The 71,509-nt window shown below is 47.3% G+C and overlaps 2 protein-coding genes and 3 pseudogenes across 3 annotated transcripts; 1 reads left to right on the top strand and 4 right to left on the bottom strand.

Moving 5' to 3' along the window:
* Positions 1–22,928: 22,928 nt before the first annotated feature.
* Positions 22,929–31,423, top strand: LOC120642966 (annotated as a pseudogene).
* A 4,135-nt stretch (positions 31,424–35,558) lies between these two features.
* On the bottom strand, positions 35,559–39,872 carry LOC120640637 (annotated as a pseudogene).
* A 7,756-nt stretch (positions 39,873–47,628) lies between these two features.
* LOC120640633 (G-type lectin S-receptor-like serine/threonine-protein kinase B120) lies at positions 47,629–51,428 on the bottom strand. The gene is made up of 7 exons (XM_039916535.1): positions 50,118–51,428; positions 49,354–49,449; positions 49,081–49,262; positions 48,781–48,991; positions 48,455–48,692; positions 48,210–48,360; positions 47,629–48,071 (listed from the first exon to the last, which is right to left on the bottom strand). The coding sequence occupies exons 1-7, from the start codon at positions 51,397–51,399 to the stop codon at positions 47,769–47,771; spliced, it is 2,463 nt and encodes an 820-aa protein (XP_039772469.1). The 5' UTR covers positions 51,400–51,428; the 3' UTR covers positions 47,629–47,768.
* Positions 51,429–59,204: 7,776 nt separating this feature from the next.
* On the bottom strand, positions 59,205–61,165 carry LOC120640635 (putative cysteine-rich receptor-like protein kinase 35). 2 transcript variants are annotated; one of them, XM_039916537.1, is made up of 5 exons: positions 60,970–61,165; positions 60,670–60,880; positions 60,344–60,581; positions 60,095–60,245; positions 59,205–59,504 (listed from the first exon to the last, which is right to left on the bottom strand). In XM_039916537.1, the coding sequence occupies exons 1-5, from the start codon at positions 61,117–61,119 to the stop codon at positions 59,205–59,207; spliced, it is 1,050 nt and encodes a 349-aa protein (XP_039772471.1). In that variant the 5' UTR covers positions 61,120–61,165. The 2 variants fall into 2 exon arrangements, with proteins under 2 accessions (XP_039772471.1, XP_039772473.1); XM_039916539.1 differs by having other exon boundaries at positions 59,456–59,591.
* A 24-nt stretch (positions 61,166–61,189) lies between these two features.
* Positions 61,190–68,542, bottom strand: LOC120640050 (annotated as a pseudogene).
* Between the last annotated feature and the right edge of the window lie 2,967 nt (positions 68,543–71,509).

Here is a 71,509-nt window from a genome sequence, read left to right as displayed (position 1 = left end):
CGATTTCCTCGCTTTAGTTTCTCACTACCTCACGTTTTTGAATTTCTTCGTAGCCGCCGTACGTACTGCGTCTGACCGTCCGGCTGACCGGCGACCACCCGCTAGCTGCCTCTATATAAGCACGACCACCATGCAAAAACACACAAGAAGCTATAGCTAGCTAGCAAGAACCGGACCTCAGGCTTTGGAAATTAAGTTTGGCAGCAGCTAGCTCACCATCGGACGGCGTTGTCGGTGACGACGACGAGGGCGGTGCTGCTGGTGTTGCTCCTGGTGCAAATCCTGAGCGTGCTCGCCGCGGCGGCGCGGCCGCTGCCAAGGGGGCAGGGGTCCGACGACGGCTGGCTGGACGGCGGGCTCGGCGTGGTGTTGGAGATATTCCGTGCCGCCAAATCTGGGCCCGGCCCGTCCTCCCACTGCTGCAAGTAATTAATCATTGAGAGCTTTAATTAGAAGCCTCTGATTTAATTGAAGGTTCATGCACTACACTTGAATCTGCTAGTGCAAGTTAGATTATTGGGTCAGTTGGATCCATGCCACTCCAACTTCTTGAAATTGGATTTCATGTTGAAATCCATGCCATTGAGTGGCATGATTTTGAACATGAAACCCAATTTCACGGAGTTGTGGTGGCATGAATCGAATTTTCCCTAGATTATTTAAGTAGCTAGTTTGAAGCCTTGGAAAGAATGAAGTTGTAACTACCATAGCATCATGTATATATACAGTGCATGTTTGCTTTGGAAATGTGAAATTATTTCGTTCAATTATTTGGAAATTAAAATTGGTTTCACAATGAGGATATAATACTCGAAAGCACAAGAAGCTTATCGATCGAGTGCAATGAGAAACGAGAGTATTCTATCCTGCTTGTGATGAGTGAATTGTCAACCGTGCGGTGTGATCGTGCGCTTGGTCTTTGGATTGCAGGTACACGGGCGTCGAGTGTCGACGGGGAGCTGCTGTGGAGGTGCTGTGACCGATGGACCGTGCGGTGGACGGCGGTGAAGGGCAGCCGGGACCGGAGCTCAGACCGGGCGGCAGCTATGGCGTCCACTCCTGGATCGAGGGCGCAAGTGGCGACGGAAGGCGGGTTTCTTGATTTGCGCCACAAAACCAAGGAAGCGGACGGTGGTTGAAGACGCCGAGTCGTGGAGGCACGGGCGTCGGTCTCGGGACTGACGGAGGCGACGGGCGTCGACGGCGTCTAGGGCCTCGCTGCGGGCGAGGAGGTGACGGGCGTCGGGCGGCGTCTAGGGCCGTCAGAAGGCCGAGGCGGGAACGACGTCTAGGGCCACGGCGTGGAGGCGGGAATCTTCCCGCGCATGAGGTTTTTGCGGTTTTCTCAAAACTGGCCATCTACCCGGGTTTCGCGGATCCTCCAAAACCGCGGACTGGATCTTCATCAAGACGGCGGCATCGCGGAGAAGACTTCGTTTCAAAGAAAGAACCTCGGCTGGTCCCTGGCACCGGTCTGACCGGTCCCTGGCACCGGTCTGACCGGTCTAACAAACCGGTCTGACCGGTCCAGCGTACCTGTCTGACTGGTCCCGCGGGTATAAATACCCCTTCACTTGTGTTAGGTTAATTGCGGCTTTTGTAATCTATTCATGGACACCCCTGTTCTCCAGGCCGCCGCCCCTGTGTCTTCCTCCCCCTGTTCCTCTCTTTAGAGTAGATTTGTCTATGGATTTGTGAGACTTTGTATTGGATGTGATTGGGAAAGGAGGCCCCATCCTCCTTGTGCCCTCTGGGCCTTTGAATCAATCCAATTCTGTCTCTCTTGTGCTTTTTGTGATGGATTTTCATTTCGATTTTGATGCACTTGATTGTGATGTTTCGTAGAGCTCTTTGGAGTGATTCCCGTGCTTCTAGCTGCGTGCCAAATCTTCTGGAATCACGAGCTCATCAGAATTGAAGTTTTTGAGTATTTGAGAAAACCCCAATCCCTTTTGATCTCCCCCATAATTCTTAAGATTCATTGATCTTTAGGCCGAGATCTCTTGGGGATATGTTCACGGGGTAGGGGCGAAGCAATCCCCCAAATTTCATCGATTTTCATGGTCGTTTGGTCGAGATTCACCGTTTGAATCAAAGATTTTCGGGGTTTTCTAGGTGCCACCGGTCAGACCGGTAGGCAAGACCGGTCAGACCGGTCTGCTTGATTTTGAACAGACACGACCGGTCAGACCGGTCCAGCGCACCGGTCAGACCGGTCCAGGCAGATCGGTTCTGCAGTTTTTCCGTTTTGCTTCCGATTTGCTTCGTGGTTTCACTTGCTCGTTCGAGGCCTTTTGTGTTGGTTTAGCTTTTCAATAGCTACCCAAAACTTTGGTCAGAACACTTGAGGGTTTGGGCGATTTTGGGACATAGGCCGACGATTCGAATTTCGAAGAAATTTTGATCGGCTCCCATTCACCCCCCCTCTGGTTGCCGGCTTCGGTCCTTCAATTGGTATCAGAGCTTGGTTGAGGTTTTCAGTACCTTAACCGGTTCAAAAACCACTCGGCGAGGATTATGCCTACTGGAAGGTTCGCATGAGAGCCTTCCTGCAGAGCATGGGAGCCGATGTCTGGGAGATTACCACAAACTAGCTTTACGAGGTGCTGCCTGTTCGGACCACGCCTCTTCAGGTGACCCAGCACGAGGCTAATGCCAAGGCTGTCAATGCCTTGTTCGCTGGCATTTCTCGTGCGGAGTTCTTACGCGTCCAGGGTTTTCAGGAAGCCCACAAGATTTGGACGTGCCTTGAGAACTACCACGAGGGTACACCTCAGGTGATGGCCAGACTGTTCGAGACTCACCGGCGTGAGTACGAGAACTTCACACAGGAGCCGGGTGAGAGCATTGACCTGATGTTCAGTCGTTTTCAGTCGATTGTGAACAAGGTCAATGCGAACAGATCTGCTGGTGCCCTTGAGTACACAGAGCACGAGAAGGCTCTCAAGTTGCTTTACGCACTTGACCGCTCTGTGTGGGATCTCAAGGTGAACACGATCATTGAGTCTGCAGGCTATGAGACTCTGACCGTGAACGAGCTTTTCAGCAAGCTCAAGGCCACGGAGGTGGATAACCAGACACGAACCAAGCTCAATGGTGCCCCTCCTTCCAAGAGCGTCGCTCTTGTGACTGGCCCAGGTGGATCGAGCTCTAACGCTAACCCTGCTCTTGGCTTTTCTCTTGCCTCTTTGCCTTCTGTTTCAGACGAGCAGCTGGAGACGCTGGGCGACGACGACTTGTGCCTCCTCATCAGCAAGTTCCAGCGCGTCTACCACAACAGGCAGAGAAAGAAGAACCCCGGGTGCTACAACTGTGGCGATCTGAACCACTTCATCGTTGATTGCCCCAAGAAGTCCGGCGGTGGCCAGAACAACTCCTTCGACTACTACCGCCACCGCGACCGCGACGAGGGAGGCTCCAACAAGGAGCATCGGCGCCACAAGCACCGCAGTCGTGACCGGGGAGGACGCTTCGACAAGGAGTCGCTCAAGAAGCGCTTCCAGTACAAGGCCAAGAAGCGGGAGAAGGCCTTCCTGGCGCAGCTCAGCGACCTCAACAAGAGCTCCGACACCGACCTCTCTTCTTCACCGACCTCCGACGACGACGACAAGAAGAAGAAGAAGCGGGACAAGGAAGCCACCGGCTTCATCGGCCTTTGCTTGGCGGCCGGTCGGCGCAAGAGCTTCTGCACCATGGCGGGCGAAGCCAATGGTGCTCGTGCGTCTTCGGGTGGACATGCTACACCGACGCACTCCGGCTCTTCTCCTGGATCCGAGAGCGATTCAGAGGTAAACTCCACGATCGACCTGCTTGATACAGAGGTTAGGGAGTTGTACGCCGCTCTCAACAACCAGAAGAGGCTGCTTAAGGAAGCAGCTAGAGAGCGTAGAAAGCTTAGGGCTGAGCTGGCTTGTGCTAGGGAGAAATCTAGTGAGGATGAGTGCGCTGGCTGCATATCTCACATGAACGATCTTGTTGCTCTCCGTGCCAAGCATGATGAGAACGTCGCGAACTTAGATGTTGCTAAGATTTCGCTTGCTGACGTGTCTCATGAGCTCGCTAAGGCCAAGCATGAACTAGAACTGGTTAAGGATGCTCCTATTGTTAGCGATGTGCTTGAATGTGATGAGTGTCCTATCTTTAAGTCCGATCTAGCTTCGTTGCAGTCCAAGTTTGCTACTGTTGTGTGCGAGCTAGAGGAGATGAAGTCTAGGCCAGTTTTGCTTGGTGCTTGTAAGCTTTGTCCCACGCTTAGGTTGGAGCTAGAGGAGAAGAACGCTTTGATCAAGTCTTTTGGAAAGACTAAGGTCGTAGAGTCTAGCCCACCTATTGACTGCTCTGTTTGCCCTGGTTTGATTTCTGATTTGGATAATCTTGAGGTAGAAAAAGCCAATCTGGAGAATGAGAATACCTATCTTAGGGCGATTCTGAGTTGGGTTTCTAGCAGTGAGCCGCAGTTGGGCATGATGATTAAGCAGTTCAAGTGTGGTGATGGGTTTGGGGTCGGTTACACATACACGAAGTCAGACTTTGACAGGTTGTATGGTAAGATTGGCAAGGCTACTGGAAACACTGCTAGCACGAGCACGCAGCCTTCGCTTGTTGACCTCGCGGATGGTGTGCTGAAAGAACCACCGAAAGCACCTCCGCAGAAGCAGGTCTGGGTTCCAAAGCCCAATGAGCTGAGGAACTCCGTCGACACGCTCCCTGCTGCCACAGCCCAGGTTGCCCAGAAGAAGAGGGCTGCTCCTCCGCGTCCACAGGCCAGGCCTCCACCTCCCAAGCGTGAGGTGAGGTACCACTGCGAGTTCTGTGACAGGGAAGGTCACCTGGAGGAGTTTTTCTTCAGGAGGAAGCGGGCTGTGAGGAGAGAGTAGGAGAGACGAAACGCGGACATGTACTCTGCTCGGGTGTAGGGTCCTTCTCGGCGAGGTGATAGGCAAGATGCTAGGGCGCGCCGTGTAGGTGGAGGTCAGGGAGACGGTGGTGGTTACCGTGCTCCAGCGAGTAGTCGCTTTGCCGGCCGTGCTCCTGGTCGTTTTCAGTACGGCTATGGACCACGGGACCGAGGCTTTGGAGGAGGTTTTGAGGCTCCACGCTTTCCTCGCGGTGGTGTTCGTCAGTCACGCGGTAGACGGGACGGGGGATACACTTTGTCTGGTTTTGCTAACCCTTCTATAGAGCAAATGGCTCGACACTGGTTTGCTTCTCACTTTGCTAACCCTAGTGTTGAGACATTTGCTCACCCTTTGTCTCACTACTGATGTGCATGTCGGAGGCTTGGAGAACAGGTGGATCATGGACTCCGGTTGTTCGCGCCACATGACCGGAAATGACAAATGGTTCTCCAGCCTCACCCCGATGCGCTCAAAGGAGTACATTGTGTTCGGGGATAATGGAAGAGGAAAGGTACGTGGACTTGGCGCTGTTCGAGTTTCTGATCGCTTTACCCGGAGAGAAGTTGCTTTGGTTTCGAATGTTGGATTTAATTTGCTCTCTGTTTCGCAACTTCTTGATGAGGGGTTTGAGGTTCGCTTCAAGGAGGGCTGTTCGCGTGTTTTGGATTCCAGGGGAGATTTGGTTTGCCGGATTACACCTCGTGATCGGGTTTTCTTGGTTGACTTCTCTGGAACTCCTTTTGGCCCTTCTCATTGCTTGATGGCTGGTCTTTCTTCTGATATGTGGAAGTGGCATAGGAGACTTGGTCATTTGAGCTTCGATTTGTTGTCCAGACTGAGCTCACTTGGCCTGATCCGAGGATTGCCCAAATTGAAGTTTGAAAAGGACCTTGTTTGCCATCCATGTCGCCACGGGAAGATGATTGCCACTTCTCATCTGCTTGTTAATCAGGTGATGGCCTCTCACCCTGGAGAGTTGCTACACTTGGACACTGTCAGTCCTTCTCGGGTGATGTCTGTTGGTGGGAAGTGGTACGTGCTTGTGATTGTGGACGACTTTTCTCGCTATTCTTGGGTCTTTTTCATGAGAACCAAGGATGAGGCTTTCAAGTTTGTTCGAGACTTGATCTTGAGGTTGAAAAACGAGTTACCCCAGGCCATGAGAGCGATCCGCAGTGACAATGGCACAGAATTCAAAAATGCTCGTTTTGACGCCTTTTGCAGTGATCAAGGGCTTGAACACCAGTATTCTTCTCCCTACACTCCACAGCAGAATAGAGTTGTAGAGGGGAAGAATCGGACGCTGGTTGAGATGGCGAGGACGATGCTCGATGAGCATAGGACTCCTCGCAAATACTGGGCTGAGTCGGTTAACACTGCTTTGTACGTGTCCAACCGCATTTTCTTGCGTGCCTTCATGCACAGGACTTCTTATAAGTTGCGGTTTGGACGCCAGCCCCGTGTTGACCATCTCAGAGTTTTCGGTTGCCGGTGCTTTGTGCTGAAAGATGGAAATCTTGATAAGTTTGAGTCTCGCTCGTCTGACGATATTTTTCTCGGTTATGCTTCTCACTCTAGAGCGTACCGTGTGCTGATTATTGATACTAACATCGTCAGAGAGACTTGTGAAGTCACTTTCGACGAGACTGCACCGTGCAATTCTTCTGTCTTTGAAGTTGCAGGAGATGATGAGCTCGACACCTCCATCTTTGAAGATGAGGAGGAAGAAGCTGCAGATGGCGACGCTGAGGCTACCACGCGTGCTGTGGACCCAGCTATCTCTGCCACGAGCTCGGATGATGACAACGGCCCCGACCCGACTACGTCTACTTCCCGGGGGCTGTTCGAGGAGGTGACTCAGGCTTCACCGGCTGCACCTAAGAAGACACCAGTCTTGGTTGAGGAGGAGGCGACTTCAACATGGGAAGCACCGCGACACATTCAGCGCCACCATCCCCCTCAACAGATGCTAGGTGATCTCAACGAGCGAGTCACCAGGTCCAAGGTAACAAGTGTCGCTGGCTTTGCTCATTCAGCGTTTGTTGCCTCTTTTGAGCCCAAAGATATTGGACACGCTCTTTCTGATTCTTATTTGGGTCAATGCCATGCATGAGGAACTTGAAAATTTTGAAAGAAACCAAGTTTGGGTTTTAGTCGAGCCTCCACCTGCTTGTAATCCCATCGGAACGAAGTGGGTTTTCAAAAACAAGCAGGGTGAGGATGGTTTGGTTGTTTGGAACAAGGCTCGTCTTGTTGCCCAGGGGTTTTGCCAAAAAGAGGGTATTGATTTTGAGGAAACTTTTGCCCCTGTTGCTCGTTTGGAAGCTATTCGAATTTTTCTTGCATTTGCTGCTTCCAAGGGTTTAAGGTTTTTCAAATGGATGTTAAATCTGCCTTCTTGAATGGCTTTATCGAAGAAGAGGTTTATGTGAAGCAACCCCCTGGTTTCGAAAATCCCAAGTTTCCAAACCGTGTTTATAAACTTCAGAAAGCTCTTTACGGTTTGAAACAGGCACCTAGAGCTTGGTATGATAGATTAAAAATCTTTTTGCTAGCTCAGGGCTTTAAAATGGGATGTGTGGATAAAACTTTGTTCCTCATGCGATCTGGCACTGATTTTCTTTTGGTTAAGATATACGTGGATGATATTATCTTTGGTGGCTCTTCTCACGCTCTTGTCTCCAAGTTTTCTGAGCAGATGTCCAGGGAGTTCGAGATGAGCATGATGGGTGAGCTGCAGTTCTTCCTCGGGATGGAGATCAAGCAAACTCCTCAGGGCACTTTTCTCCATCAAGCCAAGTACACTAGAGACTTGCTGTGGAAGTTCGACACGAGCTACTTGTCTCCTCAGCCGACTCCGATCAGCACATCGACGGCGCTTGATGAGGACTTGGACGGCGAGGCGGTGGACCGGAAGGAGTACAGGAGCATGATCGGCTCTCTCCTGTACCTGACGGCGACGTGACCGGACATACAGTTCGGCGTCTGCCTCTGTGCGCGGTATAAGGCTTCACCGCGCACCTCCCACAGGCAGGTGGTGAAACTCATCTTTAGGTATTTGAAATTCACCCCTGAATTTGGTCTTTGGTATTCTGCGGATTCTTCTCTGGTTTTGGTGGGCTTTTCTGATGCCGATTTCGGTGGGTGTCGGTTGGATCGCAAGTCGACATCCGGCACTTGTCAATTTCTCGGTACATATTTGGTGTCTTGGTCCTCTCGCAAGCAGGCTAGCGTAGCACTTTCTTCCACAGAAGCTGAGTATGTTGCCGCTGCTAGCTGCTGCTCCCAGATACTTTGGATGAAACAAACCTTGCAGGATTATGGCTTGAGTTTCGGTAGGGTTCCCATCTTTGTAGACAACATGTCAGCCATTAGCATTGCAAAGAACCCTGTCCTACACTCCAGAACCAAACATATAGATATCCGATTCCATTTCCTGCGAGATAAAAATGAGAGAGGACACATAGACCTGATCCATGTCCCTTCAGAGAGGCAAACCGCAGATATTCTAACCAAACCGCTAGAGCAGGACACCTTTGCTCGCTTGCGAGGGGAGCTTGGGGTTTGTTACCCCTTTTGATCGCTGACTTTTGTTTTGGTTAGCTTGGTAGGTCTTTGTTTTGCTTCTCTTTATTTTTCTAGGTTTGGTAGTTGCATTGTGCATATGCATTGTACATATTTGCATTTTGCATTATCTCACTTGCACTAGCATTCTTGTATACATTGCTATGATCTTCTAGTGCCTGCTAGTGTGAGTTGATAAACTTGATCATGTATAGCTTGCTCCATTGTGTATATGACATCATCTGAGTTAAGCTATTTTGATTTGAAAATCTGAAAACATGATCACCCTGTTTTGGCTACTAGCATGTTAGGGCGTGTTGATGTGCTTTGCTATCTTATTCATGCTAGTGTGCCTTTTCGTTCAGCAATTCATACTTGAAATGATCTAAATCTAATAAAATTGCTTAAACTGTTCTTGAAATGGATTGAAAAGATCCAGGTGGGATTGCTTGTCGCACTGATCGAGCTTTCGGGACGGCTCACTTTGCACTTGTGAGAACCCGGGCAAGGCTGTGCATGACTGAAACGAGTGTTTTAAGCTTCTGATTGTCCTTTGGCATAGGCTTGGCCTCGTTGCTAAGTGAAGCATGACAAGCTTTCAACCCCTGGCATTAAGAATTGATTGCTATAAATTTGATTGAAAAATGAATATTGGCAACTTGTTTTGGCTGTTTTGGCTCACCTGTATGAGTTTGAGTAGCACTGCTTTCCATTTCCTACTTGTTAGTGCTAGATCATGGGTGATGCTTTTATTTCTCCTAAACTGAACTTGCCTAGCTCTAGATTGATTCGATATACCCTGTTGAGCTAGATGCAAGTCTTGTTTATGGATGCACACGTGCTTGTGACTAGATGTTGCTCATATCCTTGTATCCCTGAATGCTTTCACTTACACCTCCTGCATTGCATTCATTGCATAGCATCTGTTCAGGGGGAGTTTTTGCTTCAGGGGGAGCTTTAGGTCTTTTTAGACTTGATGTGTGCATGTGCCAACAAGGGGGAGAATTTTGAGAGAAGTGATCGAACAAAGGGGAGACTTGTTTGATTTTTGAAAAATTTGTTGTGCACAGGGCTTTGAGAGTGCATCATTTTGGGAGAGTTGCACTGGTGAGAGGGAAAAGCTTTGCTTGGGGAGTTTCTGCTTTGTTCTTGGCTCCTGGTTTTCCTCGTTTTCCCTCGGCTTCTCGCATGACTGCGTCGAGCGTTACCTCTGTCTTTGAGGAGTCATGTTTTGGCTTTTGATTGATTGCGTCGAGCCTTTGCCCTTGTCTTAGGGGATCGATTTTTGCTTGAGTAAGTGACTGTTCCTGCCTTTCTGAGCTTTTCGTCACTTGCTTGTGCTTCTTTGTTCTTTTCTGGTTTCACTTCTCTTGGTTCGTTTGTGGTGTGTTGACAATGCACTCATCAAGGGGGGGATTGAGGAACGAGAGTACTCTATCCTGTTTGTGATGAGTGAATTGTCAACTGTGCGGTGTGATCGTGCGCTTGGTCTTTGGATTGCAGGTACACGGGCGTCGAATGTCGACGGAGAGCTGCCGTGGAGGTGCTGTGGCCGATGGACCGTGCGGTGGACGGCGGTGATAGATGGCAAGCGCCTGATCAATTTGATCAGGTCGAGTAAGAACAAGGTTCAAATCGTTCGTTCGTTAGGATGCCTCAGCTGCATACATCACTGCACAACAATTTTAACTTCTGGTTCCGACGAATGAATAATCATTAAGTCCTCCTCTTTCCGGACAAGACATACAAAGAGACCCGCCAACTGTCTTTTTATTGAATCTTTGAACCTCTGCTCCATGAGATCAGGAAGATGCCAGCTGGAGATGCTCTTACGTGGAGGAGGGGGCGGCTGCTCCATGCTGCTGCTCGTGTCGGCCGCTGCACTGTGACTGAGCTCCGGGGATGGCCGAGGCTGACAGGATGCGCCTGCACGCCGCAGTGCTCGCGCTCCATGACGACGAGGGCATCAGGGACAAGCCAGTCTCGCCGTGGATCTGGGCTCGCCGGACCGGAAGGCGGATTTTTGAGAGGGCAGCCGGGACCGGAGCTCGGACCGGGCGGCAGCTATGGCGTCCACTCCTGGATCGAGGGCGCAAGCGGCGACGGAAGGCGAGTTTCTTGGTTTGCGCCACAAAACCAAGGAGGCGGACGGCGGTTGAAGACGCCGAGTCGTGGAGGCACGGGCGTCGGTCTCGGGACTGACGGAGGCGACGGGCGTCGACGGCGTCTAGGGCCTCGCTGTGGGCGAGGAGGTGACGGGCGTCGGGAGGCGTCTAGGGCCGTCAGAAGGCCGAGGTGGGAACGGCGTCTAGGGCCACGGCGTGGAGGCGGGAATCTTCCCGCGCGTGAGGTTTTGGCGGTTTTCACAAAACCGGCCATCTACCCGGGTTTCGCGGACCCTCCAAAACCGCGGACTGGATCTTCATCAAGACGGCGGCATCGCGGAGAAGACTTCGTTTCAAAGAAAGAACCTCGGCCGTCGGATGAGATTGTGTACAGGGGGTGCTGCAGGCCAACCGGTCTGACCGGTCCCTGGCACCGGTCTGACCGGTCCAGCGTACCGGTCTGACCGGTCCTGCGGGTATAAATACCCCTTCACTTGTGTTAGGTTAATTGCGGCTTTTGTAATCTATTCATGGACACCTCTGTTCTCCAGGCCACCGCCCCTGTGTTTTCCTCCCCCTGTTCCTCTCTTTAGAGTAGATTTGTCCATGGATTTGTGAGACTTTGTAATGGATGTGATTGAGAAAGGAGGCCCCATCCTCCTTGTGCCCTCTGGGCCTTTGAATCAATCCAATTCTGTCTCTCTTGTGCTTTTTGTGATGGATTTTCATTTCGATTTTGATGCACTTGATTGTGACGTTTCGTAGAGCTCTTTGGAGGGATTCCCGTGCTTCTAGCTGCGTGCCAAATCTTCTAGAATCATGAGCTCATCAGAATTGAAGTTTTTGAGTATTTGAGAAAACCCCAATCCCTTTTGATCTCCCCCATAATTCTCAAGATTCGTTGATCTTTAGGCCGAGATCTCTTGGGGATATGTTCACGGGGTAGGGGCGAAGCAATCCCCCAAGTTTCATCGATTTTCATGGTCGTTTGGTCGAGATTCACCATTTGAATCAAAGATTTTCGGGGTTTTCTGGGTGCCACCGGTCAGACCGGTAGGCAAGACCGGTCAGACCGGTCTGCTTGATTTTGAACAGACACGACCGGTCAGACCGGTCCAGCGCACCGGTCAGACCGGTCTAAGCAGATCAGTTCTGCAGTTTTTCCGTTTTGCTTCCGATTTGCTTCGTGGTTTCGCTCGCTCGTTCGAGGCCTTTTGTGTTGGTTTAGCTTTTCAATAGCTACTCCAAACTTTGGTCAGAACGCTTGAGGGTTTGGTCGATTTTGGGACATAGGCCGACGATTCGAATTTCGAAGAAATTTTGATCGGCTCCCATTCACCCCCCTCTGGTCGCCGGCTTCGGTCCTTCATGCAAAACTGTACAAACTCCGAGTTCGTTCATTTATGTTATCTTAGTTAGAAAGGGAAAAGTTAACTTGCCTTTTAGTTGAGAGGTTTAATTGATGTATGTAACATTCGGCACCCAATTTTTCAGGAGGAGGGCAATTCAAATCAGTGATCGATCGTAATGATCGACATCTAGGTAGTGTTTGGTTGGGCAATTTATCCGATCACACCCCACAATCTGATTTCGTTAAATTTGCTTGGTTCAGTTAGGTCATTATTATTAACCAAGTTCCCCGTAATCGATCGGGTCTTTTTTTTGGCCATGCATCAATACAAAATGACACGTTAATCCGTAACCACAATCAGAAAACTTACATCGTGAAAGATCGATCACTCATCTGCGATGGGGGGGCCGGTCACTGCAACGTATGTAGGGGGGATGAGTGCCACACACGCTCCCATCGGCGTCCCCTCGGCGTCCGACGTCCCTCCGCCGCCGCCCTGCTACCCTCGCCTCACCTCCAGCCAGCCACCTCTCCTCCCAACCAAAGACTCACTCATCCCCTGCTTCGCGCCGCTTGGAGCCACGGTCCCTCTCCCTCGCATCGGGCGTCTGCGGCACCCTGTCCGGCGTCCCGGCGATCTCAAGTCCAAGGTGCCCCGGCGCACCCGTCGTGCGGTGCCAGCGACCGGGAGCATAGCCGATGATGTCTCGCCTGCCACTACGTCGCCCGTTGTCCCCGCCTCTGCGGTGGACCCTCGTCGAACTACAAGGGTGCACCGTCAACTACAAACTCCTACAGGTGTGTCCTTCTGCGATGTGGCTCTGCTGCATTTCCACCAACTCGTCGTTCCCGCCCAATCCGGTGACCCGGCTCCACCGGGCTAAACCTTCTGGATTACACTAGATGTGGATTCCATCGTTCCCTCCAAACTTCAAGTGGGGACGCTCTGAACTTCCGTTTCTCCAGGCCACACTACCGCTTCGCGGTGGAGTCCCTCGACCACGGTCTTTTCTCTGCTCGTGCTGCTAACAAGAACATTGCCTACTTCATCGTATCTCGTGGACGGTGCAGAGTTGGAGATGTTTCTTTGCTCCTCTTCCCCTCCTTGATCTCTGCCATGGCTGCCGGCGAACTCCACCATTTTGGGCGGGAGGATGACGTCACCGCGAAAATTCAAAATCCAGCAAGCGCGGAATGGGCCAGCCACTCTCGGCCCACCCAGAGTATGCCGGAAAACGGGCCAAGTGATGACATTTCCCTGGCAGCTGGCAGCATTCACTCCTTCCCCAACCTCCTGACAGGTGCGCTGCACTCCTCCAGCTCTGTCAGCGAGAGCGCCATTGCTTCTGCATCGAATCCCAGGATATCTGGGAGAATAGATTTGATCCTGCCACTCCCCGCCTCCGGACTTTCTGCGGCAGTGGAGCGCATTCATCTCTTAGAGGTGAGCCGTCACCTCCCGCGCCGAAAGAATGTCCCGCTGCGTGCGCGCCGAACGGAGGTCACTCCATTCCGGCCATCATCACGCCGCCGTCCGCCATCGACTCCTCTCAGGCTTCCCATCCATGTGCTGCGCGGCCATACCTCCGGGCGTTGCTCTTTTCAGCCCCTGCGCCTATAAAGAAGGCAGATGGCAGCAAGCTTCGTCGTGCTCGCTCTGTGCCTCCCACTCGCAACCTGTGCTTTCAGTGCCTCGCAACTGATCACCACGTCGAAGCGTGCAGGGACCCGGTCCGGTGCCGGCAGTGCCTCCGCTACGGCCACCGCAGCGGAGCGTGCTCGATGGCGGGGCAATCCGCATTCTGGGAGCAGATCGCTCGGCGTGCGGCGCTCACGCCTAGCGACGACTCCCCGTTGCCACCTCGCCCCCGATCGCCTGCGCCCCCCGGTGCATTCCCGCCTGGGGCCGCGGCGGTCTGGCACTCTCCGACGGTCGACCATCGGTCGTCAGGACCGGGAGCTGTCCCTCCTTCCCCTACCACCTACTCTCGGTCCCGTTCCCCTCCTGCTCTCAGGGAACAGCACTACTTTCCTTCCGTCCAGTTTGCAGATGTCGCCCATTCTCCTATCACCTCCACCATTCACCACCCCCGCCCCACCGTGCTCGGCGTGCCTTAATCGCTGAATCCATCACTGGGTCATGGATGGTTCTCGGTGATTTCAATCTTACGCACTGCCCGAAGGACAAAAACACTACCAGCTTCAACACCACTGAAGCCAATAACTATAACGACCTCATCAACGCGCTTGGCCTAATCGAGATCCCTCTAGTGGATCGAGCTTACACTTGGAGCAGCCACCGAGAGGAACCGACTTTGGTGCGGTTGGATCGCTGCTTCCTAAACATTGCTTGGGACTCGGCGTTCACCAACACCTGTCTCAGCTCCCTCACGCGTTATGCATCCGACCACGTCCCCCTCCTTTTCGATGGCTTCTACCCACATCCCACGCAGCGTTTGCTTTCGTTTTGAAAACTCATGGTTACGCCATCGCCTCTTCCCGCCCACTGTTCTCTCTGCGTTGAACCAACGTGCCGACGGCCCGATTGCAAAGGCTTTCGTCCAGTGCCTCAAACATTGTCGTAGCACTTGTCGCGCTTGGTCCCGTCAACTTTCTCCGACTGTTGTTCGCGCCAACGACACAAAGGTGCTGATCGATGCTCTCGACCTGCTTGAGGAGCAACGGACACTGCAACCCGCTGAGGCTGCTCTCCGCCGGCGTTCTACTCAGGGACTGCAAGACATAAATTCTGAACAGCTAACCTTCTGGTACCAACGTTTTCATACTCGCCTTGCTCTTGAATGGGTTGAAAACTCCCGCTTCTTCCACACTGCTGCCTCTGGGCGGTGCCGAAAAAACGTGATTTCCTGTCTCGAGCATGACAGAGTGGCTAGCTGTGCGCATGATGCCAAAAGCACCATCCTCTACAACTTCTACTTGGATCTCCTTGGCCATGCTCGAGAAACTGCTTGGCACTTCAATCTTAGGGAGCTCTACCCCGATATGGCTATCTCCTCGGCCACTCTCTCGGAACCCTTCTCCATGTCCGAAATCACGCAGGCACTCTTTGCCATGGATATCCATGCAAGCCCCGGGCCGGATGGTTTCAGTCCTTCTTTCTACAAACATTTCTGGCCAGCCCTAAAAAATGACATGGCCAAACTCTTTGATGCGTTTCACGCTGGGTCCCTGACCCTGGACGACCTGAATCGCGCACTCCTTGTTCTCCTGCCAAAAAAAGAAGGTGTCCGTACTACGGATGGCTTTCGACCGATCTCTCTGCAAAATTGCCCGATGAAGCTGTTCTCGAAGGTCATGGTGAACCATCTTAAACCCCACATTACGAATCTAGTGGATGCTGACCAAACCGGATTTCTCCATGGGAGGAGTATTGCAAAAAACTTTGTCTACGCCGTTGACCTTCTTAGCTGCTGCTACAAACGCAAGGCTCCAACTGCCGTGCTCAAACTCGACTTCAAGAAGGCTTTCGACTTAGTTGAGTGGTCCAGTTTGGACGCAAATCCTGCAAATCCGGGGGTTTGATGCTCGCTGGAGGGGATGGGTTCAAAGCATTCTCACCACTGGCAAAACCGCTGTCATGCTAAATGGTGTGCCAGGGCGATGGATTACTTGCCGTCGTGGCCTGCGGCAAGGCAATCCCCTCTCACCGTTCCTTTTCATCATCGTCGCCGACGTCCTGCAATGCCTGATCCGACAGGCGTCAATGAGTGGGGGACTCTGTCACCCGATTGACAACTCCCTTCCGTGTCCCGTTCTGCAATACGCGGAAGACACACTGATTCTCTGCAAAGGTTTCCACTCTATGGTTGTCCTGAAAAACATCCTGGATGCCTTCTCCTTGGCGACCGGGCTCACCATCAACTTCCACAAATCCACCTTTGTACCTATGAATGTGGATGATCCCACTGCTACTGCAATGGCAACTACTCTTGGTTGTGCCCTGGCTACCTTCCCTCAAACCTACCTGGGACTGCCGTTATCTCCGCACAAGTTGCGAGTTTCAGATTACCAACCCCTTCTCACCTCTTTTGATCGCTACCTGGCTGGATGGAAAGCTCGTCTATTGAGCACTGGCGGCCGTATTGTTTTAGTTAACGCCGTGCTTGGAAGCCTCCCGATCTACTTCATGTCCTCAACCTTGCTCCCGAAAACGGTCAGAGAATTGCTGGATGCCAAGAGAGAAGCGTTCTTCTGGACCGGAGAGGAGAAATGCGTTGGGGCCAATTGTCTGATTGCCTGGGACCGTGTGTGCCAAAGTCGTGCGGCCGGCGAGCTTGGGATCAAAAACATGGAAGACGTGAATTATTGCCTGCTGCTCAAATTCGTCCACAAACTCCACGAGCCTGATCCCCTTCCGTGGAAGAGGTGGTTCCTCTCACACACTGGATCCGACTTTAGTGGCGATTCGGACTCCTATCTTGACAAGCTGGTCTCTGCAGAACTGCCGCGATACCGAACTCTGACAAAGGTGCAGGTAGGCAGCGGTGCCCAAGTCTCCTTCTGGCATGATAGATGGCTGCTGGACAGTTCTCTGGCCGACAGCTTCCCTGCTCTTTACTCACACCATATCAACGACACGGTCACCGTGCAAGCTGTGATTGCGGGTGGCCTCCGAGAGCAGCTACGTCCTCGGCTCACACGTGCTGCTAATGCCGAAAGTGCGGTGATCACTAGTTGCCTCTCCCAAATCAGCTTGACGGATGATCAGGACATACGTTTGTTAGCTGTCGCTAGACCACAACCCTTCACGACGCGTGGTGCCTACCACGTTCTCCACAGCTCTGAAACGATTTCTGATGTGGCCCGCATTTGGGACATTCGGTTACCTACGAAGGTCAAGTTCTTCGCTTGGCTGTTACATCATGGCCGGCTAAACACCCGTGCTCACCTTTACCACAGAAACATCAAACCCCAGGATGAATCTTGGTGTGAACACTGTCATGGTACCTTGGAAACGGATGAGCACATCTTCTATGAATGCCCCAAAGCCCAGGCCATCTGGTACCGCTGCAGTTCGCCATTCAGGAAACCACTCTAAGAAAACCCTGGGAATTCACTGTTACTTCCCCACTCCCTGACGCGATTCGAACTGATACGATGCTACTGATTCTATGGCATATCTGGAAAGCTCGTAATGCCATGATCTTCGATCACCAAGACTCCTCCCCCTCAGACGTACTCCGCAGCATCACCAAGGACATTGACGCTTGGAGCTGCCGATACAGGAAACTGGCGGCCGAGTTACATGCTTGGCGAGATTGGATTGTAACCTGCTAGTTCCTCCTCTTAATCTCTCTTTTCCTTCTCTCTCATGTATTCTCGCCCCTCGGTATGCCGAGGTTCTACTTGTAACTGAACTCACAAGATCCTAATTGAAAAGTAGGTGGGGACCTTCCCCCCGATACGTTTCAAAAAAGAAAACTTACATCGTAGGGCGCCGTTCGTCGTGGCTATCGAGCCATCGCTTTTTAACAGTTTCGCAGGAGAGGCGTACGTAACATGGTACCGTCGATATGATGGACCGGCTGCTGACCGACGGACTGGTCTCCTCGACGGGGTTCCTGCTCCCTTCGCCTGACAAATTTTCAGTCAGAGAGTCGTGCTTGACAAGCATGGCAGATCAGAGGACCTGCCTAATTGTCAAAACATCCCGTCACTCCAATTCTCTTGTGTGTTTGACCTAAAGCTGGCGCATAAAAAACAATCCGTCTATTTAACTGACGGACACCTAGCTTGTTCTTACATTTGAATCACACACAAGGTCAGTGGCCGTTTCTTGCATTCGGGACATGACACATTCATTACTCATCAGTTAGACAGTTTTAGTCTACCACGTAACCTTTTTAATGAATGAATAAAATAAAGGAGCTCAATCTACCGAGTACTATCTTACAAGTCATACTGTACATTGTACTATTTGACCAAAAAGTTTTATCTGAAATCTCTCCGGAGTGGCACTATTAATTTACTGATGTTGTTCTATATAAAATAATAATTCATCAATGTTTTAGATCGCGGGCTATACAACTTAGCGGAGATCCGGTCCAGACGCAGTAACCGCGATAGCGGGCGCTATAGCGCCGCTATCCGTTTCCACTGCGCACACAAATCCATTCACCCCTCTCTCTGCTGCAAAGCCTACATCCGTGGCCACAAGCTCCCTCCCCTCATCTCACCTGCGCTCTCCCTTCCCTCCCCAATTCATCCATGGCCACAAGCTCCCTCCCCTCATCTCACTTGCGCTCTCCCTTCCCTCCCCAATTCATCCATGGCCACAAGCTCCCTTCCCTCATCTCACCTGCACTCTCCCTTCCCTCCTCGATCGCCTCCACGTAGGTGGCTACTAGGTGCGCTCGAGGGACGACACGGCGATGTTGAATGGTGAGGTAGGCATGCCGGGGCGGTCTGCATTTGCTGCGGAAGTTGGGAACGGCCAGTGCGGGGTGGGGGCAGAGGCCGAAGATGTCACGGCGACGGCGGAGGTGAAGGCAGTTGCTGTGGGGGCCTCAGTGTGGGCCCCGCCTTCGCCGCCGCTGGCCACGGGGTTGAAGGGGTCCTTCCGCGCGGCAGCGAAGTCCAGTGCGGGGGTTGGAGCAACGCGACGAGGACACTACGGCTGAGCGGCTCCTTGGGGAGATGTCGACGCCGAGCTACGCTACGAGCTGGTGCACCACGGAGTCCACCGATGTCCCGACTCTGCCCCGCATGGTGGACGATGAGTTACATTTAGCTACACTAATTACTCTATCCGCTATGACAGTTAGCACTGCTAATTACTGCAATTGCGCCCTTAGCTCTGTTAGCGATGAAACCATGCATATCGTAGCGTGAGGTTTGCTGGGCCGCTATAGCGGCGCTAAATGACCGCTATAGCCTGTGATTTTAAACAATGTAATTCATACATCTAACTGCAAAAACAAGTCATATGGAGTACTCTACCTTTCACAATGTGTACTCCTAGCTGACCCTATGCAATTGATCATCACCATGTGCTACATACCTGAAGCTTAACTGTGGACACCCAGGTCCATTTGTATACACAATGCAAGTTCGTGGCAGATGTGGACAAAAATAACCTAAATTTCTATCTATTGGAGAAGTACAAGTTATTGAACTAGCATAAAAACATGGAGCTTGCATTAGGGAAGGGGAAAGGGGCTCCTAAATATCTTATGGAAGATAGTTTAGTTTTTTTTTTTTTTGAGAGAGAGGTTACGGAAGATAGTTCGCTTGTATATCTATGATCCGACAGCGGCCCAACGCGTACACTAGCAAGCCCAGAACGGCCCATAAACAATGGGCAGACATAGTCTTCGGTTTTTTCATCCGCCCATAAACAATGATCATTTAGAATTTATTCTCTACTATTTAATTATTTGCTTCTTCGTTTGTAAATAATAAAAAGCAACTGGCTGAACGATTTACGTACACTGATTCGACACAACATCTATGTCCTGATTCTTATGTATGAAAAACATGCATGGGGAGCATAGCTTAGTTCAATTATTGAGAATCCATCTCTGGTTATATCCACTCCAATATAAATGGGAGAATCCCAAAAATTTGGTTATGATAGAGCGCGCTGACGGGAGTATCATGCAGAAGAATGGAGACTAAAAAGTGGAGAACTAGAATGTCAATTCTGTATAGCTAGATGTGACATGTCCGTAGAAATTAATGAAATGGAATTTGTTTTGTCTATTCTTCTTTGTTCTGCAAATGGTAATATGCGCATTGCATAGTTAAGATACTTGCGTTTCATAAAAAGGGGAAAAACAAGACATGTGCTCCTATCACTATCTAGGCATATACCACCACCAATTTGCTCACTAAGCTCAATTTGCACCATATATATACGTTGTGATGTGCTTAAAAATGGTACTCCCTACGCAATAAAGAAACTATTTATTATTTTGGGCAACAACATGAACTTCAAAAGGTAGCTCTGACTACCATTTTGTACTTGAATTTATTTAGTAAATTTGATAAAATAATAGTAATCAGTAAAAAAAATTAAGACAAATCTACTCACCTTATTCTTCATGAGAACTTGATGTGTATATTTTTTATAAATTAAATAATTTTTAAAGTGCTTGAAAAAGAGTACCACTTAAATATTTTAACGTAGCTAGCTAGACACTACCCGATTTGTGACATTTAGCTAGCAAGTGGCCGCCGGCCGGGGACTTTGTTGATTTGTGCACTTGATCTGATTTTCCTATAGTCGCTAAATAGTGGTCGGGAATGCAACAACACTCATAGGAAATGGCTCATTTACACTTGAACCCCGTCGGCCATTAAGAGGGGGAAAATATATACTAATTATTGAATCCCCTCGGCCACTTAACAAGTTCCGTAGGTGATTGTTCTGAATCTTTGTACTGAGAGTGAGTCGCACAAAACATCAAGTGTGTGAAGCCATGCTATCACTTGTACCAGGTTTAAGCATTACGTGGCACCGTGCTGCACCAAGTTTTGATTCAAGAATTATTCTCACTTCCACTAGATTTGAGATTTACGTTCCACTATAGATAAAGTTTTATTGCACCACCACATTTTAGCCTTGAGGGGCCTGATCCACATGCAGAGCATATAAGAAACCACCTGGGTGGTTAGTTGACATGTGGTCCCAAGCTCGGTCACTTCATCCTAATTGCTAAGAGTTATTAGTTGGTCCTAAGAGTGTAAATTCTTGGCTAAAACCTAGTGTTTTAGTGTGCAAGGTGTAATGAGTGCTTAAGCCGGGTAAAATGTGACAATATGGCTTCATTTTAATTATTTCTCTTTTTTTTTTCAACTCAATGTTTCCTTTACCGACCCTACTCGGACTTGCAGCCAAATCATTCATGCATGGACGACGTCAAAACCCTTAGGCCAATAAAAAGATGTTTCTCTTTTTTCTTTTATATATATAAACAAACCCTAACCCTAAGAAGTAAGCTACTACAAGTAGAAACGAAGTAATACTACCTGCTAAATCAAATCTAAGAAAATATATATATGCATGCATGCAGTAGCAGTACTACTACACTTAGCTTAGGGTCGTTGAACTACCGATGGCGATGGATCATGATCTGTTGCACCAGAATTACCTGACGCAATGCCGGAAGACCGCCTAACTGAGGGACCGAAACCGGCGACCAGAGGGGGTGAATGGAAGCCGATCAAAATTTCTCTCGAAACTTAAACCGTCGGCCTATATCCCGAAGATCACCCAAGCCCTCAAGCGTTCTGACCAAAGTCTGGAATAGCTATGAAAAGCTAAACCGACACACAAGGCCTTGAACGAGCGAGCGAAACCACGAAGCAAATCGGAAGCGAAACGAAAGAAACCGCAGAACTGATCTGCCAGGACCGGTCTAACCGGTGAAACTAACCGGTCTGACCGATTGGGGGCCTGATCACGGCTAGACCGGTCTGACCGGTCGGCACCCAGAAAACCCCGTGCACAAGACTTCAAACCACGAATCTCGAGCAAAACACGTCCAAATCTGATGAAACTTGGAGGAAAACTTCGTACCTACCCCGTGAACATATCCCCAAGGGATCTCGCCCTAAAGATCTTCATAGCAAGAGAATTTCGGGATGAGATCAAAAGGGGTGGGGTTTTCTCAAGACCTCAAGAAATCCAAATTCGAAAGAGCTCATGATTCCAGAGGATTTGAGATAGAACTAGAAGCACGGGAATCACAACAAAGAGCTCATAGAATCCTCGCAATCTTGTGCACCAAAAACGAAATCAAAATCCATCACACAAGGGCACAAAAACTAGGGGATTGGATTGATTCAAAAGCCCAGAGGGCACGAGGAGGATAGGGCATCCTTTCCCAATCAAATCCAACACAAAGTCTCACAAATCCATGGACTAAATCTACCCTAAAGAGAAGAACAGGGGGAGAGACACAGGGGTGGTGGCCTGGGAGAAAAGAACAATCCACGGACGAGTTACAAAAAGCCACGCTGACCTAATACAAGTGAAGGGGTATTTATACCCGCGGAGACCGGTCAGACCGGTTCCATGGACCGGTCAGACCGGTGCCAGGGACCGGTCAGACCGGTTGGTCTGCAGTATCCCCCTGTACACGATCCCATCTGACGGCTGCGGTTCTTTCTTGAGAATGAAGTCTTCTCCACGATGCCGACATCTTGATGAAGATCTGGTCCGCAGTTTTGGAGGGTCCGCGAAACCCGGGTAGGTGGCCGGTTTTGAGAAAACCGCCAAAACTCCTCGCGCGGGAAGATTCCTGCCTCCACGCCGTGGCCCTAGACGCCGTTCCCGCCTCGGCCTTTTGACGGCCCTAGACGCCGCCCGACGCCCGTCACCTCTCCCGCAGCGAGGCCCTAGACGCCGTCGACGCCCGTCGCCTCCGCCAGTCCCGAGACCGACGCCCGTGCCTCCACGACTTGGCGTCTTCAACCGCCGTCCGCCTCCTTGGTTTTGTGGCGCAAACCAAGAAACCCACCTTCCGTCGCTGCTTGCGCCCTCGATCCAGGAGTGGACGCCACAGCTGCCGCCCGATCCAAGCTCCGGTCCCGGCTGCCCTTCACCGCCGTCCACCGCACGGTCCATCGGCCGCAGCACCTCCACGGCAGCTCCCCATCGACACTCGACGCCCGTGTACCTGCAATCCAAAGGCCAAGCGCACGATCACACCGCACGGTTGACAATTCACTCATCACAGGCAGGATAGAGTACTCTCGTACCTCACTAACGACTCCGCCGGTTAAGCTCAGCTGGTCAGAAAGCCAGCCGAAATTCTCCTCTCCTCCTTTCCAAACGGTTTATATATACACAACCCACACATCCCCATCCTTTCCACTACTTATCAGCCTGCTCAGCTCAAGCTCAGCTTGCTTTCCCCCTCTTCCTGCAGCTTGCCCAACCCAACAAGCCAAGCGAGCACTCACCACAGTCTCTATATCGCTGGCTAGCTAAGGGAGATACCATCCAAGCTAGAAGACGGAGCAGTTCATCGGTCGGTCGACGGCATGGGGGATCACGCCGAGATGTTGCATGCTGCTCCGGCCATCGTGTACAGCGGCGCCGGCACTGGCGCTGCCCCTCATGGCGGCGGCTGGTGGAACGCGGCGGTGCCCGCGTAGACGTGCTCGACGGACCTGGCCGGGTTCGGCACGTGGTCGGCCGCCCTGGCTGCCGGCTACGATATAGCGGCCGAGGGGGGCAAGGCCAAGAGCGCCACCACGGCCTCGTCGGAATCGCCGGGGAACAAAAGCTCCGTGACCTTCCAAGAACCGACCGACGTCGCCGATCCGGCCGTCGGCATCGGCGCCGCCGTGCACCAGCAGCCTCTTGCTGCTGGCTACACGGATTGGACGCATCCCTACATGTAAGTTCAATTTGCTGATTGATTGATTCTCTTCTAGAGTCTAGACCAGCTGATTGGCCACCGACTGCTACACATCATATGATGATGTGCAAGCTACTGCAATCACATGGCGCGCGCTGAGATCTATGCGTGTGTTTGAACAGGAGCGGTGGAGCTACTTTGCATGGGTTCCTGCAAGATAGCCACCAGGACATGAGCTCAAGAACTGAGCAGCAGAGCCCCATGACCGCATCAAGCTTGATCAACCCTTCATCGAATAACCTAGCCCTGCAAGGCCACCACCAAGAGCAGGACCACCACCAGCGCTAGCTGCTCTCCAGCTTCGGATCCGAGCTGCTCCTGTCGCCGACCTCACTATACGGCTTCCAGTCATCGTCTCTGCTAAGAAGTCTCATGGAGCCGATGGCACCGGCGGCGGCGAAGCCGGCTTTGCCGGGGTTCCAGCAGTATGATCAGTACGGCCAGCAGATGGGCCAGCAGGCGTCACCAGCAACTGCGAGGTTCGCGCCGGGAGCTATCCGGGAGCCACTCCAGTTCACCAACGACGCGCCCTTCTGGAACTCTTCTGCTGCTGGGTTCGGCGTGCTGGCGGCAACGGTGCCGGACGAAGCTAGCGGCGTTTGTTCTGTAAAACCATCGCCGGCGCCGCGTGCTGCAACCCTTGCATTAAAGGTTGGTACTACATCTAAAAGATGCAAATTTTTTACATCAAGACAACGGCAACATTGGCTATAGCAAGCTAGGTATATGTAGCTAGGCGTAACAATAATATAATTAACCTTTGTGGTTATGAGTAGACTGCGTTGGAAGGAGTAGGAGAGTCTAGCTCAATCATCAACAAGAAGAAGGCGAACGGCGAGCACGCGTTCAAGCCCATGTTGGGATTGATCTTGGACTAGGCCAAGCCCAACGGCAAGGCCCAGTACGGACTACTCCTCGCGCCCTAATCGGGGGGCCCCTGCCTCTCTATGACAGGTGGGCCCCCGTTGCACAACACCATAATAAATAGCGGGTGGGGGCCGGGGCGCACAGCACGAGGTTCGCCGCCGCCTAAACCCCAACCACAAAACCCTAGCCGATCTAGGAGAGGCGCTAGAGCAGTTGGAAGTCTCACCACCGCCGCCGTCGTCGACTCCGGTGCCGTGCAGGCGCTAGCGCCGCAACTACAGGCCGAGCCGCCACGCACGCGACGCCGCTTCCTCACTCGTCGCTGCCCTAGCGCAGATCCACCTCGATGACCCCGATGAGATGTCCAGATCAAGCTCGAACCCTGGTGGTGATGGTCTCTCCCTCTCTCTGTGTACTGTAGTAGTAGATCTAGGACCCTTGTGTACTCATGAAGTGGAAAGAGAAAGAAATACCCGCTGATCTACTCTCTGGTGATCCTAAAGTTCTAACATTGGTATCAGATGCCTACACTACCGTGTAGATCCAGTGGGGAAAAGGAAGGATTCAACGAGAATCGAAAGAAACAGAGGAGAAATCGATGCAAATCAAAAACTCATGGCAAATCCTAACCCTAACCCTAGAGAAGAAAGGGCGCGGGGCCTACCTGGTCCGCGCGCTACCGCCGCCGCCGATGCGCGGGATGCGCTTGCGCCGTCGCTCGCCGGAATTCACGGCACAGAGGAGCCGCCGGCTCGCCGCTCCGGGACGCCGGGGTCGCGCGCGTGGGGGCTCGAGAGCATGGCACCGTCAACGGCCAGATCGACGGCGGCGCGCTCACCCTCTGGCGAACGCGCGCACCGGTGTGTGAGCCGCAGCGACACCGCCTCGTCCTCTCCGCCCGGCCGCCATGGCAAGCCCATGGCCGCCGCCGCTCCGTGCGAGGGAGAAAAGGGAGGAGGGGAAGAACAAAATGGTGCTAGGGTTGCGGGTGGAACCGGCTCTCGCTGGTTTTGATCGTCCGAGGCGCGCGGCCAGCCATCCGATCAGGTGTCGACAGCCAGGATCTCACCACACCCTTTTGGGCCGGAGCGCGGCCCACGCGGTGGGGGGGGGGGGGAGGGAGGGCGCTCCGCCATGGAAAGTTTTATTCTTTTTCTATTTTTCCAGAAGCATTTTTAATAGTATTTTGAATGAATTTGTTTATAGTTTGATCTCTATTCAATTTTGCACCAACCGTGTACATTGTTTAGAGATAAAAGACCACAGTATTGCTTCTGAAAATAGAATTCCTACTTATTTCCGCTGCAAAGGTTATAATAGTTGCTCTTTAATTTAATTTTTTAGAGCATAGTTAAAGTGACTTTTTTTAGGATATTATGGTATTGTTATTTTCTGACCAACGTTGTTAATTTCAATACTATAATTTTATAGTTTTTGTGCATTTAATTCTATTTCTGCCCAACGGTGATATAGATTTAATTGCATAAATAGTTGTATGTTTTATTTTAACCAACATTGGAATTATTACATGCAATATCTTTGAAATTTTCAGCTGGGGTGAACTTGATGGGCTTCATCAATAACATCCCGACACTCAAAGGAGAGAATTAAGGCGAATGGATCCAGAAGATTGATCTTGGTTTTGTCTGTGGAGAGGTGGATTGGATAATCACCGATCCAAAGCCCACTGAGCCAAAGGCTCCAGTGAGAGGGACATCTGACACTGATACTGAGTGGCAGAAAAAGGAAAGGGACTATGCTCCCTTAAAGGCGTTATATGATCTAAACAACGCAAAGTGGACCGCTGCCAACAAGAAATGTGTGGTAGTACTAAAGAACACAGTTGAGGCCAACATTTGGGGCTCAATGGGAGAGTGTGATTCTGCTGCAGAATACCTTGAAAAGATAAAGAGTCAATTCACTGGCTCTTCAAAGACATATGCCACAGATATCATAGAGTAGTTGGTCACAAAGAAGTACTACGGCGGTGCCGGTACTATAAGGGATCATATAATGGGGATGAGGGCTTTGAACTCAAAGCTCAAACCAATGGACTTGGATCTCAAAGAAGAGTTTCTTGTTCATTTGGTGTTCGCTTCTCTGCCAAAAGATTTTGCAACATTTGTTGTAAATTACAACTCACAGCTAGAGAAGTGAAACATGGAAAAGACAATTGCCATGTGTGTGCAAGAAGAAGATAGACTGAAGAAACAGAATGGTGGTTTCCTCAACTTTGTGCACAACAAAAAGAAAAGGCAATTCCAAGCTGGCTCTTCCTCACAGTCAAAAGACAAAGCTCCTATGCCACATTAGCATCAGTAACAGCGCCCTCCAGTGGACAAAGATGAGTGCTTCCACTGCCATGACAAGCGGCATCGCAAAGCAGATTGTCCCAGCTACTTAAAGATGATAATGGCAAAGAATAGGGTTCCGTTAGACAAGGACTATGCAAAGAAGCGAAAGACACGTTAAAGTCGCAAACGGAGTACAAGCAGATGTTGAAGCTGTTGGCGATGTCTCCCTCGAGCTAGTTAATGGCTTTATGCTTGTATTAAGAGATGTTTTATTTGTTCCTTCGCTTCAAAGAAACTTGATCAGTGTCTCACGTCTAGACAAAGATGGTTATGGTTGCCATTTTACAAATGGCAAATGTGAACTATGGTTTGATAATAATTGTGTTGGTGATGCTTTCCTTCACAATGAGCTTTATTTATTATCTATGCGTGATAAAGTACATTCCGTGTGTGATGTGAATGTGAATGAGTCCTTGTCAAAGGAAGAGACAAAGAAAAGAAAGAGAACTCAAGATACATCATCGAAATTATGGCACTGTCGTTTAGACCGTATTTCAAGGGGGAGAATAGAAAGATTAGTAAAGAATGAAATTCTTCCTCCACTAGAGTTCTCAGACTTAGAGCAATGCGTAGAATGCATTAAAGAAAAGTATGTAAAGCAAATCAAAAAGGGTGCCAAACGAAGCGCAGGAACTTTAGAGATAATCCACACAGATATATGTGATCTGTTTCCTGTGAAAAGTGTGGATGGTTATGATTCGTTCATAACATTCACAGATGATTACTCCCATTATGGTTACATTTATCTAATTAAAGAAAGATCAGAAACGTTGGATAAATTTAAAATATTCAAAGCTGAGGTAGAAAATCAGCTTGACAAAAGAATTAAAATAGTTAGGTCAGACCGTGGGGAGGAGTACTACGGTCGACATACCCCACATGGCCAAGTTCCTGGATCTTTTGTAAGGTTTCTACAGGAAAATGGCATAGTTGCCCAGTATTCTACATCGGGCGAGCCTCAGCAAAATGGAGTAGCTGAAAGGCGCAACCGTACTCTGATGGATATGGTGCGCAACATGATGAGTTATTCCACACTGCCATTGAGTTTGTGGATGGAGGCGTTAAAAACCGCCATCCATATTCTCAACAGAGTGCCAAGCAAGTCGGTGCCCAAAACGCCGTACGAGCTATGGACAGAAAGAGTATCCTCACTGAACCATTTGCGGGTCTGGGGGAGCCCAACGGAGGCTAAAATGTTCAACCCAAATATTGGGAAGCTGGACCCCAAAACAGTAAGTTGCCATTTCATTGGCTACCCTAAAAAGTCAAAAGGTTTTTTGTTTCTACTATTCAGACAGGCATACAAAGTTTGTAGAAATGAGACACACCATTTTCCTAGAGGATGAAATGGTGAGGGGGAGCAAGGTAGCTAGAGATATTGATCTTGAGGAGAAGCGGGTGTATGTTCCCACTCCAATGATTCAAGAACCATTCTTCTCACTACCTGTTGTTGCTGCACCAAAAGTTCCAGAAATAGTGGTGCCAGTACCTACTTCAGTTGTTGCTGTGCCAACTATTTCAGATATTACTGTGCCAGCGCCTGTTGAAATTCCACCCATGCCAGCAGTGAGTAAAGATCCGGAACCTGTCCTTCAGGAACCGCCTAAACCCGCTATTGTACATGAGGAGGTGGAACATCAGCCTCCTATAGAAAATATGCCACAAGTTGAGGCCCCTAGGAGGTCTCAAAGAGAGAGAAGGTCGGCTATTCCTAGCGACTATGAAGTATATGATATAGAAGAGGTTCATATGGAGGGTGATCCCACTTCATATAAAGAAGCCATGAGAAGTGTTCACTCATCTAAATGGCTGGAAACTATGAAGGATGAGATGAAATCGATGAGTTCTAATGATGTTTGGGACTTAGAGGAAATTCCTAAAGGAGCCAAAACAGTAGGCTGTAAATGGGTCTACAAGGTCAAACGTGACACCAAAGGGAATGTAGAAAGGTTTAAAGAACGACTCGTAGCAAAGGGCTTTACACAAAGGGAAGGGATAGATTATAACGAAACATTTTCTCCAGTTTCGTGTAAAGATTCCTTCAGAATTATAATGGCTTTGGTGGCGCATTATGACTTAGAGTTACATCAGATGGATGTAAAGACGGTATTCCTTAATGGGGATCTGTATGAAAGTGTTTACATGGCACAACCGAAAGGTTTTGTCGTGGAAGGAAAAGAACATATGGGATGTCACTTAAAGAAATCCATTTATGGATTAAAGCAAGCCTCTAGGCAGTGGTATCTAAAATTTGATGAAACGATAAGAAAATTTGGGTTTAAAGAAAATGAGGAGGACAATTGCATTTATGCAAAGTTCAAAAGTGGAAAATTTATTTTCCTCATCCTGTATGTAGATGACATTCTACTTGCTAGTAGTGATCTTAGTCTACTACTGAAGACAAAGAAATTCTTGTCCTCAAATTTTGACATGAAAGACCTTGGTGAAGCTTCATTTGTTTTGGGAATTGAAATTCACCGAGATAGAACAAAGGGGGTATTAGGACTATCACAAAAGACATACTTAGAAAAGGTTCTAAAGAAGTACAGTATGCATATGTGTAAGTCTTCACCTACTCATATAGTCAAGGGCGAAAGGGTTGGGAAATTTCAGTGTCCCAGGAACCAGTACATGATCGATCAAATGAAAGCGGTTTCATATGCTTCAGCTGTTGGAAGCCTACAGTATGCTCAAATTTGTACACGCCCTGACTTAGTATTTGTTATCGGGATACTTAGTAGATATCAAAGTAATCCAGGTCAGGCACACTGCATCATGGTAAAGAAAGTGTTACGTTATGTGCAAGGCACAAAAGGTCTCATGCTAACGTATAGAAGATATGATTCCCTAGAGATAGAAGTGTACTTGGATTTAGATTTTGCGGGGGACATAGATGACCGAAAGTCCACGTCCGGTTATGTGTTCACGCTCGCAGGGGGAGCTATATCGTGGAAAAGCTCTAAACAAACTGTGACTGCATCATCGACGATGTATGCAGTGATTTAAAAGAAAGTACAAAGTTTAAAGTAAAAGAAAAGATCAAGGGGGGAAATGTTGGGATTGATCTCGGACTAGGCCAAGCCCAACGGCAAGGCCCAGTACGGACTACTCCTCGTGCCCTAATCGGGGGAGCCCTGCCTCTCTATGGCAGGTGGGCCCCCGTTGCACAACGCCATAATAAATAGCGGGTGGGGGCCGGGGCGCACAGACGAGGTTCGCCGCCGCCTAAACCCCAACCACAAAACCCTAGCCGATCTAGGAGAGGTGCTGGAGCAACGGGAAGTCTCACCATCGCCGCCGCCGTCGACTCCGGTGCCGCGCAGGCGCTAGCGCCGCCGCTACAGGCCGAGCCGCCACGCACGTGACGCCGCTTCCTCACTCGTCGCTGCCCTAGCACAGATCCACCTCGACGACCCCGACGAGATGACCGGATCAAACTCGAACCCTGGTGGTGATGGTCTCTCCCTCTCTCTGTGTACTCTAGTAGTAGATCTAGGACCCTTGTGTACTCATGAAGTGAAAAGAGAAAGAAATCCCCGCTGATCTACTCTCTGGTGATCCTAAAGTTCTAACAGCCCAGGCTCCAGACGCCCTCGCCATTGCCAACCTTCAAGGTACATCGAGAAACCTAGCCGCTAGCTCTATTTCACCCGTGGTGAACTCAACATGGTTTTCTTAAACTACACATTATTTGATGTTGCATAGGTCATGATTGAAGTGAACACTAGGGATGAAAACGGATCGAATACGGTCAGATACTTACGAATACAAATACAAATAGTTACTATTCATCTCGGATTCGGATCGGGTACGGATAGTTACTATTCATCTCGGATTCGGATAGGGTACAGATAGTTACTATTCATCTCGGATAGGATATAAATAAATATCGACATCATAAAAATCCAGTTTTAGTATTCGGATTTGGATACGGCGTCGGATACTGAACACCCGAATTCGGATACGGACGGATATTTACCTCTCTAAACGAATCTGAACTCGAATACGAACGGATATTATCCGTACCATTTACACCCCTACTGAACACCCAGATGGATGTTTATTTGATAAAGCTCTGCATGTGTGCAATACATTTCAGGTTAGGAAGGAGAAGCTAGGGGACAGGATCACTGCACTCCAACAACTAGTCTCTCCTTTTGGAAAGGTGAGGGAGGCTTTTCATGACTAATGCTGAACATATTACAAACAAAGCTAGTGCCTGGAACTATGTTTCAACATCTCTTCCCTGCATAAGACTTGTTCCTTTTTCTACTCCTTTCGATATCTAACGCAAAACGTACACGAACTCAATCTCATTTCTCGATGCGCGTGCAGACGGACACTGCGTCGGTGCTCCATGAGACCATCGAGTACATCAAGATCCTCCACGACCAAGTTGGTGTAAGTGCGCTGGCGAGTACCATGATTCCTCCACTTTTTAATCATAGCACACCTGGAGCGCCAATCGCACGTTTTCTCCACACAAATCATCAGAACGCAGGACTGATGGATAGTCAGAGCTGCATTGACATTGTGTTTGCTTCTTGTTTCTGCAGGCCCTTAGTGCCCCATACTTGAAGAACGGCCATCAAGTACACGTGCCCCAGTTGAAGGTACGCAGTCACTGTGCATATATGCTGCATGCTTGGTCTCCTTTACATTGTGATGGATCATGGTACTTGCTGAATGATCTGTGTTCTGTTCAAGTGTGCTGATCGCTTTGCATGCGTGCGTCTCGTTTCAGAGCTCAAGTCCCGAGAAGTCCAAGGACAGTCATGGAGAGATATCACTCAAGGGCCGGGGGCTGTGCCTGGTCCCGATATCCAGCACGTTCGCGGTGGCAAGCGAGGTGCCTGTCGACTTCTAGACTCCGTTTGGCGCCAACTTTAGGTAGAAGAAGGCTGGAACAGCTCTGATCAGAAGCGTTGCCGTTGAACGAATTAGCTACGCAACAAAGTCGACCGACCTGATGATTGATGTCTTAATCTCGTCTACTAGTATATGACTATATGATCGGAATTCATAGCTATAGTACTAAGCAGCAGCAGCAGCTCTAGAAGTGATGACATGGATAGCACACTGAGCTAGCTATAGCAGCTAGCTAAGATGAACCTTTGGAATGAGTGCTTGAAGACTTGGATTCATTCTCCAGGTTCATCCGTCAGAGAATAATAAGGGATCAGCTAATATATTATTTGCGAGAGCACAAGTCTCTACTGATCGTCAGCAGCTTCTAATTATGATTGGTTGTTAGGTTTCATCATTGGGTAGTTGCGAAAGGATTTGTTAAAGATGTGTAATGGTTTTAGTTTAAACTAGTGACGACGATGGATCAAGGTGTGTAGCAGGTTTCTATTGATTGTACTACCAAATAAAAGTGGCATCTCTTGGATTGATCAGACCTCGCTTTTGGCTAGCTTCTCTTTTCAATCTAAACCACATGTTTTGTTACTACAAGTAGCGCCTTCAAGAATTTGTGCAGATTTGTCTTTTGGTTAGATATAACATTGCCAGAATCTTTCAGCTTAAATTACTCCATTTCTGTAGTGGATATCAGCGCGTGCTTAACTTTTGCATAGGCACATTCGGTTGCGCCATTTTTTTTTATCACCTGGACACGTACTACTTAAATGCATTTTAATTGTGATAATTCTTATAATGCATCCAATGATCCAATGCGCTCTTGATATTACTAAGTAGATTGTGCGGATAAACAAAATTTTAATGATACTAATAAAGTATACAAGGATAATTTCCTTGGCTATTTTGAACTTGAAAGATCCTCTAATACGTCAAATACTCAAATTGTTGGATGCATGAAAAGTACTACATATATGCTTGTAGTCTCCACAAAAGCAAGCCCATGCTTGATCACGATGAAAAACATAAGTTTCATACAAACTAGTTTTGCATATGCTGACCGTAGGATAAGCGTAGCAAATGTTTAATTACTAGAACTCATTGCTTCAGGATTCCTGTAATAATAAGTACCTGACTGCTGACTGCGGCCTTGCCCCGGCTTATGTATGTGACGACTAACTAGCTAGGCGACTCTAATGCTTAGAGTTAGTAGCAGGGGTGCGCCAATTCTATGTGTGGATGAGTCTTTAAAGTTAAAATGTTAAAATGGATCAAGTAGCGTGTATCTTTAACCGAACTTTGAACTGTTCTTTCCTTCCTTGGAAGAAAATGAAATGAAATTTCACTTGTTGGAGTTTATTGGTCTTGCATGAAACTTCTGTTTTGTTTTCCCACCAGATGGATATAGAGGTCGGTTTATCCTTTATCTAAAAAAATAAAACTTTTGTTTTCACATGGGGCCCCTCATCACTGTTTTACTGGTTATCTGGCTTGTAATCTCTTTCTTATCAATGAAATAGGCATAATCTCGTGCTCGTTCATTTTTTTTTTAAAAAAAGGAAACTTCAAAGGTACCAAACATGCGGGTTGACGCATTAGGCTAGTGAAACGGTAAACCCAATATGGTGAACCCATAATGCAAGCATGCAAGAACAGTTCAACGTCACCTAGTCTTGCAGGAGACAGTGTGCCTTTTTCTTAGTTCTTCGACAGTACAATTCAATACCTTGAAGACATGTCTGTTGAAAAGGAAAATTCCGTTGAGACCATCTTTTCAAAAAGAATTTCTGATCAAAAGGGACATTAAAAAAACGATTAGAGAATCGTGGGCAACACACTAACATCTCAACGTCTGTAGATATAGCAGACCAGCAGAGCACTGAAAACGCGGCTACAATAAGCTGCAAACCTGAAAATGAACTCGTGATCGTAGCAGCTAGATACAAGTTGTCTGAAACTTGAACCAGTGTTCTTCATAGTATTGCAGAAAGTTGCAGATCGCTACTTTTAAAATGGAGAATATATTTTCCGAATGAACAAAGCAAGATAGTGCAAATGTCAAGATGGAAGACCTGAATCTGGTTTCTGACACTTCACTGGAAGCGTGTCTTTACATGAGTTGGGCCGAAAGTTTCGAAAAGTATTTTCTGAAGATAGGAGGGATGAATTCTGCCGTCACAGGTCAAGGTCAATTGAAATAACTTTTTGACTTCTTGAAAAAGGTAACATTATGAAGAGTAGCCATTTTCTGATTTGACACGTTTAGGGTGAAAGATCATTCCAAAAGTTTCTGTACATGAAGTTTGGGAGCACTCAGCACCAAAGGAAAAAAAACTGTGTAACAATAGGCCAATAAATTCACTTCCTGGTAGCAGACTATGATAAACAATTGTAAGACATACGATGCTCAGTTCTTCATAATAAGATTCATCTCCATTCATTGGTGTGGAAAGGATGATGATTGCCTGCAAATCCGGAGACTACATGGAAACTGCCTCCAGCTTTCTTATGATAAAAGTTACCAATCCAGACTCGTTGACTGACAGACGAAGCCAAGAGGCAGGAAATCCTTGCAGAGAAAACAACTGCAAATAATGGGCTAGTGAGTGATACACGTGCACACATGATCAGATATCCGTCTTCCATTTGACAAGTACAAACTAGTGAGGTTTACAATCAGGAGTATTTTTATTAGTACATGTAACGAACATGGCACCATTGATGCATTTCGAGTGATTTTGGTGATCGAATGACAACACAACACTTGGACTAATATAATTGTTAAGATGATCATTCTCAGGCTTTTAGGTTCAAGTGATGACAAAGAGAAAGAGAAGATAGGCGTAGCAAGGCCCGATGGACTGCCCCTCGAGGGTCTCAGGGCAGCGCCCTAAAAGCTCTTCGATTCAGGAGCACCGGAAGAACCGACGCCATGGGCATCGGAGCATCCGATGGTAGTCGGAAGAACCGACGCCATGGTACTTTGGTGCAGAAGGGAGTCGAAGCCAAGTCAGCCTATAGGCACCGGTTGAACCGACGGGTCAAAAAGGGGCATCGGTGCATTGGCCGTCCTTTGTACCAGAGACGATGTCAGGTGCCCAGGAGAAGTGTCTTCAGCACCGGTTCAACCGATGGGGTATCGGTGCATACCACCGGTGTAATGACGTCAGCGTCCAGGAGAAGATTCCTTCAGCACCGGTTGAACCGGTGAGGCATCGGTGCAAAGCATCGGTTCAACCGGTGGTCTCTGCGTCAGCAGTCAGGAGTCCAACGGCTACTTCGTGTTATGAGTGACCGGATGAACCGACGCTACCCTGCCAAGAGGCATCGGTTCTTCCGGTGGTACGCAGATTTTCAGCTAACCGTTGGAGCAACGGCTACAAGACTTGGTGGCCTATATATACGCCTCACCCCGGCCATTTGAAGATTGCTGGAGTTGCTGGACATCCCACACACACCCAAGAACATCTCCAAGCCATACAAAAGCATCAAGATCATATCCTTAGCCCTTAGCACACTTTGAGAGTGTTGTGTAAAGGATTAGCTCTTAGTGAGTGAGTTTGCAAGGCTTAGAGCCTTTGTGCTGTGGTTCATTAGTGAACCAAAACAAGAGCTTGGTGCGCCGGCACCTTGGAGCGTGGAGCTCGCCGGCAACGTCATCGACCCTCCGACTTGGTGTGGAGCGGCGACGACACCTTTGTGCGGGGGACGTGGAGACCCCCATCCTTTTTGGAGAAGCTCCTTAGTGGAACCCGGGGCCAAGGTGACCGTGATTGTGTTCACGGAAGAGACTTGGTGGCCGAGTAGCAATACTCTTAGTGAGTGCTACAACAACGTGGATGTAGGTGTGCCTTTGTGGCTAACCGAACCACGGGATAAACACCCGCGTCAAGAGTTTGCTATCTCCTATCCCGCTCTTTAAGCTTCCGCATTTCTTTCTAGTAATTTGTATGCCTTTACTTTCATATAATAGTTTCTTGGTAGGAAAGGCTATAGGTTGCTAAACTCTTTTGGGATAGGGGTTTTACACTAGAACAACCTAGTTGCACATATTGATAGCATGTTTTAGTTTAAGTTTTGTGCAAACTAGTTGGAGCCATAGGTCTAAGTTTTTATTAGTGCCTAATTCACCCCCTCCCCCTCTTAGGCTAGAGCACCCGATCACTTTCAGTACAAATCACCGATAGGAAGTACAACACATTTAATGAAACACTTTCTGTGTACAACTGTACAAACATGAATGGCCAGTGTGATCGTACAATAGCAAAGATCAAAGAAGCTTAAAAAATTAAGGAACAATGAAACTAACCATCTAACGCGCCTCTAGAGTTGTGATACTCATGTTATTCAGGGATCTTTGGATGTATTCGCTTGATCTATCAGTTTCGTAATTCCTGATTGTAAAATATAGAGGTTCCTTTGGGGTAGGGAGTGGGGTTGTTTCATTCTCCAGCATGAACACAATGGACGACATGACTGGCCTGGCATTTGGATGGTCTTGGACACACAAAAGACCTAAGTGAATACACCGTATAACTTCCTGAAGTGAACAATTCTCTGAAATCGATGAGTCCACGAGTTCCCTTGCATTTCCATCTCTCCATAAGCTCCATGCCTGAACCAATAAAATTAAGTTCTCATCAAGTCACCAAAAAGTGTTTTGAGTTGTTCAAAAGTCACGGATTCCTCTATACTTACATAAGCAATGAGGATTGGAAAGTTCATTATGAGGTGCGGTGAGCTGATCTTTAAGCCGCTCACAATCTCCAGTTGTAGAACACCAAAACTATAGGTGTCAGACTTGACAGAGAATGAGCTTTCCATAGCGTATTCAGGAGACATGTAACCACTGTTTGAAACATATAAGAAATAAATGGAATGTTCGGTTTGAATTACTTCAACTACAGATATTTAGCAGTTTGAACCTATAGCTTTGCTGTTCTCCACTATTAGAACACCAAAGCTATAAGTGTCAGACTTGATGGGAAAAAGGAACATTCATTGAATATTCAGGAGACATGTAACCACTGTTAGAGACTAGAGTCATTTCAGAAAACAATGGGCACAGTTTGAATTAGCAAAACTGAATACTTCACCATGTTAAGCAGCTGTGGAAGAATTACTTACTATGTTCCAACAACTCGTGTTGTGTTTGCTTGTTGTTCACTTCCACAAAAAATCCTGGCCATACCAAAATCTGATATCTTGGGACACATGTCTGTGTCCAATAAGATATTGCTTGCTTTGAGATCTCTATGAATTATTGTTAGTCTTGAATCTTGGTGGAGAAGATAAAGAGGCCCTTTTGCCACGCCTTTAATTATTTTGAACCGGGTTGGCCAATGAAGTGAAGATTTTCTTGTAGCATCTACGAAGAATTTTGAAGGGCGGGCCTGGTGCAGCGGTAGAGCCTACCGTCTGTAACCGGAAGGTCCCGGGTTCGAGCCCAAGCTTCTGCACATTTGTGTGGGTAAGGCTTGGGGCTTAAAAACAACCCTTCCCCAGACCCCGCACAGTACGGGAAACCTACGGCACTGGGTACGCCCTTTTTATCTACGAAGAATTTTGTGAAAAAGAATACATCGTCAGACTCCGTGAATACATTTGAAATAAATTTTTTTGCAGTATGTGCACAGAAGTCAGGACATACCAAAAAGGAAAGCATCCAGGCTTTGTTAGATAAAAACTCGTAGATAAGTAACTTCTCATCTTCATGTATGCAGAAACCAAGAAGTCTAACCAAGTTTCTGTGCTGCAGTTTGGCAATAAGAGTTACTTCATTTCTAAACTACTCAACCGCTTGCCTAGAACCCTTAATAAGCCTTTTGATAGCAACTTCCTCGCCACCTTCCAAAATTCCCTACATGAGTGCACAATTTGGTGATTTAAACACACAAGACACAAAATATTCCTCTACTGAACCACAACGAACTTTTTCATTACCTTGTAAACTTTTCCAAAACCACCTTTCCCAAGCATATTATAATCAGAGAAATCATTTGTTGCAGTGATGATGTCTTCAAAGCGAACCAATGGAAATTCTAGATTTTCGTTCCCGAGTTCGTTGGAAGGGTTCAAGCACAGTAGATTCTTCTGAACTTCCTTGCTTTGATGTTTCCCTACAGGAAGGAACACCTCATATTATATTGCTCCTTATGAGTACTTAATCAACTCTACACTGTGAAAGTAGAGCAATATCCTACCTCTTGACTTGCAGACAAGCCATATGCATGTGATTAGAAGAAGAAAAGTAGCCATAACTGGGACTATGATCTTCAGTACAGTGCTCTTCTTGTTTACTGCACAAATATAATGGACAGAGAGAATAACACTCTCAGTCTATTGCCACACATTTCAGCAAGTGTTTTATTTACAATGGAAAACATTTCATTCTGACTACATCTAACATTACTTTCAACATTAGACATATTGAAATTGCTTCATGATCATTTGAGATTGCATGAAACTATGGTGCTTCTGCAGGCAATAAATAAGATTGCAACACGAGCATTTAAGCTTTTGCTAGATTAATTGGTAAGACCATTAAGCTCTGATGACCTGAATGATGCATGATTTGTTCTGAAGAAATATAAATACAGAATCAGAGAATATGGCAGCTTTTGCATAGACGACAGGCAGAACTCAACTGGTGATGCTGAGCAAGAACGTAACAAGGCTGATCATATATGTAATAACAAAATAAAAACTGTAGTGTGGTTAATATTTTCAAAGCCTACAGCTTACACAAACTGTCATTGCAGCATGGGAGCACAGAGATGCCCTGATGCCCTTGCCTATGATTGGGGCCAATTGAGGCAGCATCAACTGGCAGAAAATACCACTGGACCATGCTTTAATTGTACTAGCATTCCTAGTTAATCGTCTGTGAATAGGTCAAGGTGCACGAGGAAACGTAAATACCTGGTGACCTGGGAACACGGAGATACAGGTTCTCACCAAAAGTGCTATCAAGTTTCTCTACATCGACAAGCTCCCCCATCCAAACCAAGCACCTTGTCTGGTCCAGCGTCGTGTTAACATTTTTCAGGTTAGCATAAGCATACGCTGTACATGAGCAGTTGTGACTGCACTCTGCAGTGCATTGGTCGAAGGTTCTGTTCTTGATGTACAAGAACTTGTCAGGACTCAGGAGTCTTCATGGTGGGCAAGGTCAAGAAACTCTCTTCATTGCCACATTTGAGCTCCTCCTTTCTCTGACATCCTTGGGAAAAATCAAGACCAATGGGCTCATACCCATCGAGGCACTGGCATGTCGGAACATACTCAGTGCTATCACAGTAGCCAAACGGGCCACAAAAGGCATACCTATCACAGGTTGGACTGGGGAATTTTTCGAAGACTGTCCATGAGGACGTGCTGCTGTTCCATCTTTGGAAATTTAACATGCCTGTGTAATCAAGAGTTAAGCGTACACTTGGTGCGCCAACAGAGACAGTGGCTGTGAAGTAGTAGCCATCCCCTGTGTTAACTATTGTTTGGGACATTACGAAGTTGGAGTTGCGCTGGAATTTGCCGAATACCGCTTCACCACCCCATGCAGCTCTTCGTCAGTGTGGCCTTGTCCCGTTCCAAATGACAATCTGGAGATCTGAGCTTGTGTCGCCACCCATGGAGAAGTTGCTGCTGGATGGGTCATTGGGCCCCTTCCAGGCAACCAAGCGCTTAGTAACATCAACCGAGCTCAATGAAAATCTTACATTGGGGACGATGGTGTCAGTCGGGTAATGGAAGCTCTCCCATATGTCAGTGCCATTTGGTGACTGGATAACCAAGTTCCCCGAGTCGAGCAGGACTGCAGCAGTTTCGCCGCCTCCTGCGGTGAAGTTGTTTGTCGTCGTCCAGATAGTGCGGCCTGTGGAGTCTAACAATACAAGGTCAGAACTGTTGGTAAAAACCAGCTTCCCAGGCATATTGGCTGTGATTGGGTTGTCACGGTTGGCGATCCACACGTATGTGCGCTCAGGGATGTTGTTGTACCATATGCCGACATATGAGCTCGAAGTTGAGTTTTCCAGGGAGAAAAAGCCGATAGCAAAGACACCACCATCTGAGATGAGCACGTCACCAGGCAAGAGTGGCTTTGCAGGCGTTAACCTGTCATCGGATTGGCATAAATAAACCATGGACAGGAAGATCAAAACAGGGAAGTAAGCCATGGCCATTAGACCTTGCTTGGCGTTGGTATATGGTTGTGGAGAACAGAGCAAGGAGATAGCAGAGCTAAGCTATCCCCTTAACAGTTCAATTCCAAAGAGTAGAAAATGGGTCAAGTGCTGAGACTTTTCTGTCTTGGACAGTCAATTCCAAAGAGTAGAAAATGGGACAAGTGGTCAGACTTTTCTGTCATAGACAGTTCAATTCGAAAGAGTAGAAAATGGGACAGATGGTCAGACTTTTCTTCCCCTCCAACTCAACTGCTGTTCTTGTCACTTGTCAGTTGTCGAATTTAAATGGGATAGCAGGAATAGTCCAGCTTAGTGGACAAAATTTCAGAGTATAGGTGTAACACCCCGATATTTGCCGGGGTCGCCAAGGCCAAATTGGCCACGGCGCCGCTCGCGCGCGCGCCGCGCGTCCGCGCCAGTGCCGCCACGCGTTGTCATCCCCTGCACGCTCGACGAGGATGGCCGCCGAACCGCCACGGCGATGCCGTGACGACCCGAACGACTGCACCTCGCCCGTTCTCGCGTTCTTGACCGCCTAGACCATTCCCGCAAGCTCAGAGCCGTCCTTGACCTTCTCTTCGTCGCTCCTGAGCCCGAGAGCCGAGCCCCGCGCGCCCCTTTGCCGAGAACGATCAGCGCCGCCGCTCGCCGGTCTCCCGTGGAGCTCTCTCCTCCACCCTTCCTCGCGCCCAACAAACCCCGCAAAGAGCTTCCTTGACATCCGTTGGTGCTCCCCGACCCGCTCGCCGCCGCCCAGGCCTGCTGCACCGCCGCCGCCGCCGCCTACAGCTGCCGCCGGAGCCCTGCTCCGCGGGGAAACCCCAAGCCGGCCTCCCCAACCCCGTCCAAGACCATCTACAGGTCCCTCTCGACGTCCTCTTGCTCCTCCCCCTGCTCCCCCTCGCCGCCGGCGACCGCAGGCACCGGATTTGCGCCGCCCGCCGCCTCCTCTGTTTCCCAAACCGGCCAGGGACCCAAGTTGAAAAGAAAATAGAAGTTCAGGGGTCTTTGCGCAAAAAGAGATTCTTTTTCCTTTTTCTTTTCCAAAGCAGTGAAATTGTAAATTCGATATAAATTCGTAGAAAAATCAGAAAAATGCAAACTCAATTGATCTGACTTCCTTGTTACAAGATCTACAACTTTAATTACATGCACATGTTTATTTTCTATATATATTTTAATCTAGGAAAAAGATTAGATTTCATAGACTATAATTATTCTAGGAGTTCTACTTAACATCTATGAGTGATTTTTGGCTGGTATCTAACACATGCCATGCTTAGTGTTGTGTAAAATTGTGAGCACCAGTTAACACCTATAACTAGATGAAACCCTAGTGGCTAGATCTAGTAGAATAACATATTCTTTTATTTCTGGACGTTCTGATTTAGATATATGTATGAAACTTTTTATGTGTATTTCCAATACTAAATAAACACCACTGTCCAAATTTCATTAATTATAGATTTGTGTAGCTATTTCTTTTATTTAATCCTTATTTAGTAGACTTTAATTATGAAAAATAAGTTATGTTGTTTTTAAATCATGAAAATATTTCTGAGTGTTCTTTTTAAATAGTTTAGCTTTTCCATGAAGTTTGAGTCCCAATTCATTACTAGAACAGGAGCTAAAAATGAATCTTGTAAATATGATGTCTGTTTTGTTTATTTTCTCAGAATTAATTATGTGTAGATAAAATCATGAAAAATTCCCAGTAGCTAATTCCTCCCTTTTTAGACCTACTGTTAAAGTTTGGGCTTCTTTTATACTCTGGTCTAACCTGTATAATTCAATCTTTTTCTAGGAGTTGTCTGAATGAATGAATTGTTCGGATTAAATGGATGCATGAAATGACGTGATTTTTATAGAGTAGATTGCTTTTTGTACCTTCTGTTTAGAATAATTTTTGCTGAAATTGTTGTTGTTTATGTACTTAGTTATTTAATTATTAGCAAGCCATGACCTGCATGTTATAGGAATCAACTACTGCTTGTTTGTGCAGTTAGTGAACTTCTTTTGTGCCGTTGATCATGATGCCATGGGTAGTTAGAAATGTAGTTACCTACTCTATAAACGATTGCCCAGTCATGTCTTTCTTGTAATCGTATCGCATTACATAGCATTATGCTTGTGTCCATGCAATCGTGACTTTGTGCCAGCCTCGCTTGTTTTTTTTGCTGTATCATCTACTATACTACCATGCATTCAGACATCCGCATTGATATATCTCATTTAGGTACGATAGATGAACCATATGAAGGACGTGATATTGGAACCGAACACGAAGACAATGTTTGGTGGACATATCCAGAAGAGGCAAAGAACCAGGAGTACATGCTTGGACCAGAATACTCGCCAAGCGAGTGTCATCTAACTAACACTGACTCAGTGTTAATCCCAGGCAAGCCCCGGAGCATAACCTATTATTTTAACTTATGAAATGTTATATATGTATTTACTTGCTTATGCATTAAGTTTCTAGGCATTGGATGAAACCCTAGTTGCATGATTCCTAGGTTCCATTGGTCGAAATACTAGTATGTATATGTCGTTATCCTTGCTATGCTAAAATTAGGATTCGGTAGAAGTCGAGTAATGTCCTATTACTCGCGAGATATAGGATGTCTTTATGATTTGATTATGGAATATTGGAATATGGAGGAAAGGAAAAGAATTGGAGACCGGACGGGAACTGTCTAGCCCCGTCTGTGTCGGTTAAGGACCGTACCGTTATCGGCCCTGCTGATCATGTTTGATTTGTACTAACCGCATACCGGGAGTAGGAGGTAGTCGAAACCGGTAAGCCGAGTACTGCCTTGTTTTGAAAGTACAGAACTTCTACCCACCCCTTAGGGCAATCGAGTGGCCGCGGAGAATTGGGATGCATATGTTTACTTTTGGTGGTCTCTCGTAGGGCTCGGTTGACTATATGTAGGTGGGGCGGTTCTGTAGTTTGAGGCGGGGAGGGGAATGGTTGGTTTGTATTGTCCGACAGGGCAAATACGTGCCGTGTTGGTTAGGTCCACCTTGCAAGGTTAAATCGGATCGATTCGCCGTCAGTCGCTCTCGGACATGAGCACCTTGATCTCCGAGTCACATCGCAGTAAGGAAATGGAACGAAATAGTATGATACATGTTGATGATATTTAATCAATTATGTTTTCACATTGATTGTTATAGATCTGCAAATCATAGATGTGTAGCAACTTTATAACTATAATTTGGAGCTAAAATCTTGAAATTAAGGATCTACCCTTAGATGCTTTTCCGCAAATAAATCCACCAGCCAGAAAGCCGTGCATGTCTAGATAGTGGGCTATGTATACCCATAGTCGGATAAGTCTTGCTGAGTATTAGTATACTCAGGGTTTGTTGTTTACCCTGTTTCAGGTATAGAAGCTAACCATGATTCGCATCAGTGGGCTCGATATGACGTCCTCACGTCTCCGTAGTTATCGTTTTATTTCAATTTATTTCAGTTGGTTTCTAATGAAAATTTACCTTAGGTTAGACTCTCTCTACCACTGCTGTTATCTATTATATGAACTTTAATTTGGAAAAGCTATTTTGTAAATACTTTAATATTGTTTACTATTTTGTAAAATTGTATCATGCTGGTACCGTCTGCGCTCGCCGTCGCGCGAGACTTCTGGTGTGTTTCGATTGGCCTGTGGGTTGTAAACAGGCTGTCAGGTTACACTTAATTAAGCTAATGCGCCTGATGCGTTCAAATGATGGCCGTTACGCTTAATTAAACCGTTTAATTTGGCGGTTCTGTCACAATAGGAAAGCGCCATCAGTTGTTTGCTGAAGCTCGTATTCGAGGCGCATAACTCGTGGATGAGGTGATAAGTTTCAAATACTAATTCAGTTGTTTCAAATACTAAATTTCCGATATTTGGGGCGTCGTAGCTGATGCTGACAGCCTGACACTCGCCAACTCGCTGGAAATGTTGAACTAGAGGAGCGCAAGTGGGCAATTCAACGTCGCGACCGGCCGCCTATTGAGGGGAAATGCACACCAAGAATAGCACTGTGGTACAGGTGGTCGTGCGAGTGCCACATGAATCTACAACGATAATCGTAACTACTCCTAGCTGGGAATGCACAGAAATCAAATGTATAGGAACTCCGGATTGGAGCTGCACAAGTCAGATTCCAGGTTTTCACGGCGAAGGGAGATGCCAAGAAACTGGTTACCGTCAGGCGGGGCGCCGAGCTTCCCGCCGCCGGGGCAGCGCGACGGCGGGCCGGGACGGTTTCCGAGTTGTGACCTTGCATCGCGGCCAGGGGAATAGCCCCTTCGTCGGCTGTCGGAGAGGAATAAGAACGGGGTAGTATGGCGGCTAGGTAAAGGGAAGGGAGATGAGGCACGCGGTGGCGGCGGCGGCATGACCGACGGGCTGCGAGAGCGCGTGCCGGCAACGACCGCCGTTCCGTTCTGCGCGACGGGTTCGGGGTTAGCATTTTCTATGAGCCGACAAAAATGGACTGAGGGTGGGCCAGTAGGGGACTATGCTGGACCGAGAGCGGCGAGCCCATTGGGCTTTCAAGGAAGTGATATGCCTCTTCGGCCTTCGGGGCCGGGGCGGAGTCGCCGCCGCCGCCGCGCCGCCAGCTGGTGGAAGGAACCCAGGACGAGTCGTGGCCCTTCAATGGCGTCTCGTTTGAACAGTGGGAGATGCAGACGGATATGGAGACAGCAAGGGCTAAGACCAAGGCGCTCTTGTGCACTCAAATTAAACGATAGCCGGAAAAGCCTCCACCAACAGCAGTCGTGGGAAGAAAATCTTCGTGCAAAGCTGAATGGACCGTGAACAGCATGACCGAGCAATGATACCAAATTGTCAAATTAGGGACCATCTTGTCTTTCGAATTCAAAAAGGTTATACAAATTGACAAAGTCTACTTAACGACAAACAGCAATGCAGACGGCCAAGGGCTCTCTACTGTAGTTCAGACTTCAGAGGAGATGAAGGGCAGGGCAGGAATGCAGCTGCTCCTAGTGGATAGACGACCAAAGCCGGAGCAACGTGGAAAGAAAAACTGCCACTGCAAAGTGTCGACAGAGCGAGCAGGAGTAACGTCATGTTGACCAGCTCACGGAGACATATGCTGATTACGAGAGGTTGCTCGCACTTCCTCTATTCTTAAATACTACTCCCTCCTTCCCCGTTTATAAGGCATGGTGGAACATGACACGGTCTTCTAAACAACACTTTGACCATTTATTTATCATATATTATATCACTTTTGATTATAAACTTATAATCATTGTAAAATATATTTGATTATGAATCCAATCATATGAAATTTGCATTATAAAAATAAAAATTTAATAGTCAAATTATTGGTCAAAGATGATAAGGTTTGAATCTTGATATACGTGTATGCCTTATAAACAGGGAAGGAGGGAGTATGTGAGAGCGAGTAGTAGTTTATTTTTGAACTAATCATTTTTCCTGTCATATAGTATTTAAGGACTGAGGTAGTATTAACTCCCCTCTCTCTCTCCCCCGCCTCCCCGGCTCCAAACCTTGTCACCGCCGCGCCGCCGCCGGCCACCGGGGCTAGATCCGGGCTCTCCCTCGCCGGATCTGGGCCCCCTCGGGCCGGATCGAGCCATCCTCGGCCCCCTTCGACGGTTGTCGCCGAGGGGCGCCGCCGCTTCGGGGCTCCTCTGGGCGCCACACCGCTCCTCCGCGGCCGCCTTACCGGGTGGGCGCTTCGCCGCTCCCCCTCCGCGGCCACCTTGCCGGATCTCTGGTGGGTGGTCGCGCCGCCGGGCCACCGCTGCTCGCTCTGGTCCGCTGGCTCTGGTGCCGACAGGCCACCGCCGCGCGTCTCTGGTGGGTGGTCCGCGTGACCGCGCCGCGGGGGCGGGGCGGGGCCGCCGCCACTCGCTTCAATCCGCGCGGTGGCGGGGGCACGGGGCGGGGCCGCCGCCGCTCGCTTCGGTCCGCGCGGCCGCGCGGCCTCGCTGCTGGAGCTGGGGCGCTGGGGTGGCCATCCGCTCCGGTCTCGCGGCTCCGGCCGGCTTGGGGTCACTCCCTCCTTCGTCGGTGGTGCCGGCGCCGCATCCCCGCGCCCTCGCGCGGTGGCACTGCCTGGCCGGAAGGCTGGTCGCTGCTGGAGCCGGTGTGGCCCCTGTCCTCCGCCGGTGCTTGCGTGTGCGGCGGCATTTTCCGTCTGCGAGACTGGCCGGCGTGGGTCCTGGGCCTTGCGCGACGCGCGGGTCGCGGGTGGCCCGTCGCCGCCTCTAGCGACCGTGGCTCTGGGCCCTTCGGCAACCGTGGCTCTGTTGGCCTTTCGGCGGCCGTGGCGTCCGGCTCGGTGGGGTCCGCGGACTTCCTTGGCCTCAATTCGCTCGCTTTGCCTGGATTCCCCGGTGTCGCGTCCTTGAGGGAAGAAAGGGGGGTCAGGCGAAAGCCGTACCCGTCTGTGGGTCGATGACGACGACGCCCAGGCGAAAGCCATACCCGTCTGTGGGTCGATGACGATGACGCCCAGGCGAAAGCCATACCCGTCTGTGGGTCGATGACGACGACGCCCTCAGGTGCCATCTACCTTGTTGAAGGCGTCATCCGTTCCCCCCTTCTTCCCTCCTCTCCGGCGAGCTTTCTAGCTGAAAACCTTGACCTCCTGGTCCTGCAACGGTGGTGCCAGTGGCATCACATCCTTCTTGGAGGCTTTGCGGTCAGTGCTCGGCCGGCTTTGGGGCCTGAGGGTGTCTACCCTACCCACTTTGTTCAGGCGACGTGGAGGTTGCCCCTATCACCTGCCATTCCGATCCTGCCGTCGTTTCATATTTTCCGCCATCACTTTTGGTTGCTCAGGTCGCTTTAGTTTGGCGGATGCTTTGCCGCCCTGCTGGTCGAAGTCCGTTTAGGTGGATGCTTTGCCACCTCTAATTGGTCGTGCCTTCTGGTGGATGCTTTGCCACCTCTCTTTGATTTGGGCGGATGCTTTGCCGCTGTGGTTCATCTTTACCTTCGGCGGATGCTTTGCCGCTGAGGATCTTGGTGCTGCGACGGAGGCTGTGCAACCTTAGTGGTGTTGGGTTCCTTTTTTGCAGGTTTGGTTGTGGAGTTGGTGTGGGCTCCCTTGGTTTGTGGGTTGAGTGTGTTGTCCTCCCGTTGTTGCTTGTTGTTGTATGTGTTGTCGCTGTGTGTTTCTCGCTTGTATGTGCGTTTTTTTAGTGTTTTTCTGTTTTTAGTTCTTTGTGCTTTTGTGTCGGTCAAGCTCTGTTTGGCCGCATCAAGATTGTGTTTGTAACTGCTTTCTTCTTAATAAAAAATGTGTTCAGGCACGGTCATGAAAAAAAAAGTATTAATTAGGAAATGAAGATAATTTTGTGCCTAGCATTTAGTGAAATCTTCTTCCCTATGTAGTGGGATCAATTGCATCAAATTTTATCGGCTTCGCCCTTACGGGGATGGTGAGGTCTTACATGAGTGAGAAATAGTGCCAAAACTTTTTCAAAAAAAAAAGAAATAGTGTTAAATCTTGTTTATGAAATTCTCAAGTTCGAGCGTGTGTTTCTTTTCGCAATATAGGACTGGTAATATATACTTTTACTAGCTTAATTAATACTCACACCAGTATATAACACATTTGAGAATCAATAACATAACTAATTACTTTAGTTAAAGAGATCGGATACATAACCTTCATTCGCAAGCACTGAACAACCGAAGATTAAAAAAGAAGAAGACTCATGTAGTTGAACTGCAGTAACTTATCTGACATGAGAATTTACCAATATGGCAATATAAATATGATTCAACATCTTCCTCAAACACTAGTAGAACAATTACCTATCCAGAATTGACATATATATAGGCCCTGTTTAGTTTCTAAAATATTTTAGACAGCATCCGTCACATTGAATTTTCGGACACATACATAGAGCATTCAATGCAGTTAAAAAAATAACTAATTATACAGTCTAATTGATCAGCACAAGCTGAATCTTTTAAGCCTAATTAGTCCATAATTGAACATTTCTTGTCCAGTAACAACGAAATATGCTACAGTACCAAAAACCCAAATATTTTCACCAACTAAACACACCCATACATTATACAGTTTTTTTTGCAGGTATATACATTATACATTATACAGTTATAAGCTAAGACTTTACACTGTTGCAAATTTATGACATTCGACGTACTAAAAGTTGGCGTTGAAAATTTAACGGCCTTCTAATGCTGTGAGGCTCATGTCATTCATGGACAATACCCTACTGTTGCCAGTTCTTCCAGGGTCAGCGTCCCTACAGGAAAAATACACAGGCTGCATTGGTATTGGGAGTGGCGTGGTTTTGTTCTCGAGCATGAATACAACCGCTGACATGAGTGGCCTAGAGTTCGGACTGTCTTGAACACACAGAAGTCCTATATGGATGCATCGTGAAACTTCATCGAAGGGGCAGTTCTCCTTAACAGATGGGTCCACTAAATCTTCTGTTTTGCCATCTTTCCATAAGTTCCAAGCCTGAACAAGCGAACACAGAATTTTCTTTCCAATGAGCTAATATATGTTCAGTGAGTAGGTTGTGGTTTAGGATTTAGAGTTTAGGGTTTAAGATTTAGAGATTGTGGTGCTGGATTGGGAGCATCACTCGAAACTTACATAGACTATAAGATTAGGGAAGTCCAAGATAAGATGAGGTGAGCTGATCTTTAATCCACTCACAATCTCCAACAGTAGAACACCAAAGCTGTAGGTATCAGACTTGACCGAAAATGCACCTTCCATCGCGTATTCAGGGGACATGTAACCACTGTAAAAACGAGTCATCAGCACATGAGATCTGCATAACAAGTGCAAGATTATAAATCCCCTCTGAATAATTCGGTAGTGCACGAGTTACTTACTATGTCCCAACAATCCGGTTAGTATTTACTTGGTGCTGATCACCACAGAATATCCTGGCCATACCAAAGTCTGATATCTTAGGGCTCATCTCTTTATCTAACAAAATGTTGCTTGCTTTGAGATCTCTATGGATTATAGTTAATCTTGAGTCCTGGTGGAGGTACATAATTCCTCTTGCTACTCCCTGGATTATCTTGAACCTTGTCGGCCACTGAACCATTGACTTTCTTGCAGAGTCTGATAAGAATAACATGGAACAAGGCACATATGCATATTTATTTGTTGAGTTCTGTAAACAATATGAAAAATTAGAAATTGAATGTACCAAAGAGGAAGCGATCCAAGCTTTTGTTGGGCAAGTACTCGTAAACCAGCATCTTCTCATCTTCATGAATACAGCAACCTAGAAGCTTAACTAAGTTCTTGTGCTGCAGTTTTGCAATCAAAACTACTTCATTTCTGAATTCCTCCGTGCCTTGTCCAGAACCCTTGCTTAGTCTCTTAATAGCTACATCCGTGGTACCATCCAACATTCCCTGCATGATCCCTCATTCATCCAAAACACAGTTATGGACCATATAATTTTCTATATGTATAACAATCAAGTGAAACTTTTTGCCAGTACCTTGTAAACTTTACCAAAACCTCCCTTGCCAAGCATGTTGGTGTCAGAGAAATTGTCTGTTGCTGCAACAATGTCATGGAAGCTAACAAATGGGAACTCTATACTCTTGTTACCCGCTTCATCGGTAGATCTGAAGTACTCTAGCATCATTTTCGTTTGGACTTTGTTCTTCTGTTGTTTGCCTGCCAGTAGAAACATCAATATGGATTATTTCCCCTAAACACTTATACAGTAGCGCTTCATTTTTAAAAACCATAGCTATTTTCTTTGTACCTCTTTTACATTTCCAGACAAGGGCTGCGAATGCTAGTAGCAGCAGACATGCTATAATTGGCAGTAGGATCTTCAGCAATTCTCCGTTATTTTGAACTGTACAAGTGAAAAGGTATGTCGGCAGAACTTAGTGCAGCAAGCATTGTTTGCAGTTGAGTTTACTCGCACAGGGTTCCATGAGCAATCTGTGAAAACTTTACATCTGTATAGACTGATCTGTTGTGAACACTGAAGAACATGCAAGACATTAACTGATAGGCATTTGATATCATGATAAGTTTAATCAGATTGCTTTTGTTATACATTTTTTTTTTGCGGCATGGTAATATTTGGCATTTGTTATATTTTTTTTTCTACTTTGACTGCGTTGAAACTAGCATAGAGTAGAGAAATGGTTGCTGCTATATTGTTTATTTGATGCAAGTCGGTTTTAAACCAATTTAGGGCTTTGCACAAATTTCAACTAAACCATAAAGAGCAATCTCCATCCTACTAGTATCTTACACACAGGCCTTAGAGCAGATGACAGCACATTGTCACTCCCTCCGTTCCAAATTGTAAGTCGTTTTATGGCAAATTAAAATACATAACTTTTGCTATGCACCTAGATAAATATTATATCTAGATACATAGCAAAAATTACATATCTAAATTTACCAAAACGATCTACAATTTGAAACGGAGGGAGTACTAAACACTAATGTCATTTCTGGTAGTGAAAGAAGGAGACTGGATGAGGTGTACAGATTACAGAACGCGCGTACCGGGAGATTCGCCAAGCCGGACGTACAAGTTATCTGCAAAGCTGCTGGCTTTCTCCAAGTCGATGAGATCCCCAGTCCAAACCAAGCACCTCGATGTGTCCCCCACCCCCATAGTGGCAGCACTTAGGTTGGCGTAGGCATATGCCATACATGAGCAATTCCTGCTGCACTCGGCCGCACACTGGTCGAAGCTTCTATTCCTAATGAACAAGAACTTGTCAGGAACCTTCATATTAGGCATGATCGTGAAATGGTTCCCCTTCCTGCATCGTAGTGCTTCCTTTCTTCGGCACCCTTTTGAGAAGTTGAGACTATCAACCAGCTCGAACCCATCAGGGCACCGGCATGTTGGGATTGCCTCCGTGTGGTCGCAGTAGCCGAACGGGCCACAGGAGGCATAGCGATCGCAGTCAGCAGTAGGGGCCTCAGAAACGACTGCCCACGACGATGTGGTGTTGTTCCAGCTCAGGAGCCTCATCTTGCCGGTGTAGTGGAGTAAAAGGCGAGTGTAGGGCGAGCCGGGGGAGACTGTGAACGTCCAGTACATCTTATCCCCTGTGATGACCGTCCCTTGGGACAGAGAATTGCCATGGTATGTGACGCCGGATACCGAGAGATCATTATTAACAACACCGTAACGAAAGTATGGCAAAGTCCCGTTCCAAATGACCGCTTGAAGGTTGTTTGAGGTGGGATCGATGCTGCAAGAGATATCCCCGGTGGATGGGTCCCCAGGGCCCTTCCATGCGACGAAGCGCCCAGCCACCTGTGCCTTGTAACTCAGCAAGAATCTCATCGTCGGAAGCATGGTGTCGGTCGGGTCATCGAAGCTTTGCCATATGTCCATGCCTCTTGGCAACCGGAGGACAAAGTTACCTTCGTTGCTTAGCACTGCAAAAGCTCCAGCGCCTCTGGCTGTGGCGATCTTCGTCTTTGCTGTCCAAAAGGTCCGGCCTTTGGAGTCTGACAGCACCAGCTCCGAATTGCTGGTGACGGCGAGCTTCGGGGTTGAAGGGGCGGTGATTGGGTTGTCACGATTACCGACCCATACCACAGTTAGCTCTGGGATGCTGTGGTACCAGATTCCAATGTACAGACTGTTGCTGGAATTGGTGGGGGAGAAGAAGCCGAGGGCGAAGTCCCCACCGTTGGAGATGAGCACGTCTCCTGGGAGCAATGGCTTTGCCTGTGTCAATCGGTCGGCGGATTGACAACCAGAACTCAAGAACAGGAGGAGGATCAGGAAGATGAAAACTGGAATGGAAGCCGTGCGCCTGTCCATTTGGCCGGCCCGGTGAAGTGTGATGAAGATAGTGGCGTAGAGGCAGTCAGAAAAGAACGATATATAAGAAAAGAAGGGCGCGTAGCTGTCGAGCAGTTGGACGTGTAGACGAGAGGTTGTTTGGGCGTAACGTAAGTTCGAGGATTTTCCCATCCATCAAATCGCAATTTTGCTCGCATCACAGAGTGGGACAAATTAGATGTACGACGGGAAAAATCTGCAGTAGGGAGGGAGGACCTGGACCCAAGCTACCCTGATCAAAAGGATACGGCCGGTTTTTGTTTTGGGCCCAGTGCGAAAGCGATATGGTCCAAGGGCCCGCTTGGGGTGTTTCAGTGGCCGCCGTCGGTTGCGGAGTCCGCCGGCTCGGGGAACAGAACAATCCAACAGACCCAGGGGCGCCGCCCCACCGATCTGCCCGCGGAGATTCGGCGACGATCGCCGTTAAGAGGCCAGCCAGCCACTGCTACTGCGACGATCTGGGTCTCTATGTCCATGCTTGTGGTGAAACGGGTTAAATTATACAATTTCTACCGCAACGGTGTGAAGTAATAGTCTGAATGAAATCTTGTACGTGAAGGACAGTATACTTTGGGTTTTTCTGCTCGTCAAATCAAAACATGGCTTTCTTCACATTGATGGATGGTAGCGGGATACAATCGCAGGATGACGGCGAACTCTGCAATATTTCAGAAACAAACACATCAAGAAAGCGAGGACCCAGACTAAGGAAGCAGTACAGCAGTGACTGAACTGGTCTCCGACGACTTCGTCGGCCTCATCATACCGTGTCCCCATAGGTAGATTTCCGTGGCCTCTTTTCTTAGCTTTGGAAGATCCCAACCAGTCCAAGTCCAATAGGCGCACGGGAGGAGCATTCTGCCGTTGCCGCCGTCTGCAGCGGGTCGGGCTTCCTCGGCGCATTTTCTGGAATGAAATGAAGTGCTACACTAAAAAGATTGGATAACTTCCTTCTTTTAATCATGCGAGGAGCAACTGAAGAGAAAGGTGGATCTCATTGGGAATTACAATGTTTTGTCTGGAATGAAACTTTATTGGTGTCACTCATTACAATATCATTCACAAATTTTTTAGAGAAAAGGTCTCCCCACTTTATTCCATAGGAACAAAGTATTTTTCAAGGTTTTCAGCCTTGTACAATTCAAAGTCTTATGCGTATTCTAGGCGCGCCGCTACACAGCACATGATCTAACAGAAAAGGAAATGTCAACCATGACGCCCGAGGCAAGATTCAAAGCTTCCGACTCGGATGATGGTGGAGCCGATGTTGATGAAGGTAACGTCACACTCTCTGAACTTCTTGCTGTCAAACAAAGCGGTTGCAAGCTCTTCTCCGCTATCCTGTTGATTGCTCTGTTGTACTCCTCCTCGTGTCCCGCCTTGTATAACGGTCTCCAACTCTTTAGTGCTTGTGCTATCTTGTTCAACGCCACCCGTTCGTCCTTCCATAACTTCCCCTGAAAACAAATTTCATTCCTTAGTTTCCATAGATTCCAAAGTACGGCAGCACCTACCGTGTTTAAGACACAATTCCTTTTGTTACTCACCCACCAACGGGCCACAGATTCAAAATTCGAGCCAATTTGGACTCCAAAGATATCCGAAACATGTTTCCATAAAGTACTAGCAACACAGCAATCAAAAAAAAGAAGATGATGTATGGTTTCAAAATCAGAACAGAAGAGACATGAGGTATCCTCGATGTTTCTTCTCTTGGCTAGGTTGGATCGCGTTAACGCTTTATTATTAGAAATCAACCAAAGAAAGATATGTACCCTAGGAGGCACATAAAGATTCCAGATCACAGGCGTGTAAACAGGTTGGATACCTCTGAAACTAATAGTGCTATACATATATTGTACCGAAAACTTACTACTATTGTCAAAAGACCAGATTATTGCATCACAATCATCTGAATAAGTAATAGATTCAGCAATTGCTACCAGGGTAAACCAGTCCTGCATGAGAGTTTCATTAACTCCTCTCCTAAAGGAAATTTTGAGATCAACCCCATCCCATAGATCAGCCACACAAAGGTTTTTTTGGTCACAGATGACATAGAGACCGCAAAATTGAGTGGCAAGGCTACAGTTGCCAAACCACCAATCTTTCCAAAATCTAACTGATTTTCCATCTCCTATATTCCATCTCACCCCCATCTTGGCAGCTTTACAAGCCCACAAGACTCCTCTCCAGAAGGGGGAAGCCCCAATCTCAGGGCAGCAAAAAATGTTTGGCTTATTATTGTATTTATAATCCACGATTTTTTTCCAGATCATATTATCACATAAGTGATATCTATTGATCCAAGAGGCTAGCAAGCATAAGTTCATGTTACTCATGTCAGGAATACCCCACCCTCCATGTTCTTTTTTTTGGGCCAAGCTCTGCCAATTTGAAAGATGGTATTTGTAGTTTCCTTCAGCATCATGCCACAGGAAGTTGGCCATTTGAGAATTAATATGCTCAATAGCCCACTTAGGAAATTTTATAACTGATAGTAAATACACAAGAATACTAGCAAGACAAGATTTGAGCAGAGTTAGTTTCCCTGCACTAGAGAGTAATCTCCCTTTCCATCCTGCAATTCTTTTGATCATTTTATCTATCACAGGTTGGATATGTTCCCTTTTGAGTTTAGAATAGTGGAGGGGGACACCTAGATATTTGATAGGGAAGGTGCTAATGTTGCAACAAAACAATCTTGCTAAAGCATTTTGTTCATCTTCATCTAGATTTAAAGTCATGAGATCACTTTTGTGATAGTTAATTGTCATTCTTGAGAGGTGTTCAAAACAAACAAGCAGGAACTTAAAATGCCTGGCTTGTTGGATGTCATTTTTTAGGAAAAGGAGTGTATCATCAGCATACTGTAAACTGATGATTCCTCTCTCCAGGACCTCAGGAAGAAGACCTTCAATCAAATTAAATCTTGCTGCTTTCATAAGCATTCTTGTGAACACATCCACCACTAGGTTAAAAAGAAGGGGAGATAAAGGATCTCCTTGTCTGAGGCCTTTACCTACTCCAAAATAACTACTGTTATTATCATTTATCCTGACACAAACAGAACCCCCCTGGTTAAAAGGTTCACCCAAGTTACCCATTTGTTGGAGAAATTCCTAGATTTCAGAACTTCCTCAAGGAAGTCCCAGTTTACCCTGTCATAAGCCTTTTCATAGTTGATTTTAAAAATGATTCCTGGCTCTTTTCTTTTGGCAATATCATGAATAATTTCATGAGCAGCCACAACACTTTCCAAAATGTACCTACCCTTAATAAAGGCAGATTGATTGTGAGTAACTAATCTATCACAAATCCTGACCAGTCTGTTATTTAAAGCTTTGCTGAAAATTTTAAAACTACAATTAATCAAGGCTATAGGCCTGAATTTCTTCAGGTCTGTGGCATCAGCTTCTTTAGGAATAAGAGTGAGCATAGCATAGTTGAGCCTATAAATGTCCAGCTCATTATTCTCAAAGGCCTTTACTAAATCCATAAAATCTATTTTGATTAGATCTCAGAATCTCTGATAAAAGAGAAATGGGAAACCATCCGGGCCAGGTGCTCCATCGGCATAGGAGCCAAAAATGGCTTCTTTAATTTCTTCTTCAGTGAAAGGAGCCTCTAACATCTCATTTTCACTAACAGAGACTTTGTCAGCTTCTTCCCAAAAATTATTATCCAGGTGGACATCAAGTTTCTTTTCGGCACCAAAGAGGTTTTTGTAGAAATTAGCAGCTATTTGAAGCATTTCTTTGTTTTCAGTAGTAATACCATCTGGGCCATCAATGGCCAGAATGGTTTTCTTTCTCCTCCTTTGATTAGCCACTGCCTGGAAGTATGCCGTGTTTCTATCTCCTTCTACAATATTTTTCTCATGAGAACGTTGCCTAGCTTTAATTTCTTCGAGTTGCCAGATTTTATTTAAATCATTTTGAATCTCAGACATTCTCTGTTTTTCGGCTTGATTAAGCATGTTATCTTCAGAAAAAACATCTAGGATGTCAAACTCCTCAAGGAGTTCTTTCTTGTGTGTTTTAATTTCTCCATTTACATTCCTAGCCCAACCTTTTATTTTCTTTCTTAACAGCTTTAACTTAGATTGCCATTTATCTAAGGGATTGTCAAAATGACAAGGTGTGTTCCAGACTTCAGCCACAAGGGTTTGGAACTCATCTCTTTCCAGCCACCATTTCTCAAATCGAAACATAAATGGCTTTTGAGAAGGAGTGGTTCCTAGGTCCACTAGAATTGGGACATGATCACTTCCAACTCTAGGAGCAGCCCTAATTTGAACATCAGGGTAATGGCTCTCAAGGTTGGTTGTGACAAAAACTCTGTCTAAAACAGCCATAATTTGGCTCATCTTGATTATTTGTCCAGGTGTAAGTCCTGGTATGATTCTTAATCTCAATTAACCCACCAGAATTGATCCAATTGTTGAAAGCATCAGCCCAATGATAATTAATATTACCGTTGTTTTTATCTGTGCTTTCACGAACTAAGTTAAAATCACCCCCAAACATAGTTGGGACATTCCAAAAATTTAGAGTGCTATGTAGCTCATCTATAAAATCTTGTTTACCTTGTTCATAAGGAGAGCCATAAACAGCTACCAATCTCCAAATGAATTTATCGCATAAGTTCATGATTTTTGCAGTCACACAAAAGGAGCCAATATCCCAATTGATAATCTGAAACTTATTTGGTTTAAAACCAACTAAAATTCCTCCTGCTGTACCACTAGCAGGCAGGAAGTTCCACGAGAAATTATGACCAATACTACTAAAAAAAGAATCATGGAAAGATTCTTTTTTATTTTCCATTATACCCACAAAATCTAGATCATTGTTATCAATGAAATCCTTAAAGCATTCAAAACTGCCTAGTTTATTCAGGCTTCTAATGTTCCAAAATGCACCTTTCATTGGAAACATTTTTTTGTAAGGAAGGCTTAAGGCCTTTTTGAACTATTTGAGACCAAGTTTCCTTAGGGGAAATTTGCTCAGTATCATGCACTGAAGGCATACACTTTGCATTGGAGTGAACTTCACTTTGACTCAAGTCAAGATTACTAGGTAGCACAGTTTCAGAATTGGCATCAATAAAAGCAGAACATTTATCTTTCTCAACAGTTTTAAGAACATCAATGTTTTGAAAAGCAGTTTGGCGATTATTGCCCAGAGTAACATTAACTTTGCTAGAGATATCATGTAGGCAAGAACTGTCAAGAACATTAAAGGATATACCTGGATTTTTCTGGTGGCCAGCCTCTAAATTCTGTATTGCTTTCAGTTCCATAGCTTTCTGTAGAGTAGTTCTACCATCCTCAACATGTCTTCTTGGTCTATCATGCAGCAGGTTGGGTCCCCATTTCTATTTCTTGGTTTTAACTTCCTGGTTCAGGTCAACCTGATGATCAGGAGGAATCATGCAAGCCTCTAAATCAGACATCAAGTTCCTTTTGGTGGAGATAAAATCCATAGTTGTTTCTTCCGAAACCATTTGTGTTTCACCGACATCATTGTCAAGCATCTCTTCACTAGCATTAATGTCAGTATCATAGCCTGTTTCTTCCAGTTCCATTGCTCTTAAGAGTTTGAAGCATTCATTTGTCTCCTGGCTATCTAGGGCTAACTGTCTGAATTCTTTCCATCTAGATACATCCTCTTCTCTCTCTGAGTTGGTTATGTGTGTATCCAAATTTGACAGAGATTCCATCATTTGGTCAGCTTGAATTTGATCCAATGGTGACACTGATTGTATAGGTACTGTTTTTGCCTTCTGCTTATCACCTCCAGCTTGTGGTCTATTCTCAGCAGGGGTTTTTGGAGTAGTGACGACCTCTGTTTTCCTCTATATCCATATCATTGTTCTCTGGGATGTTATCATCCAGATCATCAACTTCGTCATCATCTTGATCAGGATCATCATCATTTGTTTGTCCCATAAGAGTTGGATTCAGGGGATCTCCTTCTACCACAAACTGTATATCAAATAGTTTCCTATCCATCTCAAAAAGCTTTTCCATGGGAATTTTGCTGGAATCTTTACATGCTATCTTCACTCTCACTACTTCATAGAATGATTTGAAAATTGTGGCCCAGTCCACTTCTAACAGCAAACCGAAACAGGAGGAGATTTGTGCAAACACTTTCCAATCGCACCATTTGGGAGGGATTCCTCTCATTTGTACCCAAACCTCTTGCAAAGAGTCGAAGGGTTTAGTTTCTCCCACCCATTCTAGGACTTCCACAATGACACCAGCTTTCCTCAAATTGAAAGAAGGGTAGTTTTTGATGTCAGAGACTTTTTTGTGGGGGGGAACCTGACCAAGAATTTTCCAGTTTCCAGCTCCCTAATTTGCCATGGCCATTCCTTGCAATATATCTCACCCAGTTCCTTTTCAAGCTCAGCAACTGAAATCTGTCCAGAGATCACATTGACTACACAATTTGTAAGATTCAGCCATTGACTCGGGCTTTTTCCAGAGACCTCAATGTGGTAGAAACCTAGTCCTGAATTTGCACTGCCATAGAAAGTGGCTGTAGGGTGAGAAGCAGACCACATAGGACATAGATCCATGTGGTGACCGGGCACAGCACAGATGAAACATATTTTTGGCTTCCCACAAATTCCAACAAAGTGACCTGGCTCACCACAATTGAAGCAAGTCAAAGATCTGTACCTCGCATCAATGGTGGGAGGGTCGGCATCCTCCTTCCGCAGATCCTGCTTTTTCTGCTGTTTTGGTGCAGTTCGATTTGGGGGTTGTTGAGTCTGGGGATGAGGATGAGGACCCTGATTGAAACAGCCACTCTGATTGCGATTCCCTGGTGGTGCCTGTTGTCTGCTCTGATTGTATCCTTGTGGTGGCCTTCGACCCTGGTCAGTTGGAGGTTGATGAGGGCGGGGAGGAAATTGTTGGTTCCGGGCAGGTCTTGGAGGTAGGCGAGGTTGGCGAACATCCGGTTGCCAAACCCAGCGCCCCTTTTCTTCTTCCATCTTTCGCCGCCGCACCACCTCCGCGTACGACTCCCTCTGGTGTGATTTTCCCGAAATATCTCTCGAGAAACTGATACGGGTGGGCTTGGAAACCAATCGATCGGCTCTACTGACTGGGAAGCAATCCGCTAAGGTGAATTGCTTCTTCTTCACCAGATCCTTGCGAACCCAAGCCAGGAAACCCTCATCACCATGAACCCTAGGACTCGGGGAAGAGGGGACGATCCAGAGCTGGCCGAAGAAGCTTTCGATTTCTTCACCTGGGTGAAAGCGCTCGCGCACAGCCGCAGGATCCGATCCCACCCCCGCTGATCCGCTGCCAAGTGTCTCTGGGTTGGTGGGGGTACCTGAGGAGGACGATGACTCCCTGACCCGTGGGGGCAGGTTCCTGGCTTCCTGGTACACCCCTTTGCGCGTGTGGGCTTGGTCAGCGGACGGGGCGGGCGCGGGTGGAGGGGTTGCACGACGTGTGAGATCCTCCTGCGCCGCCGATGGATAAGCCACCGCCGGGCGGGTCGCCGGAGGTGGAGCCGTCTTCGGTGGGAACATGAGGTGGAGCGATACTATCTCCCCTACTACCAACAAAATTACCTAAGCTAAACTTCTCAATAGAGAATCCTAATATCATTCACAAATTTCTATCCGTCCAATGAAATCCAGTGTTATACACATGATAAGCTAGCTCACAGGCAGTACAACCACCAAACGAGCAAGAAGAAATTCACTTGTCAGTACTCAGTATGCAGTTTCACCAAGCTAGCTCACAGGCAGAACATCTAACGGCCCTGTAGCGTAGTGAGACTGACATCATTCATAGATGGTTCCATGTTATCACTAGCCCTTCTAGGTTCGTAGTCCCTAACAAAATATACAGGTTGCTTCGGTTTAGGAAGTGGGGTTGTTTTGTTCTCCAGCATGAACACAACCGCTGACATGATCGGCCTGCAGTTTGGGCTGTCTTGAACACACAAGAGTGCTACATGGATGCATCGTGAAACTTCGTCGAGGGAGCAATCCTCCACCATTGATGAGTCCAACAAATCTTCTATTTTCCCATCTTTCCAGTAGTTCCATGCCTGAACCATGACACAATTTCACAGTAACTCATATTTTTCCCCTGTGGATAGTTGTAGTTCTGAATTCTGAGCATTCCTAGTACTTACATACACGGTTTTTCCTACCGGCCCAGAAATTCCGAAATTTCTGAAATCTCCCGTCTACCGGTGGAGCCCGGTATTTTGCTGGTGCCGCCCAAAATTTTCGGCATTTTGAAACTGTGCGTGCTAAAAATTGGGCCCAAATGTTGTGCAAGCCCGCCAAGTAATTGGAACCCAATAAAAACCCGTTCCTAACCCTAAAATCCCAATTAATTATGTTTGTGTAATATTTATTTGGGATTGCATCTATATTATTTGAAATTGTGTGCTGAAGGTACTATTCATACAAATATCATTGAATCGGTAGTTTATAGTATGTGTACATTTGCTTTTTATCTAAAATGATATAGAATTGATGTACATGATTTTCTGAACAAAAAAAATATTTTTTTGTAAATTTTGTTCGAAAGTTTTTTTGTATCGCCGATAAATTCCCGATATATCTGATATTCCCGTTTACCGGTGACCACCGAGATTTTTAAAATACCGGTAGAGAAAACCCTGCTTACATATGCTATGAGGTTAGGAAAATCCTTGATAAGATATGGTGAGCTGATCTTTAGACCACTTACAATCTCCAACATTAGAACACCAAAGCTGTAGGTGTCAGACTTGACTGAAAAGGCTCCTTCCATTGCATATTCAGGAGACATGTAACCACTGTGCATGCAAATGATATTACCAAAAGGATTGCATATTTTTTGTAAGTGTAATAAACCAAATGTATCTGAAAATTTGGCAGTGCAAGAGTCACTTACTATGTTCCTACAACTCCGTTAGTATTTGCTTGGAGCTGGTCACGACAGAATATCCTAGCCATGCCAAAATCTGTTATCTTTGGGCTCATCTCCTTATCTAACAAGATGTTGCTTGCTTTCAGATCTCTATGAATTATAGTTAATCTTGAGTCATGATGGAGGTACATAATTCCTCTTGCCACTCCCTGGATTATTTTGAACCTTGTCGGCCACTGAACCATTGATTTCCTTGCAGAGTCTGATAAGAATATTATGGAACAAGGCACATATGCACATTTATTTGTTGAGTTTTGTAAACGTTATGAAAAGTTAGAAACTGAATGCACCAAAGAGGAAGTAATCCAAGCTTTTGTTGGGCAAGTACTCGTAAACCAGCATCTTCTCATCTTCATGAATACAGCAACCTAGAAGCTTAACTAGGTTCTTGTGCTGCAGTTTTGCAATCAAAACTACTTCATTTCTGAATTCCTCCGTGCTTTGTCCAGAACCCTTGCTTAGTCTCTTAATAGCTACTTCCGTGGTACCATCCAGCATTCCCTGCATGATCCCTCATTCATCAAAAACACAGTTATGGACCATATAATTTTCTATCAGTATAACAATCAAGTGAAACTTTTATCTAGTACCTTGTAAACTTTACCAAAACCTCCCTTGCCAAGCATGTTGGTGTCAGAGAAATTGTCTGTTGCTGCAACAATGTCGTTGAAGCCAACAAATGGGAACTCTATATTCTTGTTCCCTGCTTCATCAGTAGATCTCAAGTACTCTAGCATCATTTTCTTTTGGACTTTCTTCTTTTGTTATTTGCCTGCTAGTAGAAACATCAATGAATTCTTTCCCCAACACTTACGCATTAGTGCTGCATGTCGTCGGGACAGCTACCGCGTCGCAGTAACCGAACGGTCCACAAGAGGCGTAGAGGGCACAGTAACTGCGGGGGTAGCCGTCAGAAGCAACTGTCCACGACAACGTGGTGTTGTTCCAGCTAAGGAGGCTCAGGTTGCCTCTGTTGTCAAGCAACAAGCGTGTGTAGGGTGACCCAGACTGTGTAGGTGTAGGTGTAGTACAACTCATCCCCCCTGTAGTAGAGATACTAAGACATGACAGAGCGGAAATTAAAAGTAGCTATTGTATGTGCTGGATACTAAAACTTTGTTGACAACATTGAGGCGCTTGTACGGCAAACTCCCGTTCCAGGTGAAGAGTTGAAGGTTCGAGCTGGGATCGATGCTTAAGGAGAAGTCCCGGCTAGATGGATCGTTAGGGCCCTTCCAGGCAACGAGGCGTCCAACCACCTGTGACTTGTAGCTCAGCGAGAACCTCGTGCTTGGAAGTATAGTGTCGGTGAGATGATCGATGCTTTGCCATACGACCGTGCCGTTGAGCAGCCGGAGCACAAAGTTACCTGAGTCGAGCAGAACCGCGACAGCCCCGTCAGCACCTCCAGCGGTGGTGGCGTTCGCCGTCATCCAGACAGCGCGTCCTTCAGAGTCGAACAGCACCATCTCTGAACTATTGGTGATGGTGAGCTTCACGGATGAATGGTTGGAGATTGGGCTGTCGCGATTGGCGATCCACGCGACAGTGCACTCAGGGATCACTACTACAGATCGGGTCATTTGTCCCGGTTCTAAAGGGTCATTTGTCCCGGTTTTGAAACCGGGATTCGGCTGCCGGGACAAAAGCTCTGGAGGGTGGTAGAACCGAGACAAAATGTCCCTTACACTAAAATTTTTTTGCGCCCTGCGGGATTCGAACCCAAGACCTATTGCCTAGCGCATGGCTTCTGTGTCAACTCACATAAGTAGTACATGTGACTTAGTAAAGAATAACTTTCTTTTGAACTATCACGTGAAGGGGTTTTTTGTCCGTGTTGGTAACACCAACCAGGACAAAAAGGTCCTTTAGTCCGGGTTGGTGCCACCAATCGGGACAAAAGGGTCACCCTTTAGTCCGGATTGGTGTTACCAACCGAGACAAAAGGGTTGGGTCTTTTATCCCGGATGGAGCCACCAACCGGGACAAAAGGGGGTCATTTTGTCCCGGTTGGTACCTCCAACCGGGACAAAAGACCTATGTCCCCCCGCTGGCCCGGCTAGCCGTTGGACCCGGGACAAAAGCCACCTTTTGTTCCGGGCCCAAAGGCAATCGGGACAAATGGTTTGAACAAAAGTCTGTTCTGTAGTAGTGGATGTTGTGGTACCAGATTCCAAGGTACAAGCTCTTGCTGGAGTTGGTTGGGGAGAAAAAGCCAAGAGCAAAGACTCTCCCCTCAGAGATGAGCATGTCGCCGGGGGAGAGTGAGTTTGCCTGTGTTAGCTGGTCGTTGGACTCGCAGAAACAGCTCAAGATCAAGAATAGGAGGAAGAAAACATGGAGGTTGGCGTTTGAAAGTGATCGGGTGCTCTAGCCTAAGAGAGGGAGGGGGTGAATTAGGCTCTAATAAAAACTTAGACCTATGGCTCCAACTAGTTTGCACAAAACTTAAACTAAAACATGCTATCTAGATGTGCAACTAGGTTGTTCTAGTGTGAAACCCCTATCACAAAAGAGTTTAGCAACCTATAGTCTTTCCAATCAAGAAACTATTCTATGAAAGTAAAGGCACACAAATTGCTAGTATGAAATGCGGAAGCTTAAAGAGAGGGATATGAGATAGCAAACTCTTGACGTGGGTGTTTATCCCGTGGTTCGGTTAGCCACAAAGGCACACCTACATCCACGTTGTTATAGCACTCACTAAGAGTATTGCTACTCGGCCACCAAGTCTCTTCCGTGAACACAATCACGGTCACCTTGGCCCCGGGTTCCACTAAGGAGCTCCTCCACAAAGGATGGGGGTCTCCACGTCCCCCGCACAAAGTGTCGTCGCCGCTCCACACCAAGTCGGAGGGTCGATGACGTTGCCGGCGAGCTTCACGCTCAAAGGTGCCGGTGCGCCAAGCTCTTGTTTTGATTCACTAGAGAACCATAGCACAAAGGCTCAAGGCCTTGCAATCACACTCACTAAGAGCTAATCTAGCACTCACACTTTACAAAGCTAGTGCTATAAGCTAAGGATATGATCTATGAGCTCTTGTATGGCTTGGAGATGTTCTTGGATGTGTATGAGGTGTCTTGGGACTCCAGCAATCTTCAAATGGCCGGGGTGAGGCGTATATATAGGCCACCAAGTCTTGTAGCCGTTGCTCCAACGGTCAGCAAAATTCTGCGTATCACCGGAAGAACCGATGCCTCTTGGCGGGGTAGCGTCGGTTCATCCGGTCACTCATAACCCGAAGTAGCCGTTGAAGTCCTGACAGCTGACGCAGAGACCACCGGTTGAACCGATGCTTTGTACCGATGGATCACCGGTTCATCCGGTGCTTAAGAATCTTCTCCTGACGGCTGACGTCATTGCACCGATGCAATACTCCGATGCACCGTCGGTTCAACCGGTGCTGAAGAAACTTCTCCTGGGCACTTGACATCGTCTCTGGAACATAGGACGCCCAATGCACCGATGCCCTTTTTTGGACCGTCGGTTCAACCGGTGCCTATAGGCTGACTTGGCTTCGATTCCCTTTTGCACCAAACTTCATAGCGCCGGTTCTTCCGACAAGCGTCGGATGCACTGATGCTTAGGCATCGGTTTTTCCGGTGCTCCTGATCCGAAGAGGAACCCCCGTAGGGGCGGCGTTTGGCGGCCCTTCAGGCCTTGCTACGCATATCTTCTCTTTCTCTTTGTCATCACTTGAACCTAAAAGTCTGAGAATGATCATCTTAACAATCATGTTAGTCCAAGTGTTGTGTTGTCATTCGATCACCAAAATCACTCGAAATGGCATAAATGGTGCCATGTTCATTACTGCGTTGCCCATTAGGTTCTTCAGTTCTGGTTTGTTTGGCTCTGAAGGGTGAAGAAAGTAGCATGTAGCCATGATGCAGTTGGACCGCAAGAAATAGAGGCATACTTGGGATCTTCTGTCTGTCTCAAGGCGTCAAATCGAAACGTGGCTCTCATAGAATCAAGACGTGGGGATATACAGGATAGAAAAGTCTGCGATGATTCAATCCTGCAATAATTCAATCCCGCAATAATTCAATCCCGGCCTCGTGCGTGGAATATGGGAAGAGAGGTCGAGAATGAAACTTCGGTGTTTGGATCCGGCCTGGATTGGTTCCAAGGATTTATTTCAAGTTCTCATCACATCAGATATTTGGAATTAATTAAAAGTATTAAATATAGACTCTATTAAGCCTAATTAGTTCATAATTTGACAATATTGTGCTCAGTAAATATAGGCTAATGATAGATTAATTAGACTTAATAGATTCGTGTCGTAAATAAGTCTCCATTTATGCATTTAGTCTTATACTTAGCTCATATTTAGCCCTCTAATTAGCATCAAACATTCGAGGTGACATGGACTTAAAATAAGTCACTGGATCCAAACATCTAACTGTAAAATAAGTCACTGGATCCAAATATCACTGTAGCCATTTAGAAATATTAAATAAAATCTAAATGAAAAAATAATTGTAGAACCTTGGGCTAATTCATGATAAGAATTTAATGAGCAATATTAATTCATGATTAGCGGATGGTTACTGTAGAATCATTGTAGCAAATCATAAATTAATTAGGTTCATTAAATTCATCTCGCGAATTAGCACTCAACTATGAAAAAAATTATAAATAGATTTTAATTACTATTTCTAAATAGCAATATTCTCGTTTGATGTGATGGAGACTGAAGTTTAACGAGGGAGCATTTTCTACTGCACTCGGCTGCGTGTTGGCGCCAATCTAGAGCCAACACAAGAGTGCGCACGGTCGCGCGGCGCGAGGAGGGGCTCGATGCAGCGCCTCTTGCGTAAGGCGGTCAGACCGGTCAGAGGGACCGGTCAGACTGGTCGCCGTGGTGAAGCGGCGAAGTCCAACGAACGCTAGCCCGGGAGGGACCCCGTCAGGACAAACGCATGTAGGGTTGTTCTAGGATCGGCAGGCCACCTAGAACGCCTTCAGACGTCGCAGAGACGAAGGAAGAACAGCAGATAGGAGATTGGAAAAGCTAGGGTTTGGAGGTAAAAGTAAAGATGATAAAAGTAATAGATTGTTTTGTGTTTTGATCGATTGGATGCCTCAATCGGCCGTGACCCTTTATATTTATAGGGTGGGCGGACTTGCCCCCCAAGAAATCCTATTACAAGATCTAAATCTACGAAAAACTCTAGTTGTACTCGAACTCTGCTTGGACCGGTCAGACCGGTTGGTCGTGCCAGACCGGCTACATACGCGTCGACCGGTCAAACCGCCTAAACATACCGGTCAGACCGGTCCCTGCCAATTTTGGCTGTCAACATATGCGCTACTGTTCTTTGGCAAAGCTTGCGTGCAAAAGAACACTCTTCTGGACCAAAATTGTCTAAGGGCGATGATCAATAATACATCGGCCATATTTTGTGCTAATGACGATAAAAATTATCGGTCATGTCTTGCTTTTCTTCAAGTTGATGATGAAACAATTTGCTTAGGCCTCCAAACCTTCTTCGTAGCTACCAGCCTTTTGGCTCGACTTCCACTTGTTGCTCCATCTTTTCTTGATTGCGCAAATGTTGCAACCTTCTCTTTTGAGTGTGAGATAAGCCTGAGGGACACCACCTCGGCTGTAAGTACTTTGAATCTTTCTTCACATCCTTCTCACTCTCCTTGCTGCAATTAAGGTCTTTTTCGACCAGATTATTGCTAATCGGTCTTTGTGGAATACAATTTGGATATATAGAAGGACATTGAATATAATATGGCTGCATATACATCCTACTATAATCCAAAGGTGTATAATAACAAGGATATGACCAGAATCATGGAGCAATCGGCTCAGAATTTGGCGTTAAAACATAATTACCTTGATTTATGCGAGAATCCGATTGCTCACTAGATGTTGACGTTGACTTGGTACCTTTGGCTTCATCTGGCCATTCCTTGAGCTTCTGGGCAGCTCCCTCCTTCTCATATTTGGCCAGAAGCACTTTGAAGCTCGGCCTTATTCTAATTCCAACCGTGGAGGAATTTTCAGATTTACTGGACACACCGGTCAGACCGGTCTGGGAATCGGTCAGACCACCCTGAGGACCGGTCTGACCGGTCAAATTGCTGCCAGTCTTCTTTCCTTTGCCTTGCCCCCCGAGTGTTGATGTCTTTGTTGCAACTCGAGGAGTCTTGCTCTGCGGCACCTTTCTCTCAGGCCTCTCTTCCCCAATGATCACATTTTTCCCTTTAGTTGATTCAGATTGACTTGGCCGAATTAAAACCTTAGGATTCTTCAATTCAAGCACATGTGTATGTATTGGAAAAAGATTCTGGTCAACTTGCATTGTAGATATAACTAATCGTCCTTCATTTATGGCTGATTGCATTTGTCTACGAAGAACATTGCAATCATTGGTAGCATGAGAAAAACTATTGTGTAATTTACAATAAGCACGCCGCTTCAACTCATCTACCGGCGGAATTGTGTGAGAGAACTTAATCCTACCAAGTCTTGCCAACTCATCAAAGATTCTATCACACTTTGACACATCAAAGTTATACTTAACCTCATCATGCCGATTTTTAGAAATCGGCTTTAAAGAAGCGCAAGTACTTGGTTTATCATTGGGCGACCACACAAATTCAGCAGCGTAAACATCTTTTGACTCATCGTCCGAAGAATCTGAATGATACTCAAGAGCATGAGTATTTGGACGATAATGTCTATGACTTTCTTGCAACTCTTTTCTTCGGCTTTCTGCAGCCAAAACTCTTTGATGCACTTGATTAACCGCAAAAAAGTCATTGCCCTCTAGTTTTTCTTTAATGTGAGATCTCAAGCCATTGAAAGCTAAATCTGCTGGATCTATTTTAGCAAGATTCACATTAAAGCATCGGTTTTTTGTATCGCGAAATCTTCTAATATATTCATTAACAGATTCATCACATATTTGCTTAACCGATGTTAAATGGGACAATTTAAGCTCATAACTTCCAGAAAAGAAGTGATCATGAAACTTTTACTCTAATTGTTCCCATGAAGTAATGGAGTTAGGAGCCAAAGAACTAAACCAAGAAAAAGCAGTTTCGGTTAAAGATAAAGAAAACAAACGAACTTTTAATTCATTTATAGAACTAGCTTCTCCTAATTGTGCAAGATATTGGCTAACATGCTCAAAAGTGCTTTTACTATCATCTCCATTAAACTTCACAAATTCAAGCAACCTAAAACTAGTAGGATAAGTAGCCGTATCAAAAGACATAGGATACGGCTTTTGGTAAGATAGAGTTTTGCCTTTAACTTCCACTCCAAGACTTTCTTTGATCATCTTAGCCAAATCATTCTTACATTCAGCAAGAAATTTTTCAAGATTAATTGATGAATTTGGCAGTGTGGAGGTAGACACGATCTGTTGGTTTGATATCGCATGACCGGGGGAACCGGTCGGACCGGATGATGGGGTTGGTCTGACCGGTTGCTGCCTGTGTTGCCATCGCTGCATGTATCGGTCAAACATCTCATCCATGATAGGACCGATATGTGGCATGGTGTTTCTGGGGGGTACCGATGGCATGTTATAAGTATGAGTAGAATGTGGTGGCGTAAAATTTTCCAACTCATACGTTCGGCGAAAGTTAGCCGAACCATGAACACTTGTAAGCGGATCAGAATATGTTTGCGGAGCCACCAACGCATTTGTTGGCGTTACTGTTTGACCACTGAAGTAATTGGTTGGCATTCCATACGGCGGTTGACTCGCCGGTAAAGTTACCGATGGTTGAGAGACAAGGATATCAGTAGATTCAACAGTAGAAATAGGCGATGTGTCATCAATTACCGGTTGCTTACCAGTCAATATCAGAAACTTTTCAGTAAACAGATCAACTAAACGCACATCTCGCTCAGCAAACAAATTTTCAACTTGTTCCATAGTAACACCAGTAGATGTGGCACTTACAGGGGGTGTTACCTCAGATCCATCTGCAGAAGTAGAAGTGAAGTCGATCTTCTTGATCTTGGTGACCTTGCCACGTCGATCAACCTTGATGCTTGCAAGTTCCGCTTTCAGATCTTCTTCATCGCGCTTTTTTTTACGCTCCTCCAGCAATTGGCGAACATCTTCAGGAAGATGCTCCTCAGTGGTCGGGTTGATGTTCTCTGTGTCGATGTTGGCAGTTGATCCCATCCTCTTGAGGTAGATTAGATCGGTTTTTGTTAACCAAGATCTTTCTTCCCAGTGGAGTTGCCAAAATATGTTAGCGCCAATCTAGGGCCAACACACGAGTGCGCACGATCGCGCGGCACGACGAGGGGCTCGATGCAGCGCCTCCTGCGTAAGGTGGTCAGACCGGTCAGAGGGACCGGTCAGACCGGTCGCCGAGGTGAAGCGGCGAAGTCCGACGAACGCTAGCCCGGGAGGGACCCCGTCAGGGCAAGCACACGTAGGGTTGTTCTAGGATCGGCAGGCCACCTAGAACGCCTTCAGATGTTGCAAAGACGAAGGAAGAACAACAGATAGTAGATTGGAAAAGCTAGGGTTTGGAGATAAAAGTAAAGACGATAAAAGTAATAGATTGTTTTGTGTTCTCGAACTCTGCTTAGACCGGTCACACCGGTCAGACCCACCGGTCACACCGGTTGGTCGTGCCAGACCGGCTACATACGCGTCGACCGGTCAGACCGCCTAACCATACCGGTTAGACTGCCTAACCATACCGGTTAGACCAGTCCTGCCAATTTTGGCCGTCAACACTGCGCACTGGTCCAAGCTTCTGTTTTTAACGTGCGGGCAAGAACTCCTTCATCCCCCGCCGGCAGGGTCACGAAGTGATTTTCCTCCCCACATTTCAACGCCTCCTTTCTCCGGCATCCTGTCGAGTAGAGAGGCTCGAACCCATCGAGGCACTGACATAGACTGGAAGTCTCCGTCAGTCCCAACGTGACAAGAAAAACTGCCACACGGAGTTAACAATATGGGAGCGTTGAGATAGAGAGATGGCGAAGTGAGAGGGAAACCATTCACTATAGGAGCTAGAGCTGAGAGCACCTTTCACTGGAATAGGGAGTTTCTTTCTTTCTTTTTTTGATCTCCAGAAAGGGCTTAATACTGGACTGGAGAACACCATGTAAAAGCTCAAGCTCTGATGAAAAAGTTCAGTTTTCTTAGGCTGTTGGGCTGTACAACATCAGTGGGCCACAAACACTCAAGGGATGCAGTGGACTTCGGTTTTGGTCTCGGGACCGTTTGGTGTTTTTAGGCCCAATAATTAAGTGGAGAAGGCGGGGGGGGGGGGGGGGGGGGGGGGTTGTGCACTGCTTTGCTGACCGCTCGCTGCCGGCGGGCGACGGCAACGGAGAAGTAGTGGACGTCGAAGGCATAAGGTGGAGGAGTCGCGACCGCGCCGCCACCTTGGGGAAGGAAAGGAAGGAAGAGACGCGGCCATTCCTCCTGTCGTTGTACGTATGGGTGGGTAGAATACCCGAAATTCGAAACCCGTACCCGAAAAACTCGAGCCCGAACCCGAAAAGATCACGGTACGTGAAATTATTACGGGTAATTCGGGTATCGAACCATCGTACCCGAACAACCCGAAACAGCCCAGCCCAAGTATATTTATTCATTGCAGCACAGCACACCAAGCCCCTTAACCCTAACTTTAGGCACCTGCCTTCCCCACACCCCTCTTCCCCCCCCCCCCCCCAACGCTACCTGAGTACCCTCCCCGCCGCCCTCTCCCCCCCCTCCTCGCCCCCCCAGCCACCACTCGAGACTCGACGGTGCCACCGCCCACCGTGGTGCCTCCTGGCCCCCCAATGCGGCGACACCGCCCCCGCCCCCGCCGGCTGCCAGTGCAGTCAGCGACATCGCCCGCCGCCAGTCTCCACACCGCCGTCCGCCGGCTGCCGGTATCTGCGCCGCGGCACCTCCTCGCCCCCTGATGGGCCCCCGCCCCCGCAGTCCACCCCCACCGCACCGCTGACGCCCCTACCCCCGCTCCCTTCCGCAGGGCGCCCTGGCCAAGCCGTCGCCGCCGCCGTCGCCGCCGCTCCTGCTGTAGCGCTGCCACTTGAAATCGGGTAGTTCGGGGTTACCCGAACCCGAACCCTAATTTTTGGGTTTTTATTGTTTCGGGCAAATTTTGGGTACCAATTCTCAATACCTGAAATTTGAAAACTCAAAAAATCCGGCTTGAAATTTTTGGGTTACCCAAATGCCCAGCCATAGTTGTATGGCCTGACGCACCTAGTCTCCCATCTGCGAGATTACGAATCGACACCAGGGCCAAGATCACGACAATCGCCGTCACGACACCAGGTACTACTTCGACTCTTGCTCTCTATTCCAATCGCAACAAATCTTGTGAAATTCTTCCATCCAGATCCCCGCCGCCATGCGTTGGGGCGGTCGCGGTGAGGCCGGCCGGGGCACGACCAGGGAGCGGCGGTTGGGGACGCGGCTAGGGGCGCACCCAGGGCAGGCAGGGTCCGGACAGGAGGCCGTCGTGGAGGCGGCTGAAGCATCCCCACATAAGTATAGACTAAATGTGATACAAATATCAGTCCCAGGAGGCTGATAACACATTTATTCAACAGATAGTTCAATCACCATACAACCTCCGTGGAGGCGAACACTCGATACAAACGATAATAAGAAGTAACAAGGCTACACTGATACACCAAAGCACGGCCCAGGCGGGGTCCATATCGGGCTCAGAGTATCGCACCAGCAGAAGCATCCTGCAAAGGGCCAACACCACAAGCAGCGTTGGGTGCGGACGCAACCTCTACTCGACATCTTCAACAACGAACTCCGGATCTTCCTCTGAAGCAACAACATATATTGGGGTGAGTACAAAAGTACTCAACAAGTTCAACCCTATCCATGAAGGGGATAGCAAAAATTATGCACAGAATATAACAAGGATAAGGCTAAGGTTAATTTGCCGTAAAGCAAGATTTTAACACATGCAAGGGTCCATTTTTAAAAAAGAAAGGTTTGCACAAAACAGTTATTTTAGTAACCAATTTGATAGTTGGGGTTGATCCACACAGGATTCAAGTTTTAATACCACCGGATTCCTCATCCGCCGTAGCGCACGGCACAACTGCCGAACACCTTCCAAAAACAACTCACTCCATAGAACCATTCATC

Source organism: Panicum virgatum, chromosome 7K (genome assembly GCF_016808335.1).
Source record: "Panicum virgatum strain AP13 chromosome 7K, P.virgatum_v5, whole genome shotgun sequence".
Classification (NCBI taxonomy): Eukaryota; Viridiplantae; Streptophyta; class Magnoliopsida; order Poales; family Poaceae; genus Panicum; species Panicum virgatum.
This window is presented reverse-complemented; position numbering and strand designations above follow the sequence as displayed.

Excerpts from the sequence above, each read along its gene's own strand:
- LOC120640635 (XM_039916537.1), bottom strand. The coding sequence starts at position 61,119 with ATGATGCTAGAGTACTTGAGATCTACTGATGAAGCAGGGAACAAGAAT. Across the intron at positions 60,881-60,969 it reads GTTTTGGTAAAGTTTACAAG|GGAATGCTGGATGGTACCAC; the intron begins GTACTAGATAAA and ends GGGATCATGCAG. Across the intron at positions 59,505-60,094 it reads TTCCTAACCTCATAGCATAT|GCATGGAACTACTGGAAAGA; the intron begins GTAAGCAGGGTT and ends GTCATGGTTCAG.
- LOC120640633 (XM_039916535.1), bottom strand. The coding sequence starts at position 51,399 with ATGGACAGGCGCACGGCTTCCATTCCAGTTTTCATCTTCCTGATCCTC. Across the intron at positions 49,263-49,353 it reads TGTCTGGAAATGTAAAAGAG|GCAAACAACAGAAGAACAAA; the intron begins GTACAAAGAAAA and ends TTCTACTGGCAG. Across the intron at positions 48,992-49,080 it reads GTTTTGGTAAAGTTTACAAG|GGAATGTTGGATGGTACCAC; the intron begins GTACTGGCAAAA and ends GGGATCATGCAG.